The 72089-nt window shown below is 39.5% G+C and overlaps 4 protein-coding genes across 9 annotated transcripts; 1 reads left to right on the top strand and 3 right to left on the bottom strand.

Moving 5' to 3' along the window:
* Positions 1-22392: 22392 nt before the first annotated feature.
* On the bottom strand, positions 22393-30689 carry LOC144711684 (TNF receptor-associated factor homolog 1a-like). Of its 2 annotated transcripts, none has more exons than XM_078585685.1 (13): positions 30369-30689; positions 29757-29970; positions 29495-29606; positions 28642-28730; positions 28501-28569; positions 28278-28407; positions 27231-27389; positions 26776-27133; positions 26081-26193; positions 25342-25492; positions 24447-24862; positions 24243-24384; positions 22393-23979 (listed from the first exon to the last, which is right to left on the bottom strand). In XM_078585685.1, exons 2-13 carry the CDS (start codon positions 29941-29943, stop codon positions 22681-22683), a joined length of 3225 nt encoding a protein of 1074 aa, XP_078441811.1. In that variant the 5' UTR covers positions 29944-29970; positions 30369-30689; the 3' UTR covers positions 22393-22680. The 2 variants fall into 2 exon arrangements, with proteins under 2 accessions (XP_078441811.1, XP_078441812.1); XM_078585686.1 differs by having other exon boundaries at positions 25342-25489.
* Positions 30690-40482: 9793 nt separating this feature from the next.
* On the bottom strand, positions 40483-46339 carry LOC144711960 (uncharacterized). The gene is made up of 4 exons (XM_078586120.1): positions 46210-46339; positions 41756-43142; positions 41607-41680; positions 40483-40810 (listed from the first exon to the last, which is right to left on the bottom strand). The coding sequence occupies exon 2, from the start codon at positions 43098-43100 to the stop codon at positions 41976-41978; it is 1125 nt and encodes a 374-aa protein (XP_078442246.1). The 5' UTR covers positions 43101-43142; positions 46210-46339; the 3' UTR covers positions 40483-40810; positions 41607-41680; positions 41756-41975.
* A 4032-nt stretch (positions 46340-50371) lies between these two features.
* Positions 50372-54141, top strand: LOC144711670 (endoplasmic reticulum oxidoreductin-1-like). 2 transcript variants are annotated; one of them, XM_078585670.1, is made up of 9 exons: positions 50372-50865; positions 50947-51081; positions 51835-52090; positions 52183-52293; positions 52586-52704; positions 52793-52897; positions 52982-53184; positions 53299-53422; positions 53828-54141. In XM_078585670.1, exons 1-9 carry the CDS (start codon positions 50680-50682, stop codon positions 53990-53992), a joined length of 1404 nt encoding a protein of 467 aa, XP_078441796.1. In that variant the 5' UTR covers positions 50372-50679; the 3' UTR covers positions 53993-54141. The 2 variants fall into 2 exon arrangements, with proteins under 2 accessions (XP_078441796.1, XP_078441795.1); XM_078585669.1 differs by having other exon boundaries at positions 50514-50865; positions 50950-51081.
* Positions 54142-56807: 2666 nt separating this feature from the next.
* LOC144711671 (DNA-directed RNA polymerases II, IV and V subunit 3-like) lies at positions 56808-62644 on the bottom strand. 4 transcript variants are annotated; one of them, XR_013583633.1, is made up of 5 exons: positions 62128-62644; positions 61437-61674; positions 60260-60545; positions 59991-60126; positions 56808-56960 (listed from the first exon to the last, which is right to left on the bottom strand). XR_013583633.1 is itself a non-coding variant. In XM_078585671.1 (4 exons), exons 1-3 carry the CDS (start codon positions 62595-62597, stop codon positions 60279-60281), a joined length of 975 nt encoding a protein of 324 aa, XP_078441797.1. In that variant the 5' UTR covers positions 62598-62644; the 3' UTR covers positions 59892-60126; positions 60260-60278. The 4 variants fall into 4 exon arrangements, 1 of the variants encoding a protein (XP_078441797.1); XR_013583632.1 differs by lacking the exon at positions 56808-56960 and adding an exon at positions 57870-58022; XR_013583631.1 differs by lacking the exon at positions 56808-56960 and adding an exon at positions 59504-59743.
* Between the last annotated feature and the right edge of the window lie 9445 nt (positions 62645-72089).

Raw genomic sequence — 72089 nt, 5'->3', positions numbered from 1 at the left:
AAATACAGTTAATAAAAATAAAGACGAGCGACGTGGTCTTGTGTCACGTCATGGGGCAGTTCTTGATCTGTCTTTGACTACGTGTCAGGGCGCATGAAGGGGTGTGCGTGGGTGGAGACGTCCCCGATGCTAGCTTGTTGACTTGGTCCGGTGACGATGGTGGCGTGTCCTTAGTAGTGGCATTGACTTCGAATGATGGTGGTGGCACTTCCCGTGTTGTTGCGTTGACGCTGTCGCCACCACAGGGTCTGTGTTTAAGTGGGACATTTACGCTTGCTCCACACCTATAAACGCTGATGAACAATCCACTTAATAAATAAAAACCACTTAAGTGGCGTCCAGGGCACGGCTGGATCAGTCTGCGGGCACAACCTTGGGGTTGGACGTACCTGGTACTGTGTTTTTTGCCAATAAAATAATAATAATAATAATAAAGAGATATTTTCTCACAATAGTATCAATTTCCCACTAGATCAAAGAAAATAATTTATCCATTATATTTTAGATGTAATATCAATAGATTTTATATCTATTGATTTCCTATTTATTTATATTTATATTTATATTTCATGTTTATAAAATGATCAAATTGAATGCAATGAAATATTACTGATTTATTACCCCAAGCTCCACCTTCGAAGGTGATAGCAGCCCCCTGTAGAGGAGACAACTTGTGCCATGTCATGCCATCATTGTCGGCTTGTATATAGGATAGGAATTATATTTCTAATTCAGATTTGATTTCTGATTTTTCTAAAACTTATATAGGCCATTCATGTAGTGATCATTTTGTGATTTTTGGAATTTAATTTTCTTCGAAAGAGATGTCCAAGAGCTTCCTCTCTACCATATCTGGTGTAAAAGGGAGACATCTTCTTGTGTACATCAATCACCCTGCATCACCAGTGCTGCTGGCCAATGGTGCAACACTCTCCACTGCGGCCCCACCCCACATCAACCTGTGCTCCACCAGTTGGCTCATAGTATGCCATCCCACTCCACATCACTGCCCATGATGTGTCACCCCCCGTCTGCCCCGCCCCACATTGCCCCATTCTCCACCGATCACCTCACACCATGCCGTCCCACTCCATGTTGTCGCTGATCCTCACGACCCACATCATCATACTTTGCCATGCACCCTGTAATAGATGTACACATCATCATATCAAAGTGAACATCATCCACTCGCCATCAAACATCACCTTGACTCTCTGCACTGCCCAACAACAGTACGCTTGCATCAAAGGTCCACTCTTCCCTCTTTGGCGACTCAGATTACTCCATTCAATGTTTTTTCACTGCCGATAGATAATGAAATAGGTTTGTGTTTTCACCTAGTTGATCATTCAGGATTGTGGATTTTCAGATATTTTGACTGTAGTGGTTATACGATAGTACTCCTGCTCTCGACTATGGAAAGAGGTTGCACCATCATTATTTTCTCCAGATTTAAACATTTGAGGTTGTGAGAAGAGGAGCCCATGTTGGGCTTATATAAGTGGGTTATCGGCCCACTAATTACTCTCCCTCTCTCTCTTTCTCTCTCCTCCCTCTTTATGTACTCTTCTTCTCTTCTTTCTAACCTAAGAAAAACATACCTGGTCTAATCAAGGGAATCGGTGTGCTCTCTCTCCTCTCCAAGTTCTCCCTTCTCCATGTTATTCAGCATGGTATCAAAGCCACGAGAAATATCCTTCCCTTTCTTCTAGTTGTCGACGAACTCTATCTCCTGCACGGCGATTCTCTTGCAAGATGGATCCATTTTTTTATTTTTTTCTCTACCTCTTTGATAGCCGGCAACAGTTCTGATCAACGGCGACGAAACTCACCGCGGCGGCGCCCTCTGAATGCCAGCGAATGCTTCCTGAATGCCAGCAAAATCCTCTGAACGCCGGCGGCATCCTCTGAACCCTCTGAATGCCAGCGGTTCCTCTTTCTCGTCGAGCAATTTCTTCTTGATCCTCTCTTATCGTCGGGCGATTTCTTCTTCATCAGCAACCTCTTGTTGATCACCGGCGATTCTCATATTGCCGGAGTCCTCCTTGATCATCGACAGCCTTCTCGATCGTCGGTGGCGTCTACTTCTCACCGGTGTGCTCTCTCTCTGAATTTATATTTGCCGGCGGTGTTTCTACCTCTTCCGCCACCTATACTTGCTATATCCATTTGCGATGGATCCATCTAGAAATTATCCGCTGCCTACCTATATGCCTGGACCGATTAATAACAGACCAGTCCATCCTTTCTCTCACAGCTGCAGGCGCCATGTTCCATCTTCTCGGGACGGGGCTCAAATTATATCACATGGTCAGCGAGTTTTTGTTTATTTTTGCAAATACATCAACACGAGTCCCTTTTGTCAGAAGATCCACTGTCGCCCGATGATTCGCAGTATGCGCACTGGATCACACGTGATCGTACGGCTACAACATGGTTATTGAAGATCCTTTCTCCAGATCTTGCCGACTCCTTACAGCTTATATCCCCGACGAAGAAGATATGGGACGAGCTTTTCCAGATGTATGGTCCGAAGAGTAACATCGCCTCTAATATTGACATCTTTGAGAAGATGTTTAAACTTCAAGGTTCGGAGGGTTCTCTTGAGATAGTGTATGCTACTCTTCGTGGATGTGACTCTCGGCTACAAGTCTATCAGCCATATACTCTAGATCTCGTGGAGCAAAGATGTTATCAGGAAGTGTTATAGGTGTCTATCTTCCTTAACACTATCCCTACTGCCATCAGTACGCAGATACATGGCTCTATTTTGAGTGGTGCGACTCTTCCTTCCTTGGCTGATGTCTTTAATGCGGCCCAATGAGTGGACAGCGTCACTCCTTCCAAGGGACCTTCTTCGTCCATCCCTATCGCATCATCTGACTCATCGGCACTTCTTACGTCGGCTCTTGCACTTCTAGCCACCACTGGAAGAAGTTCCGGCAATTCTCAACCATCAGATAATTACACTTCTGATCGTCGTCGCAGCAAGTATATCGGTCCTCCTTGCATTCATTGCTACCGATCGACGCACTTGTCTGCTTGATGCTATCAGAAGTGGGGATATCCACCCGGACATCCTTGTCATGATCCGTCTTCTTCGGCTTCTTCCACGTTGCCACCTCCTAGGTTTGTGGCGCACACTTCTATCCCGGCTACACCATCTCCTGTGATGCACACTTCACACGGTGGTCTTCCATCTAACTTTGTCGCTCTAACCACTACTTTGCTTGGCCCTTCTCCCTCTAGTCAAGGTATTGCCTATTCCTCTCCTTCTTCAGGGTCTTCGATTATTGTCTCCGGGACCTCACGTCACATCACGAGTGATGACACTATCCTCTCTCATCTTGCCACACTTCCTCACCCTAAATCTATTTTTGTGTCGGATGGGCGATCTTGTTCGGTTACTGACAAAGGCACTACATCTCCTACATCTCAGCTTCTGCTTCATTATGTTCTCTATATTTTGGGCTTTCCAGTCAATCTTATCTCTATTAGTACCTTGACTAAGGCTATTTTAGGCTCCGTGACATTTTTGCCCTATCACTATGTGTTTCAAGACTTGAGGACCGGCGCATAGATTGGTTTGGGTTGTAAGACTCGGGGTGGTGTTTACGAACTCGTCTTCAATACCCCATCCACTGGACTTTCCTATCACCTTTCCCATTCCTCTTCCTCTCTTGATTGGCATCGTCATCTTGGCCATCATGTTATCACCAAACTCTGCCACGCTCTTCTCTGGGTTATAGTTAAGGATTTTATTTGTGAGTCATGTCACATGGGAAAACATCATCGTGCTACTTTTCAAAGTACAAAATCTATAAGTATGAAACCTTTTGATTTAGTTCATTGTGATATTTGGGGACCCTCACACGTTCCATCTACGCTTGGGTTTTGATATTACATGGTTCTTATTGATGATTACTCCCGTGTGTCGTGGGTATATCTACTAACTGACTACACCGATGCTCTTCTGATGATCCGATAGTTTATTGAGGAGATTTATACTCAGTACTCGTGCACTCTGAAGATCATCCGCACGGACAATGCGGCGGAACTTGTTCACTTGAATTTCAAGATTTGTGCACAACAACTTGTACTAGTCACCAAACATCATGCCCCCATACCTCTCAACAAAATGGAGTCACTGAGCAGAAACATCATCATTTTCTGGACATGATCCAGATAATCCTCTATGAGATGAATGTCACAAATGAGTTCTGGGCGGCTGCCATCATGACCTCGACGTTCCTCATCAACCGCCTTCCTTGTACACCTCTTGATGGTGACATCCCTCTTCAGAGACTTCATCCCAAGCGAGAGCTATTTCCCTTACCGCCTCGTATATTTGGATGTGTGGCATTTTCCCATGACCACTCGGCCACTAAATCTAAAATGGCTCCCCGGGCGACTGATAAGCCTAAAATTTGCGGTGTTTTAATCCCTAATTTGTCGTTGTTTTCTTAGGCTTATGCAATAAAATTTGTAATTCCTTCCTCAATTAAGATTTTAGTATAATGCTGAGTAAGGAGTCGAACCCTAGAGAGGCAGTTTTGCAAGAAATTCTGATTGACTTAGTGAAATTGAGAAGGTTTTAGTTTAAAACACTAGAAGAGAGAGAAAGTTAAGGAAGTTTATGGAGTTTTTATGATTTAGGTATTAAGATGATGGAATTTTTGGATGAATTTTTGTGTGGAAGTTTGAATTGATGAGAATTGAAGAACTGTAACTTGAATTTTTTGAATTCTAGAGAGAGAAAGTGAAGTTTCACCGAGCGAGAGAAAGTGCATGAAACTTGGGGTTTTTTTGCCCTAACAGTCAGATCTGTCAAAATTGCCAGATCTAAATGATAGGAATTGTTGAAATATGATGACATCTAACTTCTAGGATAGAATTTTGGCTCCTAAACAGAGATCCTATGCTTCTCCTCAAAATCAATGATTCTAGGGCATATATCTTTCGCCTATGCCTTGGCGTGTTAGAACGTCTAAAAATCACAGATCTGAGAGGTGTGAAGACTTACAAGACTCTGGAGAGGCTCCAATCCAATTTGAACTGCTGAATCAAGCAGTGTCCTCCTGGCCAATTGTATTGGAGCTCAAAACAAAATTCAAATTTCACCTTCCTGAGCCCAATTTATAGTGTTCTTGGCTCAGAAAGGTGGTTACAATATTACAAACAAACCCTGAAAATTTCAGGTCATTTGGAAATCAGGATGAAAAGTTATGATTTTTGAAGTTTTTAGGCTTGATTTTCTCTCTCCTCTGGTCGAACGGTTAGAGAATCCACGTGGCGCTCCGATTGGCTGCACGTTTTTTCTTTTCTCAAGCGCTAAAGCGCCAAAATTTGCCACGCACTTCTGTGTAACAGAATGCATACAGCGCATGGTGAGTTTAATTTGCACGTAATATATGAGTACAAAGCGCTCAATGCCTCCAATTGCGCCACGTACCCCTCTGTGCGTGGCGCGCACCGCGCTACGCACAGAGGGAGAAAATGATTTTTTTAATTCAAAGAAAAACCTATTTACTCCGCTTTGTAACAGTAATCGCGACGTGGCGCTGCGTTGCGCCACGTCGCCAAAAAAAAAATTCAAAGAAAAATAGAAATTACTTGAAATTTATAAAAACCCTTTGCGGCTTTTAAACCTGAAAAATGCCCTTAAAAGTCCGAAAATTGGATAAATACGCCTGTGATCAATTAAAAATCCGAGAGTGATTTTTCAATGAATTAAATTTATTTTTGGCTCTAAATCACTCCAAAAAAATCTGACAAAATCAGGAAAAATCAGAAAAATTATTAGAAAACATTTCCAATTGAAATAAATTCATAAGAAAATATATTTCTACTTAAAAAATCATTTTTCCTAAAAATAAAATCCAGAAAATTGTGCATAATTAATTAAAAGTTCATGAAATTATATAAAATCAAATTTTTAGAAATTGCTTATCTTTTAATATGATAACATGCAATATGGATCTTTTAGATAAAAATTTCTTATAAAATCCCTGATTTTGCATGATAAAATTGCATGTTATCATACCCCCCTACTTAAACATTGCTAGTCCCTTAGCAATGACATTTAACTCTCTTTGACATTCCTTGTTTATCCATGAAAATAGGAATAAATGTGCATGAAGTGTTTCGAGTATCAAGCACTGATTTAGAAGAAAGTAGCCATGAAAATTAGGCATTAACCTTCGTAGGAATGCAAGGATCAAATCTTTATCATCAAAAGATAACTAATCAAATCAGGGAAATATCCGAGACTCCTTATGTCTAGATTCACTAAGATGATTCAAGGCCATAATTAGAAGAAAGGAAGATTTTGAAAATTAATTCCCCCTCCCTAGATTTTGGACTTTTATTTCCCTTAGGCTATAAAAGATTTTGGGCAAGGTGCTTGTCTCATTTCTACAAAATTGCAGTTTTTTGGAAAAAATTCTTTCAAAATTCTCACTTAGCTAGTTGCGGGGGCACTTATTTGCGGCCGAGCCACTTATTTTAATGTACATGTGCCATTGCAACTAACCCACTCTTTTTTTGTTGCAATTGTAGCTTTGACAGCGTAGTTCCCTTGAAGATTTTCACCTTTTGGGGTTTATTACGTCCTTTTGTCTAGGGGGGAAGGAATGACTTGGTCAAGCTAGAGTGTTTTTGAAATAGAATTTTTATGAACCTTGAAGTCTTAGTGGTTTACCAAACCTTCAGGAATCTCAAGGATTTCTCACCCATTTCAAAAAGTTATCTCAACAACTTAGAAATGACTCCCACATTGCCTAAAATCATAATTTATTCCTCCTTAGCATGCTCATGATCCGCTTGAAAAGCCTAACTTCTCTACACATATTCTTATGTCAAGAATAAAAAAGTTCTATCAAAGTTGGGTTATGGTTGATTACAATCGAAGAAGCATCTACCTCACCACTAGGTAAAAAAAATATGAATTATTCCTCTCTACTAGTCATTCATGGTCATAAATGCAGAGAAAAAAATCGAGTGGTAGGAGTTGCAAACAGTAAGTGGAAGATATTTCTCAATTGCTTATCACTTAAAAGCAAGGAAAACAAATAAAGCAAGCAACATGCCAACACAAGGGAGTAATCCCTTCAAAAAAATTTTGCTTCATTCTTGCAATTGAGATAAAAAAATAATTGAGAAAAGCGAATATATTCCCAAAGTAATTAGAAATAGTGATCTTAACCCATTTAATAAAATTTTCTAACCCCTCTCCCCCTTACTTGGATGATGCAATGTCCTCATGCATGAATAAGAATTTAAATTTCATAAGGTAGGGGTTAGAAATTTCAAACCGACGGAGGGGACATTTCTGACAAATCCAAGGCGTACTAGATGTTTTTTCTGCTGAGATTGATCTTCCTGTCCAAATCAGATGACTGGGGAGATTTTAAGTATAAAATGATCAAGCTGAAAAAATTAATCCAAAAACATGCATTGGAATTATTTTTCTATATATATAATTTTTTATTATTTTTTTTTTGTTTTGTTTTTTTTATTTATTTTGCTTTTTAAAGTGTGATGGAATTCTCCAAAAGACTAACAGATGGTGGTTCAGGCACTTCAAGCTCCACATATGGTTTTAATCTCTGTCCATTCACCTTAGATGTTTCACCTGTTTTTGGATCCAAAATCAAAACAGCACCATTATCAAACAGAGTGTCGATAACATAAGGTCCATCCCACCTTGATTTAAGTTTCCCTGGAAAGAGTTTTAACCTAGAATTATAAAGCCATACCTTCTGTCCAATAAAGAGTTGCTTATTGCTAATCATCTTATCATGAAAATTTTTCATCTTCTCTTTGTAGATCTTCGAATTCATATACGCTTCATTCCGTAACTATTGGAGTTCATGAATCTGCAAAAGACGATTCTTCCCTGCAATATCTTGAGCAAGATTAAGCTTCTTAATAGCCCAAAAGGCTCTATGCTCTATCTCCACAGGAAGATGACACATTTTCCCATAAACTAACCTATAAGGTGACATCCCTAGAGGTGTCTTATAAGCAGTCCTATAGGCCCATAAAGCACCATCTAATTTGATAGACCAGTCTTTACCACTAGGGTTAACAATTTTTTTAAGGATATTTTTGATCTCCCTATTTGTATTTTCAACTTGTCCATTTGCTTGAGGGTGATATGGGGTAGTCACTCTATGATGAACCCCATATTTTTTAAAGAGATTTCTTAAATGGACATTGTTGAAATGACTACCACCATCACTAATAATTGCTTTAGGAAATCCAAATCTGCAAAATATATGACGTTGAATAAAAGTTAATACCACCTTATGATCATTTGACCTTGTAGGAATGGCTTCCACCCATCTTGAGAAGTAGTCAACTCCCACTAAGATGTACTCATACCCATTGGAGTTTGGGAATGGCCCCATAAAGTCGATTCCCCAAAGATCAAACAGTTCAACCTCAATGATGGGCTGAAGTGGCATTCTGTCTTTACTCTTGATATTCACTGCAGCTTGGCACTTCAAACAACTTGAACAAAATTTAAATGCATCTTTGAAAAGATTAGGCCAGAAAAATCCGCTATTTAAAACCTTAAGTGCGGTTATCTTATGAGCATAATGTCCCCCACATAAGGATGAATGACATGCTTCTAAAATATGAATTTGTTCTTCTTCTGGCACACACCTTCTAAACACATCATCCACACCAAGTTTGAATAATTCAGGCTCATCATAGTAGTAGTATTGTATATCCTTAAAAAATTGTTTTCTATCATAAAAATCCCAATCTTCAGGTAGTAAACCAGTCACTAAATAATTCACTATATGAGCATACCAAGGAAGCTTTTTAAACTCTACTGACAAAATATGCTCATCAGGAAAAGAATCATTGATTGGAATTTCATCACTAGAGCGTAATCTCGATAAATGATCGGCTACTAAGTTCTCACGTCCAGGTTTATCTTTAATCTCTATGTCAAATTCTTGTAAAAGGAGAATCCATCTAATTAACCTAGGTTTTGTTTCTTTTTTATTAAGCAAAAATTTTAAAGCAGAATGGTCAGAAAAAACTATTATTTTACTACCTAAGATATAAGATCGGAATTTTTCAAGGGCAAATACTATAGCAAGCAGTTCTTTTTCAGTTGTAGTGTAATTTACCTGAGCCTCATTTAGTGTTTTGCTTGCATAGTATATCACTACTGGCTTCTTTTCAATTCTCTGTCCCAGCACAGCTCCCACGGCAAAGTCGGATGCATCGCATTATTTCAAAGGGAAGTTCCAATTTGGTGCTTGGAGTATAGGTGCTTGAGCTAGTGCTTCCTTAATCTGCAAAAAGCATTTTTAGCATTATCATCAAATGTAAATTCAGCATTTTTAGAAGTGAGTTGAGTTAGAGGTTTTGCTATTTTTATGAAGTTTGGAATGAATCTCCTATAGAAGCCAGCATGCCCAAGAAATCCCTAAGTTCTTTGAGTGTTGTGGGCAGGGCTAGGTTCTGAATTTTTTCCACTTTTGCCCTGTCCACTTTGATTCCATTTTTACTGATGTGATGGCCCAGCACTATCCCTTCCTTTACCATGAAATGGGACTTCTCCCAATTTAACACCAGGTTGTTCTTGGCACAAATCTGCAAAACTCTTTCAAGATTACTCAAGCAATCGTCAAAAGATGACCCAAAAACAGAAAAATCATCCATAAAAACTTCTAAACCATTGCCAATTAAGTCAGAAAACATGGCTGTCATGCATCTTTGAAAAGTTGCTGGTGCATTGCATAACCCAAAAGGCATTCTTCTAAATGCAAAAGTTCCTACTGGGCATGTAAAAGTTGTTTTTTCTTGATCAAGTTCATCAATTTCGATTTGATTATAACCCGAATATCCATCAAGAAAACAATAATATTCATGTCCAGCTAATCTTTCTAAAATTTGATCAATAAATGGCAATGGGTAATGATCTTTCTTTGTGACAGCATTCAATTTCCTATAATCTATACATATTCTCCAACTAGAGGCAACTCTTGTTTGCACTTCTTCACCTTTGTCATTTTTTACAACGGTTAACCCCGTTTTCTTTGGCACCACATGAATTGGGCTAACCCATGGGCTGTCTGATATAGCATAAATGAATCCAGCATCTAGCCATTTCATGATTTCTGTCTTAACAATTTCAGCCATAATTGGGTTAAGTTTCCTTTGCGGTTGCCTTATAGACTTAGAATTTTCTTCCAAGAAAATTCTATGTCTACAAGTATTTGGGTTGATACCCTTAATATCACTTAACCTCCATCCAAGAGCATGATCATGGCTTGATAAAGAAGTGAATAATTTCTTTTCTTCATCAGCTGAAAGGGATGATGATATTATTACAGGTTTACTATTACCTTGCTCTAAAAAATAATATTTTAGGCATGAAGGTAATGGTTTCAATTCAATTTCAGAATGCAACCCTAATGGTGAGATGCTTGAATTATTAGAATGCAAAAACTGCAAATCACTATCAACAAGAAATACTTCTTCTATACCTTGATTCAAATCATCAAAATAATACCCGCCATTCTCAAAATCATCATAAGGTGAACACAAATCATGGAAAGGTAAATTATCCTCTATTTTCTCATCCTCCACTAACTCAACAAAACAAATGTCATTCCTAGTATCCCGGGGACCTTTCATTAGTTTTGGAATTGAAATCTCAATAGTTTCATTTCCTACTTTCATGGTGACCACTCCTGTATCAAAATCGGCATTAACTCTTGCGGTGGCTAAAAAAGGTCTTCCCAAAATTATAGGAGCATGACAAAGTTTTCCTACTATTTGAATATCTACAACAATAAAATCCACTGGGAATTTATATCCAGCAACCTGTACAATCACATCTTCCACTACCCCATATGGTTCTCTAATTGATCCATCCGCCAATTGTAACTCAATCGAAATCGGCTCTAAATCTCCAAATTTAAATTTATCATATAAGGCTTTTGGCATTATATTGACACTAGCACCAGTATCTAATAATGATTTACTAAATACTAGTCCTCCTATCTCACATTTAATCAAAGGAGCTCCTGGATCTTTCTTCTTTATGGGAATATTTATGAAATGACCGCACTTATGGTTTCGGATAATTGTATCCTTGTCTTTTCCTAGTAGGAGTGCATAGTTCCTTAACATATTTTGCATATGCAGGAATATGCTGGATGGCTTCAGTTATGGGTATAGTGATGGTAGCATTCTTGAATAACTCAATCAAATTGTCATTAGTGGGTTTTGCTTAGAAGATTTCAATGCACTAGGAAAAGGTATTGGTGGAGCATAGGCCTTGGGGTTAGGATCTAATGTCTTCTTTCCTCTCTCTCACCTGTGTTCTGTCCTCCAATTTCTTCATCCTCCTCCTTTTCTTGATCATCTTCAACCACTAAATTATCACCCGCTAATTTATCATCATCCACTTTTTCTATGATTTTTCCATTCCTAAGTTTAGATATTGCATTCACTTTTTCACTATTAGCATTTATTTATAGGGGGTCATGTGTATATTCATAAAAGGAATCAGAAAATGTGCTATTGGAACTATCATTATCAATAATAGAAGAGATATTTCTAGGATTAATAAGAGGTTGAGTAGGAAGTTGACCTGAATTTTCCATCTTAGGAATTGTTTCTTCTATAGTACCTTGAGTTCTCATGTTGGCTGGATTCCATCTAGCTTCTTGATTTCTTTCTAGCAACTCCATCCTTCTCATCATGAGTTGCCTTTCTTCTTCATATCTCTTTTCCCTTGCTTCATTATCCACCTGCATTTTTTTCAACATTTCTATTATAGAGGCGTTATTTTGATCAAAACCTTGATTTTGTTGAGATTGATAGGGCTGGTAATTGTTCATGGTATGATCTTGATTTTGAGGAGGTAGTCTGGGCTTGAACTGTTGCCTCTGTTGGTATGGATTACTGTTTCCATTGCTCCATTGTTGCTGTCCAAATGATGATTTTTGTTGCCATTGAGATGGCCCTGCTTGCTGTCCTCCTACAACATTCAAATCTTCTAATTGTGAAGGGTTAGTATAATCCAAATTAGAACTTGACCCACCCTGATGAGGCAACCCAACACTATTAACTGATTGAACTTGCTTAAAAGGAGCCAAAGCATCACTTAAAATACACTTAAAATTTTCAGCAATATCCACTAATGATTCTTTCATTTCTCTTTCAAGTTTTTCAATCCTTTTTTCATTGTCCATACCTTTGCTTCAAGAATTCCACCTCGTTTCCCAGGTGTATCTCTGGCATTGTATGTGCAACTTTGCCTAAATGCCCAATCCTCCACAAGATCCTCCAAGATCTTAAAGGATTGATCTGCCCTAGTGTTAATGAAACTACCTCCACTAGCTATATCTATCGATTGTTTATCTTGATAGTCTAATCCCCCATAGAAAATTTGTGCTAACTCATAATCAGGGATTCCATGATGAGGACACTTTCTGATTAATGATATAAAGCGTTCCCAAGCTTCACCTAAAGTGTCATTTCCTTGACAGAAAACTCTTATAGCTTTCTTTAATGCATTAGTTTTACCATATGAAAAATATTTATTAAGAAAGCATGATTGTAATTCATTCCATGATTTAAATTCTTTACCAGTCCCCATGAACCACTCATGAGCTCTTTCCTTTAATGCAAATTGGAAGAGTTGGAGCTTGATAAAGTCATGCGGTACACCTGCAAAATGGTAAGCTCCACAAAAATTAGAAAAACGATCCAAAAAATTATAAGGCTCTTCCGTGATAAAACCATGAAAAGTGGGCAATTGATTGATCATTGCAGGATCCACTTTGAAATTAGCATTTCCAGGCAGTGAAGCTGAAATTCTAGTGAAGGCTCTGTACTCTTTGGGAGCAGCCATCTCCTTAAAGTTCTTCCTCCTTGATCCACATTTTCTTCTTTTTCGTCTTCCAATACTCTTCTTCTTTCGTCTTCCATTTCGTCTTGAATGTCACCTTAAATCTTCCCTCTGCTGCTTTGCTGTTCAATGTCCTCCACTAACTGAGGTAGAAGAGATCTTCTACCGTTCATGTAACAGAAACTCAAAAGAAACTGTTAACCTTCCAGTGAACTCAAAAGAATTTAAAAGAATAGCACAAATCTTTAGAATTGACAATTAATATCAAGAAAATGAATGAATCTTGAAAAAAATTTTAAACTCAATTGACTATTTCAGACAGTTCAGAAACAGAGTTCCTCTGTATCAGAATTGTCTCAGAAATCTTGTAATCACTGTGCCTCCCCGGCAACGGCGCCAATTGATAAGCCTAAAATTTGCGGTGTTTTAATCCCTAATTTGTCGTTGTTTTCTTAGGCTTATGCAATAAAATTTGTAATTCCTTCCTCAATTAAGATTTTAGTATAATGCTGAGTAAGGAGTCGAACCCTAGAGAGGCAGTTTTGCAAGAAATTCTGATTGACTTAGTGAAATTGAGAAGGTTTTAGTTTAAAACACTAGAAGAGAGAGAAAGTTAAGGAAGTTTATGGAGTTTTTATGATTTAGGTATTAAGATGATGGAATTTTTGGATGAATTTTTGTGTGGAAGTTTGAATTGATGAGAATTGAAGAACTGTAACTTGAATTTTTTGAATTCTAGAGAGAGAAAGTGAAGTTTAACCTAGAGAGAGAAAGTGCATGAAATTTGGGGATTTTTTGCCCTAACAGTCAGATCTGTCAAAATTGACAGATCTAAATGATAGGAATTGTTGAAATATGATGAAATCTAACTTCTAGGATAGAATTTTTGGCTCCTAAACAGAGATCCTATGCTTCTCCCTCAAAATCAATGATTCTAGGGCATATATCTTTCGCCTATGCCTTGGCGTGTTAGAACGTCTAAAAATCACAGATCTGAGAGGTGTGAAGACTTACAAGACTCTGGAGGCTCCAATCCGAATTTGAACTGCTGAATCAAGCTGTGTCCTCCTGGCCAATTGTATTGGAGCTCAAAACAAAATTCACTCGCCACCTTCCTGAGCCCAATTTATAGTGTTCTTGGCTCAGAAAGGTGGTTACGAATATTACAAACAAACCCTGAAAATTTCAGGTCATTTGGAAATCAGGATGAAAAGTTATGATTTTTTGAAGTTTTTAGGCTTGATTTTCTCTCTCCTCTGGTCGAACGGTTAGAGAATCCACGTGGCGCGCTCCGATTGGCTGCACGTTTTTTCTTTTCTCAAGCGCTAAAGCGCCAAAATTCGCCACGTACCCCCCTGTGTAACAGAATGCATACAGCGCATGGTGAGTTTAATTTGCACGTAATATATGAGTACAAAGCGCTCAATGCCTCCAATTGCGCCACGTACCCCTCTGTGCGTGGCGCGCACCGCGCTACGCACAGAGGGAGAAAATGATTTTTTTAATTCAAAAAAAAACCTATTTACTCCGCTTTGTAACAGTAACCGGCGACGTGGCGCGCTGCGGTTGCGCCACGTCGCCCAAAAAAAATTCAAAGAAAAATAGAAATTCGCCTGGAAATTTATAAAAAAACCCTTTGCGGCTTTTTAAACCTGAAAAATGCCCTTAAAAGTCCGAAAATTGGATAAATACGCCTGTGATCAATTAAAAAAATCCGAGAGTGATTTTTTCAATGAATTAAATTTATTTTTGGCTCTAAATCACTCCAAAAAAATCTGAAAAAATCAGGAAAAATCAGAAAAATTATTAGAAAACATTTCCAATTGAAATAAATTCATAAGAAAATATATTTCTACTTAAAAAATCATTTTTCCTAAAAATAAAATCCAGAAAATTGTGCATAATTAATTAAAAGTTCATGAAATTATATAAAATCAAATTTTTTAGAAATTGCTTATCTTTTTAATATGATAACATGCAATATGGATCTTTTAGATAAAAATTTCTTATAAAATCCCTGATTTTGCATGATAAAATTGCATGTTATCAGCGACCAAGGGAATGTTTGTTGGCTACTCTCGCACGTAGAAGGGATACCGGACATATCTTCCTGAGAGTCGACGATACATTGTATATGCCGATGTTACATTTCATGAGTCAACCCCCTTCTTTCCCACATCTTCATCTGCATGGGAGCATGCCAGATCTACTCCTCCTGCTTCCCCCATTGAGCTGGCTACTCCCTCTCTTGCTCCTGAACTGCCTCTTACACTGCCCTCTGCTCCTCTCCCAGATTTACTCTCCGAACCTTTGCCGTCTCCACCTCTTCCTCTCATTCCGGCTCCTATCTCATCCTCCCTCGAGCTCCCTATTGAAGGCCAATCTGCGTCCTCCTCCAGTCTGCCATCTGATGATCTTCATCTTTCAATCACTCTTCAGAAAGGTACACGCTCTTTTACTCTACATCCCTACTCTAATGTGGTCTCGTACGCCCGACTGTCTGCTCCTTATCGGGCATTCACCGGGGACTTGGCGAAGGAGTTTACTCTTTCATCTCCTGAGGCAGCATTATTGATTCCCCACTAGAAAGCTGGTATGGATGAAGAGTATTCGGCTCTTGTTCATCGATTTACATGGGAGCTCGTCGGTCGACCGACCTCTACAACTGTCGTCAGTTATCGCTGGGTGTACACCCTTAAATACCATCCTGATGGCACTATTTATCGGTATAATGCGCGATTGGTTGCTCGGGGTTTCTCTCAGGTTCATGGCATCGACTATGAGGAAACCTTATCTCTATTGGTTCAGCTTAATTCTATATGTATTCTTCTTTCCATGGCGGTCAATCATGACTGGCAACTGCACCAACTTGACGTCTCCAATGCATTCATATATGGAGACCTCTCTGAATGTGTCCATATAGAACAACCTCCTGGTTTTTCGGTTGAGGGGGAACATGATAAGGTATGTCTACTTCGCCGCGCTCTTTATGGCCTCAAACAAAGTCCGCAAGCATGGTTTGAGAAGTTCAGTGAACTCATCTCGACATGTGGACTGGGGGCTTGTGATGTGGAGCTCAATGTCTTCTACAAGACTACCTCTACTGGATGTATTATTATCGCTGTCTATGTTGATGTCATGATCATCACGGGCAGTGACCATGCGGGCAGTGAGCATATCAAGACCTTCCTGCATCAGCATCTTGATATTCAAGACTTCGGGGAACCTAAGTATTTCTTTGGCCTAAAATTTGCATCTCGACCAAGCACTCTTGTCATTAATCAATGCAAATATATACTTGGTATTTTTCAGGAAGCTGGTCTATCTGGATGCAAGCCATATGCATCTCTGATAGATAGCAAGCCTCAACTTTGGAGTACTATATCTCCACTTAATACCAATCCCAAACGGTATCGACGCCTGACTGGGAAGCTTATCTATGCTACGTTGACTCGGCCTGACATCGCTTTCACCATAAATGTACTGAGCCAGTTTATGCATGCTCCTCGAGAGGTTCATTGGGAGGCTACTCTACATCTGCTTGCAGATCTTAAATATGCCCCAGGACGAGGACTTATCTTCCGACGTCATGGTCATCTATAGTTCGTCTGGTTTGCCGGCGATGGTCATCTATATATTCCGATGCCAGGTTTGCCGGCAATTGGTAGGACCGCAAGTCTACAACTGGCTATTGCATCTACGGGGGTGGTAATCTCGTCATTTGGAAAAGTCACAAGCAATCTGTCCCAGTGGCGAGGCAGAATATCGAGCGATGGCCGAGACGACTTCCGAGATGCTATGGGTACACAACTTATGTGAACTGGGTTTTTCGGTTAAAGGAGCTATGACGATGATGTGTGACAATCAAGCGGCGATGATCATTGCCAACAACCAGACCTTTTCTATGCATACAAAACATATTGAAATTGACTTTCATGTGATTCGTCACCGTATTGTCGCATGACTTATTTCCACACCATATGTGGCGTCTACAGATCAACTTGCAGACATATTTACTAAAGGGCTAAGTGTGACATCCTATGACACCTTCTCAGGCAAGCTGGGCCTATATGACATCTGCACTCCAGCTTGAGGAGGAATGTGAGAAGAGGAGCCCATTTTGGGCTTATATAAGTGGGTTATCGGCCCACTAATTACTCTCTCTCTCTCTTTCTATCTCCTCCCTCTTTATGTACTCTTCTTCTCTTCTTTCTAACCTAAGAAAAATGTATGTGGTCTAATTAAGGGAATCAGCGTGCTCTCTCTCTCCTCTCCAAGTTCTCCCTTCCCCATGTTATTCAACAGAGGTGATTCTATGGATTGTTTGCTTGTTTTTATCTAAACCTAGGTGGCCTTTAGCCATCCCATTTCATGCTTGTTTGAATCATCATGCATCAATTAAGTAAATAAATGAAAATATATAAAATGAGACTTTGTGAATTGAACTTGATACTTAGATTACACCAAAACATAAATATGAATGGATTAGAAAATTATTTAAGCTGAAATTTTGAAGGGTATTATATCTGCATTTATGGAATATGAGACACTAATTCATTTGTATCTTAGAAGTTGAGCTTGTTGAATTATTGAGATAGACCTATTTTCTAAGGAAATGTTTTGACTTTGTTGGGATTGACCACAAACTGAACTAATATTTGACTCATTGCATACTCCAGGAATATTTCGATGGAAATCTCCAATAGAGGCTTAGATGGGAGGTGAGGAAAAGATAATGATAAAACTTACGTTATAGACGGCTATGTTATTGAGATAGGGTTAATGCTCCAGAAAATTGAGGTACTATTTTTTAAAATATTTTTTATTTGATTGTGTCCATTGTCAGTTATTGTATAATTGGTGGAGATCATACACTGTCAATATGTTGAGTGTGATTCTGGACTATCAGTCGTAACTTGATAACGACATATGCTAAGTTACTCAGTCCATGTATATTCCTTCCCTCTATATATATATATTATACTAATATCCCTACTTACAGACAGATGAGATCACAGAAATATCTTTTTGTAGAAGAAATTTAAATAACCAAACTTCCCCCACTTGTGTTTTCCATAGCGTAGTTTCCAAACAAAAACACCAACGGTTCTAACTGTTGCTTAAAAGCAAAGGGTCACAGTTTGTTCCACTGAAAAAATACAAAACTAAATTAGTGTAATGTGCTCAACTAAGCTGATGTGCCATAACCATTTATACACTCAAAGTCTGGTCAATCTAGGTTATTACACCCATTACTCTACAATGAGATGATGTTGATTGGATATCTTTTCAACACAAAAATATTCCAGAATTCTTATCTAGATCAATTAGATATAGTAAGATGCTTTAGCTAAGATAATTTTCCCAAGTTTGAAATAGAAAATAAATGCAAAAAAACTAATACTGCATGAAAGCATTAATGAATATTTTAAAATATATATAAATTGAGTTGTTATTATTGACACAAGAATAAGCCACGAGGAATACAGTATAACTAAAAGGCTTGAGGGATGGTGTTTGTAGTGTTTGCCCGGCCCGATACCGGTACCAGATGACGGTATCGAGACGGATGTTGTATCAGATACAGGAAAGGGAATTTCCGGTATCCATTTTTTTTGATATCCGGATATCCGTATTGGATATCGGTTGCTACAACGTTGATATCCGATATCGATATCCGTCTCAAGGTTGTCATCCGCCTCTGTCTCAGAGAGGAGGATGATGACATCGATTTTTGATGTTGGATATCGAATTCTGATATCCAACATTGAAAACCTCTCTTTCGTGTATTTTGTGTATTTTTTATTCAAAAATCTGCATCGAAAATACACGAAAGAGAGCCAGAGACTCAGAGAGGGTTTGGCGCATTGGTGGACAGTAGACAGCGGACGATGGATGGCGGATGGCGGACGGCAGTATCAGTGGATGGCGGCGAAGGCAGAATCCACGGATGCGGGTAAGTTATTCTTTGCCCTTCAAATTTTTTTTTTCTTCTTCTGCCGCTATTTCTCTTATTCTGCTTGACTGCATCTTCCACCAATTTTCATTTCTCAATTCTCATCTGAGTCATTCTTCATCCGCCAATTCTAAATTATCATATGAGACCTTCATCTGCCAATTCTCAATTCTTCTTCCGCTATTTATCATATCTCCTTCCTGTTCATAAAATTCAAATTTGAGTATCTGTATTCAGTAGCTTCAATTTATTTTTATCTTCCTCAATTCTAGTCTCTTTAGGTTTCTTTTTTTCTCTCAATCTCCCTCTCTCTCATTCTCACTCACTCTGTGATTCTTTCTCTCTTTCTTTCTCTAATTCTCCCTCTCTTCCCTCATTCTCTCTCACTCTCTGATTCTTTCTATCTTTTTATCTCTAATTCTCCCTCTCTCACTCTATGATTATTTCTCTCATTCACCCTCTCTCTCACTCTATCACTCTCCCTTTGTCTCATTCCATTTCAGTGGCATTCTTTCTCTAAAAGGATGTTGTCATTGATGGCGAAAAAGATAAAGAGCGTCAACCCGACGTTTAGCACCAAATGGCACGTCTCATGCGTTGCACACATTCTGAACATTGTTTGCACGCGGCAATAAAAAACTTTGGCATTCCTTCAGCCCACGTTTTAGAGCATGAAGAAGGCGACATGACTAGGACAGCAGACCAGTACGATAGCAACGAGGACAACGATCTTGGAGATATATTCTCAGCATCTGACGACAATGACGGACCACGCCGGCTGTTATGTTTGGGTGATGCAGTTGCGAAGGTGTGGACACTAGTGCACAGTATTCAGAGCTCTATGCAACGGAGAGAGGAGTATGCAAAGGCATGTGAAGATGACCCCAAAGTCTAGGACTCTAATATGGTCACCTTGGACTGTCCGACCCGATGGAACAGCACTTATGCTATGTTATCCGTCACTGTGAAGAAATGTGATGTCATTGATGAAGTGTCGAAGACTTTTGGCTGTAAGGGGAAGGCGACAAAGATGTCAAAGGACGAGTGGGAGTTGGTGAAATAATTTTGTCGCATCCTTAGATTGTTCGCTGTATCCACCGATCATGTTTGCAAGATATTGACATTGGCCATATGTGATGTATTATTTCTCATAGACGGGCTCAAAGAACACATAGAAGAAGTGGTCCAGCAAATCAAAGATGGCACTTTCTTCACATGTGTACGACGGTTGCATGAAGGAGATCGTTTCAATATGGCACAAGTGTGTAAGGCGATGTAACGCAAGCTCGCACAATATGCAGAAATTTTGTGGGTGAATGAGGCAATCACCAGCGCAGCATTGATGGATCCATTCCATAAAGGGTCAAAACTCTATCAGGGCGTCAGAGAAGCAACCATCGCATATGTACGGTCCTTGTTACCATGTGACTCGTTGAGGCATGGAGAGAGTGGGCACGCTGAATATGGGCACTCAAAAGGTAAACAATTGGACTCTTGGCTACAAAACATTATGCGAAAAGTCCAACCGGCACCTGCGGCAACGAGGTCAGCGTGGGACGAGTTCAACCAATACCTAACAGAGGTCGTGCCTAATGAGGGAGTGTTCACCCTACTATCTTGGTGGGCCAGCACAGGGGCGAAACGCTTCCCCTTACTTGCTTCCATTACAAGGGAGTTGTTGTCTGTATGTGCAACAAGCGCTCCTGTTGAGCGCATGTTCTTGGTGGGCAACGCAATTGTCACGTACAAGAGATCATGTTTGTCACCGATAAGCATCGAAACACTCATCATTGTGAAGTGTTGGCTGCGTGCAGACAACAAGCGATGGTACATTGATGTGGAGCTCAATTCGGATGGCGAGGATGGACAAGATGGGGTAGTTGCATGAACTCGAGGTACACATCACCTACATTGACTACATTTTATGCATATTTTATGCAATCATTGTTTTATTTGTTAATCTTTCGGTATGCAAGTGATGACCAAGTAAGCACAAACCTTTGACAGAGCCGTGGGGAAATTTTCAGGCGAAGGGCGTATTTTGACGGTTACATATTACAGAAGGCATCTTTTGTTAAAAACTTTGCGATAATTTCCTATATATTTCTTGAATTTTGCTAAAAATTTACACTTAACCAAATATGTAAATTACATATTACAAATTTGCAATTAATTCAATAATATAAATATTAGGTATATAAAACATGTTAAAGCACCAAATAGTGGGGGTCAACTTTGTTAAAATTTCTGCAACAGTTTCCTAAAAATTTGCTGAAGTTTCCAACATTATAAATTTACACTTACCCAATTAGTAATTTACATATTTCAACTTTGCACTTAATTCACTAATATAAATATCAGGTATATTAAACATGTTAAAGCACCAAATAGTGGGGGTCAACTTTGTTAAAATTTCTGCAACATTTTCCTAAAAATTTGTTGAATTTTCCAACATTATAAATTACACTTACCCAGTAAGTAATTTACATATTTCAAATTTTCACTTAATTCAATAATATAAATATCAGGTATATAAACCATGTTAAAGCACCAAAAAGTGGGGGTCAATTTTGTTAAAATTTCTGCAACATTTTCCTAAAAATTTGGTGAATTTTCCAACATTATAAAATTACACTTACCCAATTAGTAATATACATATTTCAACTTTGTACTTAATTCACTAATATAAATATCAGGTATATAAACTATGTTAAGGCACCAAAAAGTGGGGGTCAATTTTTTAAAAATTTCTGCAACATTTTCTAAAAATTTGTTGAATTTTCCAACATTATAAATTTACACTTACCCAGTAAGTAATTTACATATTTCAAATTTGTACTTAATTCAATAATATAAATATTATGTATATAAACCATGTTAAAGCACCAAATAGTGGGGGATTTCAGAAAAAATATCCGGAAATCAGTAACCGATATCCTGATATCGGTTACCGATATCAGGCAGCAGATATCTGTTGCATCCCTATATCTACGGTATCCGTCACCGATATCCGTCTACCTTTCAGAGACGGATATCGACCGATATCCGATATCCAGCTCCGTCCCGATTTTCTTCCCGATATCGGATATAGGTTGTCCGATATCGGAAACCGGACGGATATCGGTTGGGTGAATCCTAGGTGTTTGCCCCCCATATAATAACATATTTTAGGGTCATATGACGACTACATCCTTTGAGGGGCATACATTGGTGACCAAAAAATAGGAAACTGATAGGATCTCTGAATTTACCAGTCTTCTGCGGACTTTCAATGCAATCTCCAGCGCTATGCTCAAACCCAACGTTTTCTATATAAATGTTTGCTGTACAAAGCTACGGCCATATCTTTCTACCTAGAGTATGTATTAATGAATCTAATACTTTGTATCTTAGATAAAACATGAGTCATTAATAGTTTGTTTAATCATATTAACTTAAGACAGTGTTGAAGAGTTAAATATCTCACCTATAGCAGATTCATGGGTGTAGTAACATAATAATAAATACTCCTGGGTGATTTCATTAGCAACAAGAAACCAAGGAATCGAGATTGATAAAAGATGTGGTCTTTGGATCTCAGACTCATTCTTCTCCATTTCCAATCTAGTTTAAAGCTATGAAAGCGCTACAGCAGTGGGAGGAAACCAAACCCTCCTTTCCCAAGCCCAACACAGGGGCCGAGGAGCCAATGCATTGCAGTACTACACAAAAACGCTACCGACACCCCCAGTCAGCCAACAACCAGAGCCAAGCATAAACTGAAAAAAGAAGGCTTTACATTGTCAACCCCTCACCTTTTGCAAGCACCATACCACTGATTGAGTTAATTCTCCGGTGCTTAGGGCCCACTTGCAGGTCGATGATAAATCCCATAGCCTAGATCTGGAGACCCATGATGCTGCTGCTGCTGATAAGAATACCCACTTCCATCCAACTGTTGAATATCACCAGTCGCAGCGCCGCGCATCGGCCACTGGACCTGACCATTCACATAAGGGGAGTAATCCATCATGTCCGCAGCATAATGGCGACTGGGCGAGCCGTAAAACCTTTGGATTCCCTCATCGTAGCCCTGGTGACCCATCTGGCTGAATAATCTCCCCCCATTAGATGAACTCACATCAACTGTGCTCGTCGAAATCTCCATCGGAAATGTGTACTGGCGGCTAAGAGCAGGATGATGAGTATGATGTGGGTAGCCATCCAAGTCCTCCCTCCCAAACGTTTGATGCTCTTCATTTAGAAGATCATTGATGATGTCTAGGTGGGGAAACTCGTCCGGTAACGACATCGTGGCATCCTGGAAGAAGTATGAACGAGGTACGGCACCGCTGCTTACGTCTAAAGCCTGGACGCTGCTGACCAGGTTCTGATGATCCTGCTGGACCCCTCTAGATGGCTGGATTGGCTGCATTGGCTCATCAGCCCATTGGGTCCTGCTTTGCAAGGCCTCCGGGTTCATAGACCCAAAGGTCAACCCTGGTCTCGCCGTCTCCACTGTAGCAGATCTCTGAAGGACATGAATGGAAGAGGATGGCACAAAGGATGGCGATGACTGGGGATAAGCAACAGCAGCAGCAGTAGCAGCACCATGGCTTGGGAGCCCAAGCGAAGGGCGAGAGGAGAAACTGGGAGTAACAGCTACGCCAGAGCTCATCGTTGTCTTTCCAATGATGGCATTTCTGTAGGACTGGAAGACGACGTTACCATGTGAAGTTGTCGACGACCCGGCTGAGTCTGCCCCAAGACGGCCAGCGGCACTTACTGATCGCGACATAAGAGGAACTGGATGGGCCACTGAAGCAGGGACGGCAGCCGGTCGGGGGCCCGGAATGACAGGAGCGCTGGGTGGCCTTGATAAGGCAGAGACTTGCTGTGGTGGGTTCTTTGCAAGGCTAACTACTTGCTTTAGTGGTTCAGGCCTGAGAGTCAAGGCTGCCTTTGAGGAAGCAGATACTGTTTTCTCGTTCTGTTGGATCTTGGCGTTATTAGATGTGTCGGCACAGGTTTCTGTTCCCTGCTTTGACTGTGGGAGCTCAGTGGGTAAGGGCTTCTCAGCGGCGAGTAGCTTGGAGAATCTGTGTTCCTCTTCCTGATCCTTGGTCGTTGCTTTTCTCCTGGCAGTGGGTACAGCCTCCTGAAAATGGAAGAATTTAATAGTGTCACCAATTGAATTCGGAGCCAAAGAGCTACAACAAAAACACTGAAGAGAGCTTGAATTAACACAAGAAAAAAGAAAAAATGAAAGATAGAGAAGCTTAATCGGCAGAATTTTGCAATTTTTTCGACAGGGACAACACAATATGAGCTCAAACAGTCATCTTTTCCAACGAAGGAAATAAGTTCGTGATCAAGATAGAAACCCAGATCATAAAAAAGTCTACAGGATATAGGCTCTACCTTCTCCAGACTATGCCTCTCAAGCCGCTGTATGCTTTCTGTCAAAATGGGCAACTCTCCTGACGATTCAGTTTGCACCACTTTATCTGTGAAGGATTGACCCGTTCGATCACGCACATTCTTACTGTGTTGAGTTTTCCCCCTTCAATGATATACCACATTAAATACGAACGCTCAGAAAAAGGAATAGGGATGCAAAAATACCTAGTGAATAAACTGGGCGCCGCTTTAATAGCTGGAGAGGAAGCATTCTTCCTGCGAGGCACATTAAATGCTGACGAGCTAGAAAATGAAGCTTCTTCTGGAGCAGGTAAGCCAAGTTTCTCACTGAAACCCTCATCGGCTAGAGATGCAGCCTCCACACCAGAGCTGGAATCTCTCACATCCACGTCAGCCTGTTGCAGTGTCTCCGCGCCGTCATATTGGCCGTCGGATGCATCAGAGATGTCTGCCGCCATGTCAGCCTTGTCTAATGCAGAAGAAGATTGGTACTGGGAAAGCTCGTCTAAGACTTGCTCGCAGGAGATGTTCTCAGTCTGATTTTTCTCAAGCATTAAAGCATCAAATTTATCTTCTCGGCCCCTGTCTTTGCCTTTTCGTGTACTGCGCTTTTGTTTAGCCTGCCAAAGAATTTAAGCCGAGCTTTGTAAGGTGCCAGAGCATTAATCTTATCGAATATATCTTCAGTTCAAAAATTAACTTTGTCGACATAGCTGGGGAAAAATGAATAATAAATCTTAGATAAGGTTTCTTTCAAAAAAAATAAATCTTAGATAAGGTGCATGCAAACAATCCCAGACACGATCCCTTAGTAGCCATAGGCACACAAAAGAATCACTATAGAAATATTAATATGAAACCAAAACACCATTCTGAAATTAATGGAAGCATGTGAACGTTGAAAATTTATACCAAGGCCACAACAGAAAGAAAAGAACCAAGACAACTTATAAAGATGTAAAAAGTTATATCGAAAGCAAGTTGCCATGTCTGACAAATCATGTCTTATACGCAAACCGAAGGTTTAAAGTCGTAAGTTCAACACAAAAGGCCAAAAACCAATGAAAAGAATGGTAAAGAAAAGACATGAGAACCCGACCTGCTTTTTTTTTGCTTTCTTCTCCTTCTCGGCAGCAAGACGCCTTGACCTTAGTTCCATCTCAGCTTGTCCAGCTGCTTCTTCTTCGCGAATAAGCTCTTCTTGCCTCTTCAGGGCAACTGCCTCCTGGTACGCAACCTCGATTCGGCTGCTGTTGAATAGAAAAATTTGAACGATTAGGAGGTAAGATTTTCAATGGGTTGTTCTATTATAGTCATTGAGGAACATATCTGATAATGATTTCTCATTCTCACAACTAACACTAACAAAGTATGCACTCAATCACTCTGTAACTGCAATTATAACTCGAGGAGTTTCACAACAAAAAAACTACAGATTCTAGATGTAATACATAGCTTCATTCAAAATACTAAAAGAATGGTAAAGGGATAAATAAACAAAAGATAAGCAAAAGGATTCTAGCGCAATACATTCTGGAACAGGATGTCGTTTGCAAGAGCTCTCTAGATTCCAAGAGATTTTTGGAGCTTAACGAAAGATTAATGAATAGAGACAAATTATGACATCCAAGTAAATGGGGATCCCCTATTATAAAAAGTCACTGTAATGACACGTCCGTTTACTTTCTGATAAATGCTCCTCTGTTCCTCTCTCCTGATAGGTCTTACACAAGTATATGATTGGAATTTTTAATTTGAAACGAAAGAGAAAAAGTGTCTCTGAAGAGTTTTAACATTAGAAGAGTTTAGAACAGGTCGAAATACAGAATTAAAACCACCTGAATATATGATTTAGGATGAATATCTCCACAGTTCTGCGTCCAAGTTCAGTAAGCCTCCGCTCATCACGCTCGATAGAATCTTTGCTAAATTCTTCTCCTGAACTGCTATCCTGAAATAACGACACCCTTTTTAGTAAGAATGTTTCGAGGATTAAGTTCAAGCTATGTAGAGCACGTGAATACAGTTCTTCGATAAGACAACCACGTGAAAGAGCATGAGGAATCATAATGAGTATAAGTCATTAAACCGTGAGGGAATAAATAGCATTCATTCTAAACTAAATGGACCAGTCATTATAGTACGCATGTGGAAGATGAAACCAATATATCAGGGCCTAGAAAAGGAAGATCAGTTTTTTACTACATCCTGCATTCTTCCATTGATTAAGCGCGTTATTTTTTTTTGAAAAAATTAAGCTCGTAAATTGAACTGCAAAGAAAATAAAATGATACGGAAAGAAAACGAAGAATAGTAAGCAGACAATCGATGCTAATATCAACCACCATTTAACGATGGTGGTTATCCATAAGGCCTAAAACGATGGCATCACATCACCAGAATAGCCTAGGTAAATATCAGTCGCTACAAAACAAGCTGAGAGCGCCTATTAGCAAATGCAATACCATTTTGACAATTGCAAAACAAAATTACAACGATTATTATATGAGAAAAATGAAAGTTTTGTGATTACCTTTGTACGGTTTTGACTTTGATTTTGCGAAGCTTTCTCATCCTTCGGCAAGATTGGCTCCATTACAACTCTCTCAACCAATAACAACACATCATCTGTCAAACTGAACAGATCTTTCTCAACTTGGATGAAGGGCATGGCCATTTCCTCCCCTTCTAGAAATTTTGCGGACCCTTTATTTTTGCTCTGACCTTCAAGAGCCTTCAAACCACTGTAAAGTGAATCCATGACCAAGGTTGATGTTACTTCTTTCTCAATAAAGAAGTGCTTAACGACTACTTTTAATATCGTATCCGTTTTCTCAATTGACATCCACCTCCTGCTGCTTTGATCAACTCCGAGCCAGAAGGTACGAAAACTGAAAATTGAAAACAGAAACAAGATATGTATGAAATTCCCTCGAGAGAGAAAAAATGGGAATACAAATGAATAATCTCATGAAATTTTCACCCCACCTAGACCAGCGGACTTTGTCCTCAATCAGTTTGTTGAATTTAATCCTTTTTTCTTCAACGTAACGTCTACATAGTTGCTCTACATTCGACAAATACACCCGAACAAGCTCCCTCCTGTACTGACAGTCCAGACAGCGAAATGGTCTATGCGCCTTTTCCCTGTTTTGAGAAGCCTCAGGCAAGGTTTAGCACTCGAACAATGACTAATTTTGCAAAATACAGGTTCATATTAATCATTCACATATGATATAAGCCGTCTTTCAGCCTACAGTCTATGACGCAAAGGATGTGACCATGCTGTGTTGTATGATGAGAAAGAGAGTCTTGAATATAGTGTCAATGTGTAATCAATTTCATGTTAACTCAAAAACAGAGGCCTTGTATCATAATGTAAGTGATGCTTTATATGTGGGCGCTTCTAAAGTTTTAAGCAAAATATAAAAAGGTTTCACTACAGAAGGCAATCTCAAATCCGTGGCAAGTCAGTCATACGTCATTTGCAAGAAAATAAATAAAAAACAAGAAAACATTTATTTTCTTCCGGCCATTATCAACATTTTTTATGAAAGATTAACAGATGAGTGAAACAGAACTAAACAAGCAGTTATCTAGAAAAACTAGCAAACATCTGAGTATTCGCTGAGAACTCTAGGGTTTGGGAAACTATTATATGAATCTCCACCACAAGGTATAAATGAATAAATATGAAACGTAGTGTGACTGGTCTACAGATGAAGTTGTACCATGCAATCTTATGTCTTGGTCATAGCATATGATGATTGAAGAACCATAAGAAAATGCTTTTGGAAAACGGCTAAAAATTTACCAAAATCAAAATGGACGCACTAAATTGATATAGAAAATCAATGCAGGCATCTGGCATTTCAGAACGGGCTTTCAGCAAAAAATTCCTGAAGATGTATAAGATAAAAATGGTTCTCCTTCAACAATTAAAGCGACTAGAAGTTGTATAAGATAAAACAACTCAATTATTGATATTTTCATAAATTTATCTGGGTTGGTATCACAGCAACAACGGAGACACACCTGATAACTTGAACCTGGGCTTTGATCACAAGAGCATCAGCGACGATAAATCCCTCAGATAGCTTTGACAACTCCATAAACTTCTTCCAGCCCCAATCGTGCTCTTTCTTCCAAAATCGGTGTAATGTGTCTGCAGTTTTCGGTCATGGATTATTTTTAATGTATAATAATCATCAAAAAAATGTTAGGAGTATTATAATAGCCAAATACAGATTTGACATACCAGAGTATTTGGACTTCTTTGAATCTTTGTTTACCACAGCTATTGTAAACTGTGCGAAATGGCTCCAACCTAAATAAGTTATTTTAAAACAAGAGAACTGTCAGAATAAAATCAGGGTAAAAGCAGGAATGGAGAGCAAACCTGGGAGTAACTTGTCGTGGTTGGCGACACATAGGAAAAGAGAGAGATGATTGCATACGTCACATCCCTGTGGGTAGATTAGAATATACCTGAAATCGAAAATTTAAAAAAATAAGGAGTACCCGAGCAACCAATGTCAAAAACAGCTGAATTATAACAAATCCAGTAAATGAAGACACTTCATAAACGAAAATATGATTGCTCGATCCAAAATGGATTATAACATTGAAATAAACCAGAGAAACTAAAGAAACGCATAAATACCAGAAAAACTGATAGGGCGGCCCAGGTGATGTAATGATCAGAGTGATATTTTTAAGAGAAGTTGAACCTCGAAATGTTCTTTCAAAAGAAAATCATTGTATACGAAACCAGCTTTATTTATTCATGAAAATACATCAAAGTTACTCCACGACAGGAACTCAACTATTAAAGAGGTCGGTATCACTAAACAGAAACTATTCATCAACATGCTAGTCATGCATGAAGCAAACGACAGGAAAGTTTGGTTTTAAACAACTAATAATTGAGAGCGACAGACTTCATCACGGGGAAAGACAATTTAAAAATACAATAAATTTCCATAGGAAAATATATTTAGAACCACGTTGAATACTATGTCCGTAAGAAATACCAAACAGCCCAAATTTCTAAATGACAAACAGAGGAGGTAGAAATGGAAACATCTCAAATAAGCCTTTTTGGTAAACTAAGAGCACAAACCTTTTTCATAAAGCTAAAGAAAGTTGAACATTAATAGCACCCAATCCTAATTATAATCATGCAAATGAGTTACAGAGGAGGAGGTGGAGTACAGGGACTCCAAGTTCAACAAGCAAAACGACATTCTTACCACTTGTAGCCACCAACTTCAAAGACATTACTACGGAGCTCTCGTTTACTAATCTGAGAGAAGTTTTCGATTTTCCAAGTAAACTTCCCGTACAGATCAGAAGGCTTGGGTCCTGCAAATATGGCTCTCCATATCAAGTCCCAAGGCAAAAGTTACAAAAAACTCTGGCGCAAACCGATCAGATAAGAACAGATCGCACAGCACAACAAGAATAAAAATTATTTCTTCGAATCAGAAACCCATGAAAAATAAGGGAACTTACCAAAGTCATCCTCCTCATCAGTATCCCAGTAGGGAGGGGAGGTAGAGGGAATCCCATTCTCCACCTGCTCCGATGACCGCCATTCTCCCACTGAATCGTTCGTTTGGCAGACTTGGCCAGTGGGAAGAACCTCCGCAGATGAAGACAAGCTTTCAAGGCTGGAGTCATCGCTTATACTCCCAGCCATTACCCTCCCTCAGAAAAATCAATCTTCCTGCCCAAAAAAAAAGAAAAAAAGCAACCAACGAATCAACACCTCACTAGATGCTAAAAATGAAGTTCAAACCAGACAATTCGACACGAAGAACAGCGAAAAACCCAAGTACCCAGAACGATTTCAGGGTTAACACAACAATCCCCATCGACCCAAGTAAATCCTCAAAACCCTAGAGCAGCATCCAAGAGCCCAATCCGCACTCCATTTCTTGAAAAAACCCAGCAACAAAAACATGCAGAGATCGATACCCAACCAATCCCAGCAATCGCCAACCGCATCATCTGCTCGAGAATCGAACTGCCACGGCCCAAAAGAGCGGCAGGTCGCCAGGCAGCAAAAACCAACATAGCCAACACAAAATTAAAAGGGTAACCGAGAAAACCCAGAAAACCCACCTTACTTCTTCTAGCATAAGCCCAGCCGCAACCTATTTCCGCAGCTCTCTCTACCTCTATCGCGCTTTCTGCTGAGTTCTCAGCACACTACGAAGAGAAAAACTCCCCAACCAAAGAACTAAACTTGGGCATCACTGCCCACGCATCGAGATAGAAGCAGAGTGCCCATCAAGATCGGAACTTGGGTAAAGAAAGAAAGAAAGAGAAGAGAAGAGAAAAGAAGAGAGAGCGGTGAGATGAAGAAGGGCAGGGCAGAAGAACGGCGCTAAGCGTGGATTGGATCCGTAAAAGGATACCGAAGCTCAGGGGGCCACTCGGGTGTCCCAAAGGAGATGGAAAATTCAGCTTTTTTTTCCTTCAATTTGCTCAGTTTTGGTACTTCTTTATCCTCTCCACTCTCAAATTGGAACTGGGTTGTAGTTTTTAGGAACTGGGCTGGAGAGGCCCAAATTGGCCCAATGTTCTGGTTAATCTTTGGGTAACCTCAAGACTAGGGTTTGACATTTAGGACCGGGGACCGGTTTGACCGGACCAAATCGTCACCGTAGGTCCTCCATTTGAGGGTGGACCGGTTTGTCAAACAAGTTTAGGTCCAAGGGTCAAACCAGGCCCGAACAGGAAGTATACTATTTTATATTTAAAAAAAAATTCTAAACATATCAAATCCAACTCGACGGAGAGGTTTCTATTGAGCTCCGTATAGACGCCATGTATTTGACCATCTGTTAGCAACCACTTGATGTAGAGTTACAATGAACTTTTATATTTAACATTACGATGAACATAAATTTTATATTTTGACTTTGACATTGACTAGTCAACCTGACCAGACCAAGACTGGTCCAAACCAGACTTGGACCAAACTAAAACAGACTGGAACCGGACCGAAGCTTAGGTAACTTTGCTAAAAATCTGTACCAGACGGGGACCATCAAACCCTACTCAAGACTAGTTTGAGGCAGTAATCTATACATGTGATTGTAGATTTGAATGGCTCCTCCTTTTAGTGATCAATCTTAAAAGGAATATCGTTTTTTTATAAGAAATTGTGTATGCATTTTCCTTGCAAGAGATTAGTTAGATATAACAAGTAAACCCAGAGAATTCTATTTTTAGGTGGGTTCCCTCGAGATTGGTTTTACGCATAAATTTATACATTCACTTTATATATTTGAATTTCAGAGCTCAATCTTAAAAGAAAACATCATCGCAATCGAGAAATCTAAATACATTTCTTTATGAGAAATCGTCTGACGTCCTTCCTACGAGAGTTTAGTAAGATACAATAAGTAAAGTAGGCAAATTCCACTAGTCCCGTTTGCACATGAATGGAAGTCTACCAAAGCTCATCTTGTGAACCATTTCAGCCCAATGAGAGACAATAAGTCTTCTTTCAAAGACAATTCAAGTTAAACACTACCATTTTCTATAATGGAAGGAAAGGATGTGATCGCATGATCATTTTGTTGGTTTATAGAGGCCTAAATCTGGATGAACATGATGATTCCATACAGTGGAAGACTGATAAACATGAATTTGTCGTTGCATACATGCATAGTAATGCCACATCTAGGTAGTAATTCATCTGAAATCAATAAATTATACTAGTCCTAAGATGAGATACTACATTTATATGAATTTCACATCTTAATCATCTCATGCATCATGCTATGCATTTATGTGTATATTTCATGAGACTAATCCCACTTCAAGTGGTTCACTTCTCACACTTTTTATGAGCATTTGGATGCAAGGGAACGAGAAAGAGCGTGTAATGTGAACGCAACCAGAACGGCAAAGATCAGATACGTCATCAACTCCGGTACAGAACCAAACAAGGGTTTTTACCACATGGTAGGGGAATCCTAAGTGGCGCGTGGAGAGAGGAGACAGAGGGACCACACAACAGCACTTCTTAATCAGATCCATAGGATCTGATTAAGTGGTTGATCGGACCACGTGATGTAACCACTTACAGCGACATCATGCGGCCCGCTCTTAGCCGCATGATCGTGATCTAACAATCATGATCAGCTCTCTCTCTCTCTCTCTCTCTCTCTCTCTCTCTCTCTCTCTCTCTCTCTCTCTCTCTCTCTATCTATCTATCTCTCTCCCCCTCCCCCACTAGGGCTGAATGTGGCACTTCTCTGAGCTTCCCGATCACAATCATCGTGATTGGACGGCCCAGAGAGCGCCCGACTAAGGTTGAACCTTATACCCTTATAAATGGAAATCTTGTTTTCTTTGTTATTGTTTTTTCCTCTTAGCAGCAAGCTACCATAAGGAACCAGAGAAGATCAAGGCCTGTTCCAGCATTGTTTAATGCTCAGTCTTCAAGCCGAACATCACCCGGTCTAGGACGGACATCACTACAGGGTCTGTGTGAAAGCTTGGATGTTGTTTTCATTGTCTATAAATATTCCATGGGTAAAGTAGACGAGTTTGATTTGTTTTTATAATAGTTTTCCTATTTAGATGTGTTTGTCACTAGAGTATTTTGTTTCTTCTCTCTATTTTTTCTCTCTAAATGCTAGTTTTGACCACCAAAATTACCCGTTAATCAACCCATTGCTCTTGCTTATATATATATATATATATATATCAAGACCATACCATCATTTCATATCGCCTTTTCTCTCATACTCTCATAAATCCTTTGCTTAGATCTATTGGTCATGTTCCCTTTTTTTTCATAATTTATAAGTAATTTAATCTTGCTCTTATGCTCCCTGAGGTTCGACCCTTACTTAAGCCCTATACTACGTAAGGTAACATAAATTTTATTGTGTGAAATCCATAACAACAATATTTAATACCATCAATTGAGTTCATTAAATACTCATAATGGCATCAACAAAAAATAAAAGGAATCACGTGAGCACGTATCACATCCGTGATTTCTTGATTACTGGAGCGAAATGAGTCGAGCTGATCATGTGTAGCCTCTAGATGTATCCACATGGTACATGGCACATCGAATCTCCTCCTTCGCCTTGACGAGATCCGTTCACCCTCCGTCGTCACCGTTGCACTGTCTTGATCGCATCGATAGTGGAGTGGAGTTGTGGGGAAAAGGGAGAAGAAGGGAAAGGGCCCTGAATAATTCTAGCCTAGGTGAACTTTGTTTAGGGCCTCCCCCTATTTAAACTAAGTGGGTATTTTTTGTAAAAACCCCCCAACCTTAGTTATATATTCTGATGTTTGAAAGATCATTTGTGCGTAAACCTCTAGGCCCATGCATTAGTCTAGTTAACGACTCCAAAGGCCCAATAACATGATTGGCCTTCTAAAGTAATTAACTATATCATCATATAGATTAATTAATGTTGGATCAATTTAACACAACCAATAGGTTGGGTTTCCAACCCATGGGGTGCCAAGCTACACCTCGTGCTCTAGAAGATAGAAAGTAGTATGTATCGACTTACTCACAGACTTGTTAGTCATCGGTTATTGTGTACATATAATCACTCATCCACTTGACACTCCTATGATGACTTAGGGTATCGTCAACTGTCAAACCCTAATCGGTCATCCAAGTTAGTACTAATGCGTTCGAAAATCATCGAGAACCCTTCTCAGATATTTCACTGCCTTGGTCAAGGACTTCATCGCATCGTCTTTCTTGAGCTGTCACCTCTTATACCGAGAATGGGTGATCCCATCTTGACCATGCAATTATCTTCGTGAACTTCTTGATGCACCCAAACTAAGACTGTTTAGAATCCCCTTATAAGATACATGTTGGTCATAGTCAAAGTACAATTCTCCATCTACAAGATGTCTTTGGTGTCTGCAGTCTAAGGACCACTTACACAATCGTGATGTGAATCAACTTGATAGACATTTTGGTATAATACCATTTAGGGATTTGTGCCAATCAATTCAGTGAACTCTTTCCACTAAATAGCACCCATTATAAATCATTAGTGTCTCCACACTAGTGGCTACAGGAGCGGACATACTCTCTATATTAGTGAGGGTAGATAGTGTTGTTCTATCCGGATACTTCAATGTCTTTCTCGAGTATCCTTTAAATAGGAATATAGAATACGTGCTTAAAAACTAGTGATCTTCGCATTAAAATCTCATCATAGTTCTCTAATCCAACCGTGTATTCATGGACTTCAATATAAGCATAAAATATGCACTATAATGAATGTGTTCTGTTAATGAGCATGGAATGAGATATGGAATGTGTGATTGGATTGTTGGTCACATATATTTCCATCACGTACTAAGAGATGTAGATAGTACAATATGAATAAGATGAATGGAATTAAGGGAGTGGGATAGATGAAGAAATAATGGGAGGATGGTGGATGCAAAGTTTGGGTAAGACGAGAGGTGAAGGAAGGTAATGGTTTACAATTTATAATTTAAATGGAGAGAACAATGTTCAAGATCATGATGTTGTAGATGATGTGTACTAGTGATGGATGATGATGGATTGGGATGGATATAATTAATTTATTTAATTAATGTATGTATCTTATTAATGTATGTGATGGAGAAAGACAATGTCAGGAAAGAGAAAAATCTTGGATCCTACATTCTATCGAGATAACAATAATTTTCTCATGCATATCAGCATATCCTCTTTTCTTCTGACCTTCCCCAAGTACTCGAGACACTAAGACAACCTTGATGGACCTTTAAAATCCTCAGTCTCTTTCAATATGCGTCTCTAGGAGAGAGTAAGCTCAAATATAAATATCCAAATATATGGATGGATAGAAGAGGGAAATATGAAGCTACCTTGAAAGTTTTAGCTTGATTGGTCCTCTAGATCCGTTAGACATTAAGACCTAAAGTTGAGGGACTTGTGGGTATTAATTTAATTCATTTATTCTCTCTCCTCATCCTCATCACCAATGCCATGTTGCTTTAAGGATTTTGTCTTTAGTTTGGCTTTAGATGTGATGATTGGCCATGATTATTCTATGGCATCCTTAATCGACAGCCCATATCATGCCCCGTGTCCCCATAGGAGAAAGGAAAAATACAAGGAATAGTAATATAATATTATTAATTATTATATTAAAAATAGTGTGTGATGGGACAGTGTGTCAGCATGTGCCACATAAACACCCTTTTCTAAAAAATCCCCAAAACATGATGGACACATCCACACCATGTGTCTTGTGACATGTCAGTTGGTAGTGCAACTTTCAACCAGTCAAAAGTTAAAAAAGAGAAAGTAGGTAAATATTATTTTATTCCTCTCTCTATATTTTGAAAATCGCATTTTTTTGCAAATTAAATCTCACCTTTGTAATGATTTGGCCACATCATCACCTCAATTTTGAAAAAAAGAAAGCCTTAAGCTAATTTTCTGCAATAATTGGTTTACATCAGTCATTTACTAGGTTAAATGATTGGTCGTCGTTCCAATTATCAAATGGCAACACGTGGCATGGAGAATTTTGAGCCTATAAATTTCATTAATTCATTTAAATTAATTTTAATTTAAAAAACACAAACAAACACATTTCTCCAACTTTAAAAAATCAAATCTGATAGAATCTAATGTCCAAAAATTCAGAAAAATGATATTCCAACTCAAAATTTTGTTGTCTTTCAGAAATACTTATAAAGTTTCCAGAAATACTTAAAATTTTTAATAAAATCAAAAAAATCATTCTAAAAATGTATTTAATCATTTTAGGCTTAATAATATACATATATAACCAACATAATGCAAATAAGTATGTAATATCATCATTTTAACATATTAAGAATGTGTGTATTTAATAAACCAGAAATTAGGGTTTAAATATGTCATTTAAGGCTTATGGTTTATACTTATCATATAAGTAGGATTAGATAGTAATATTCGATGTCCATCTTGACCATCCATTGAATATGAATATTTAGAATACAATTTTAAAGACTAGTGATCACTTTATTAAAATCTCATCATAATTCACTTGACAAAGCACATATACATGGACTTCATTAGAAACAACACACTTCGATAATAATGAACAAATATTTTGTTCAATGAACTTAAATAAAACATGGCGGTATAATTTGACTAGACGGCCGCATGATATCCATCAATCACCATATCACTTTCCCTCATTGCAACACTCTCTCTCATATCTACACTCTTTCTCAACTAATTGCTTTCTTGTCTACTCACTGTCCGTCGCTTCAAAAAACTGTCTCAAAAAAACTCTATCTTAGCTCTCTTTCACACTCTCTCATCTCAACACTCCCTCTTTCCCTCTATCTCTCTATCAACACTATTTTTGTTTCATCTCAACACTCTAAAAGTCTTATTAATATCTATTTATCTATGTCTCTAATTCAAGTTATCTCTCTATCAACATTATTTCTCTCTAGTATCAGCAATTTCTCTCTCGTATCAGTACTCTCTTTTCTCTCTCTCTCATTCAACTTTTCTTTATCTATCGTCACACTTGATAATCGCAAATACCATGTTAATATTCACAGTAATTTCATATTTTATGTATTTATTATCATTGAAATTATAACATATTAATCCTTACCAACCATGTGGTATGCACTCGAGCCCCTTCCTCACTTTAACTCTCTTGGCAGGACCTTCCTCGGGAAGCTTGGGATGCCATGTGTAGATAGCCTCTGACTGCCGGCTCTTCGTACGCGTTGCTCCCTACCGAAGGCTACTCTCTGCGATTGGCGTATTGCATGGAGCACTAGAGGCGGGAGTGCTCACCCTCTCGCCTGATTGTTGTAACTGCCACGCACCTCCATGGTGACACTTAATGAAGGCGGGAAAAGCTCCACACACTCCATGCACCACTACGGTCGGGGTCCATCACATTGTCGGCAAGATCAAACTTCTCTGGGCACTTCATAGGTATCACTCATGTGTTTTTTGTTTTACCGCTCCCTGGGCATGGGCAAGCAGGGTCTGTGAGTAAGTGGGGCATTTACACTTACTCCGTACCTATAAACGTTGATGAACAATCCACTTAATAAATAAAAACCCCATTGGTGGCTTCCAGGGCACGGCTGGATCAGTTTGCGGGCACAACCTTGGGGTTGGCCGTACCCGACACCGTGTTTTTTGCCAATAAAAAAGACTTAAAATGATTTATTACATTTTCCGTGCTTTATGATACTTTAACACAATTTTATGACATAAATTTCATAAGTAAAATGTTTTTATAAATCATAAAATAGAGATTTATTATATTTTTAGAATGATATTCTGATTTTTAAGATTTTATGATATTTTATGAATTTTTCTGACATAAATTCAAAATATTAAAAGTCAAAAAATAAATTTAAATTATTAAAATAATTTAAATGCATTTATGAATTTTCTACTCTTAGAATTGCATGCCAAGATTCAATTTGCCAAACAATTCGGAAGAGAGAGAAAATTGGATGGTTTAGATTGCTTCAAATTGAAATGATGATATCAAACCATTTAGATAAGTTTCGGGTTGAAAATTTTAGGGTAGTTCTATATCTTATTGACCATATTGTATCTATAAATAAATCCCCCATCCATTCAAAAAAGACACAATTGGATTTTGTTCGTAAGAATGATTACTAGAGTGATTTGTTTGTTCAAAATCCCACTTGGGTCCATTCTTACACTCCACCACGGAAGGATTGAAGGACTGACATTCATACTGAGACACATGAATAAAAAGTACTACTCAGCCCATTGGGCACCTGTTAATGAGGTTAGTGTGATATTTGTCTTTTTTTGACTTATGTCTTTATCCTTTTTCTTTAGTTGTCATCACTGATAGACTAGTTTGTCACCATCACAAATGCCCCCTTTAACTCAACTGCTCGTCAACGCATATCCGCCTCCATCTCTGTCGCATACACGGTGATAAAATCGTCATCACTCACCTGTGTTTCGCTGCTCGTTGGAGCGTATCTTTTCTGTCGCAATTTGCATCGATACCTCGTTTGTCTATGCCACCCCACTCGCATTCATCAACCATCACCTAGTTCTCCCAAAGTGTTAGATGAGGTATTTGTATACAATTAATTAGTATTTTTAATTATACATTTCTGTAGAAATTATAAAATTATCGAATAAAATTAGAATAAATTAGGTTAAATATGAATAATATTTTCTGACCTTCCTGGATTTTTTGAATCACCTTTCCCTAGTTTACTTTCATTAAATTGGATTTAATTCCTTAAATAAAAAGTGAAATCCAAGGAATAAAAATTAAAGTTAAAATTCACTTATTCAATATTTGCTCCCTTTTGAAGAAACCGTAAGCCTCAAACAACATTTCTAACCGTGATTTTCGGTTCATCAACACTCTTTATCTTATCTCAGAACTCCCTCATCTGAGTACTCTCTCTCATCTCAACACTCTTTCTCACCTCACAACTCTCTTCACATATAAGCTCTCTCTGTCTCTCATCTTAGCTCTCATTCTCTATCTCTCTCATATCAGCACTCTCACTTTCCCTTTCTCTTCCATGTTCTCTATCAATCAGCACACACTCTCTCTTTTGTCTTATTACTCTCTCTCTACCTCTATCATTCTCTCTCTATCATCATAATCTCTCTCTCATCTTGACACTCTCTCTCATCATTATACTCTCTTTGTCTCTCTCTCACCGTAGTACTCTCTCTCTCATGTCTTAGTTGTCTCCCTCATCTTATTTATCTATTTCTGTCTATCAGTACTCTCTCTTTCCCTCTATTAGCACTCTCTCTCATCTCAGCACTCTCTCTTTCCCTCTATTAGCACTTTCTCTCATCTCAGCATTCTATTGGCACTATCTTTCTCTCTCTTTAATCCAATCTCTCTGTCTATCTCTATCAACACACACACTTTCTCTCCGAAATCCAAGGAAGATGAGAGAGAGAGAGAGTGCTGGGATGAGAGAGAGAGAGACAATACACTGTACACTCAAAAGTATTCCCCAAAGAACGGTTCTGTACCCGACCTGCAATAGATCCATGTCACATACCTGCAGTCCAGCCCAGCGTGAAGCTCTCTGGGATGAGAGAAAGAGAGAGAGGGAGAGGGCTGAGAGGCTTCACTCTCATCACAGAACTCTCTTTCATATCTCAACTATCACTCTCACATCTCAGCAATCTGTATCTGAGCTCTCTCATCTTAGCTCTCTTTCTGTCTCTCTCATCTCAGCCCTCTCTTTTCTTTCTCTCTCTCTAGCAGCACTCTAGTGGCACTCTCTCTCATCTCATCACTCTCTCTTCCTCTCTCCTTCATCCAACCTCTCTCTCTCTATTTCTATCAGCACATAGGCTCTCTCTCTCATCCTATTACTCTCTCTTTGTCATTCAAGCTATCTTTCTCTCATCTTAGAACCCTCTCTCCTATCTCAGCTCTCTCTCTCTCTCTCACACACACACATCTCTCTACACACACAGTCTCTCTGTAGTCTAGGTATCGTCAGTCGTCATCCATCACGTCACACGTCACCGTGAAGGTCCCGTGACGGATGACGTGACGGTGACGGTGATGGATCTGAGGGCTCGTGACGGTGACGGTGACGGTGACGCGGAGCCCGTGACGGTGACGGTGACGGTGATGGGTATCCCATGACGGTGATGTGACGATTATTCCGTCACGGTGAGGTCCGTGACGGATTTTACTATACAATTTAATAATATAATAGTAATTATTTGGTTGAGAAGATTCACTTATTTTATTTGAATATGTGTTTGAATGCAATGGGACTTTGAAAATAAAACTTTTCTAGAATGGAAATTTGAAAGGAATAAGTAAAATACCACAAATTGAGACAGAAATAATTAATATTCTAAATTTGGTTTGAGAGAATGAATTTGATAAATAACTATGGGATTGATAGAATATTTAATTTTATAAGTTCAGGTCAAAGTTAAATATTTAGGAATAAAAATAGTTTTGATATTAAATAAGAATTAAGAAATACACTAAATGTCAATTTTTGAAAGACAATAAAGGTATAAGATTGAAGCTATCTTAGTTTTAAAAATAAGTAGAGGAATGAACTAAGAGATACCTTCAATCCTAGTGAACTATCGGCATATTGGGTGATATCATAGGCTTGTAGTTGGTATCGGTTACAAATGGTAGAAAGATTCAGATTCAAGTATGAAGCCATAAAGGTTTGATGTTTCAACATAAAATTTTGTGACGTCAAAAGTTCTGCACAAAAACGTTCTGACAGAGATAGAAAAACTATCACCATTGTCGTCTGATCATTCATACAACTTTTTCCATACCTTTCGTCTCTTTCTCCTCCTATCCTTCTCTTGACCAGTACAAGGGCAAGATACATAATGCCATTGTACAGATACGACGCAAAAACGCGCACCCGTCTTGGAGAGCCGCTCGATTACGCTAACCAGAGGCCACCTGTGCACGAGGGGCAGCATAGCTCTTTAGTAGTATTTAGTGGAAGCTCTTCCGTCTTCTTTTCTCTAGGTTTCTGTGCCGCATCATAGAGAGCCTGCCCTACAAAGGCCGGTTCACATCAAATATAAGATATTAAGAAAAAAAATAAAAGCATATCAATGAAAAGCACGTCTTCAAGCTTTAAAAATGATCCGGTATTCTGCCTTGGTTAAAAATGAAAATTAATTCAAGAAATAATGTATCAGATAAATACTTCACTGTTATACGCGTGGATCCTTTCTTCATTAATAAGAATGAAGGTAATCATAACGGAAAAAAATCGTAATTGAACCATTTAGGGACTGTCTCATAAGAGATATTCAGATTTTATAGTTCCCATGTAGCATTCCTGCGCAACAATAAATGAAGTGATATCTTCCCATGTGCCCTCTAAACAAAGAGAAAATCGAAGATAAGCTCCTGTTTCCTAAACAATTTCACTTAGGTGTAATATTTCAAAAATAAGAACTTCATCTAATAAAAAGGTATGTAATATCATAATCGATTTATTTCATGAAGCAGTGTATTCTGCCGTGGTCATAATCGATTGAAAAATAAAATCTTCATCTAATAAAAAAATTTCTAAGATTATAATCGATTTATTTAGTGAAGCAGTTTATTACTAAGATCATCTAATAAAAAGGTTTCACGTCTTCAGGCTTTAAAATCGATCCGGTATTCTGCCTTGGTTTAAAATATCATAAGCGATTTATTTCACGAAACAGCGTATTTTGCCTTGGTCACTATTGTTTTAAAAAAAAACTTCATCTAAAAAAAGGTTTCTAAGATCTTTATTTTTTGGACTACATAAAGGTCTCTAAGGTCGCCCATAAGTAATCGGCTAGAAGTAACTTACGGGGTAAATTTTGAAATGACCGTTGTTGGAGAATTGCCACTGCTGCAAAAAAATGACCACCAAGACCGCCGATCCTGCAGAAAAACTGACCATTGGTTACATTGGAAAAAATTGACCACTGCCGGAAGGAAATAAGACCAAAGACTCACACTAGGCGTCATCGTCAGGGGAATCTTCCCCTCTATCTCCATCGCACAGCAGACTGTTCTCGGCACGTAACCAGCACTTCATTGTAACTAGGAGCTCGATGCTTTCAGCACTAAGACGTGCTCGCTTGAAAGTGACAACTACACGTCTGGCCGAGAATAAATGTTCCGCTGGCGCACTAGTCGCACAAACTGAGAGGAACTCTTGCGCTAGCGTAACAAGTCATGGGTAGGATCGTGCACCAATACTTGCCCACCACCCCAAAGCTGCCTCGTTGTCCTTTCTCTCCGTTGATTGCAGATACGCCTCCAATTCCTCGGCTGGAGCGGGCACTCGTCGTTCCTTCTCTCTAGCTGGTGGTATGCCATCAATAAGTTCGGCGAGCCAATCTTCATCCTCGGGGTTGTTGTACATAAGTTCGTGCTGACTATGTTGAGGCATAAATTGGCGGACAAATGCAAGTGATTCCTGAAGGTTGGTGGAGTCAAGCGACGCTCCCTTATTGAAAGGGTCCAGAATTGCAGCTGTCGTCGTCGTACGGTTCGTCAAAATCATCATCTCATACTTTAGCATCTTTGACTTCATGCTCTCACAAGCTCTACGTATGGACGCAATCTGTCCGGCGGTCATCCTCCTTCCCGATGAAAAAATCGTGGCCATATCAAACTTGGACAGGATCGTGTCGACATGGCGCAACAACGCCTTCATGACGCGGATCACTTCCATGACTCTAAATGTCTTTGAGCCACTCACATACTTTGTCGTTCGATAAAAGGGCCCTAAAATGTCGCGGAAGTCTGCCAACATGTCCCACTCCTCCCTTGAGATTCTGATGTCCTTGTCAGTCACCGACATGATCCGTAACGCCATCAAATCAACAACTTCTCTCTTCTCCAATGCAGCATGCAACATGTCATGTGTACTGTTCCACCGCGTAGGGCAATCTAACGGTAGTTGGTTGGGATTCTTCCCCATATCGTTACAGGTCTTCACGTACTGTTGCCGTCGTTGTGTCGATGCTCGGATACTCGTCACCACTTGCCGAACACAGGCAATCGCATCCCCTAGGACGAGGCCACCATCATGGCTGACCATTTCCGCATGACTTGCCGCAGACTCCCACATGGCGTCCAAGTCGTCTGTATCGGCATCATAATCCGGTTCGTATGCTGCATCCCATGTGCTGATGTCGGAAGTCTTCTGAGGATTTGTGGTCACCGAAACACGTAATGACTGTAGTGCGGCCTGGACGATGATGTTCAACACGTGGGCAGCACACGGGACATGTCGGTCCCGAGTGAACCGGTTGTTTATCGGCTTCAGTTCCTTTGCGAGCATCCCTACCATCCTCCCATTGCTTGCCGCATTGTCGGTAGTGATTGCACTAACCTGCATGAAAAAATTGTTAGTTTTCAATACGGACAGAAGAGCCAAAGTTGAAGTCAGTTTACGAGCTCTCGACCTTCGTCTTCAAGCCGAAGTCGTCCAATGCTTAGAGGACTATTGCGCTCATATTCTCGCCGCTGTGTTTGCCGACTAGCTCACGGATAGCGAGTACACGTTCGCATAGTTCCCACCGATCGTTCACCCAATGAACCGTGATGCCGAGAAGACAACAGGAATTCTCGGCGGTCCATGCGTCAACCGTTAGGGACACACTAGGGACATCTGCTAATGCCGACACGAGCTTCGCCTTCATGTTCACATATAGCTTATGCGTCGCATCTTTGATTGCCTTAGACCATGTCGGGTCAATTGTCGTCTCAGCGGCGTACTTCCACATGATCTTGAACCCCACGTTGTCCACTATAGCCCACGGGGAGTCCGTGAGACAGAAAAACTACGCTATGATCTCCTTGGTTTTCTCCAGCGTCTTCTTGACGGTACCTCCTTGTCCGTATGCCTCGGTTATTGTACGCTGATCTGGATTGATACCCTTCATCTCGTTGTACAACTTGCTATGGGTGCACTCCATATGCCTCCAAAAGATGTTCGTAGAACCGCCTTTTCGTCGCTTAAGCCGATTGCGCAATGGATCTACTCTTTGGTCGCGGCATAGTAGGCACGCCCACACGCCTGCGCCAATCTCGGTGAAGTAGCGCAGGATTTTGGCCTTCCCTTTACGTTTAGGTCGTTACGACCCTACCACCGGTAGGGTCGTCTCCTGTACGTCCTCCTCCGAGGACTCTATGGCCACATCAACGCACGCATCGCCAATTTGAGTGCCCATTGCCGACTACGTCCTAGGGAAACGGGCGAAAAATGTTGCAAGAAATTCTTGTTTGAGAATGGAAACTAACTGCAAGAAAATCTCCACTTTAAAAAAAATATGTTCATTTCAATCAACAACTTCATCCGTAAAATAAAGTTGGAAGGCCAATCCAATCGTCAGGAAAAGTGCACAAATATGGAACATTTAAGCATTGTTAGAAATCGTTGGTAGATGTCATTTAAGCATTGTTAGAAACAAATATGGAACATTTAAATCATTCATTAAAATGTCTTCCGTTTGTCATCCAAACTCATAATATCTCTCTCACCATCCCTTTGTTATCCAAACTCATAATATCTCTCTCACCATCCCTTTGTTATCCAAACTTAACATCTCTCTCTCACCATCCCTTTGTCATCCAAACTTAACATCTCTCTCTCACCATCCCTTTGTCATCCAAACTTAACATCTCTCTCAACATCCCTTTGTTATCCAAACTTAACATCTCTCTCTCACCATCCCTTTGTCATCCAAACTTAACATCTCTCTCTCACCATCCCTTTGTTATCCAAACTTAACATCCCTCTCACCATCCCTTTGTTATCCAAACTTAACATCTCTCTCACCATCACTTTGTTATCCAAACTTAACATCGCTCTCTCACCATCCCTGCATCAAGCAAACTCAACATCTCTCTCTCATCCCTTTGCCATCCAAACTCACCATCACTCTTTCTCTCACCATCTCTTTCTCTTCCAAAAACTCACCATCTCTATCTCTCTCCTACCATCCCTTTGTCCTCCAAACTCACTATAATTGTCCTATGATGGACATCTTCGTCATCATCATTGCCATACATCATCATTGCCATACATCATTTCCAAGAGGGGCAAATATGTTGTCCCCAGACATGTCATTTAATATTCAATACTTTCCCAATTAAGTTGGCAAATAGGCAACAATAAAAAGAGAAAAAAAGACAAAATGCATATTTCTTGCAAGTGGATTATCTGCAACTGGTCATATTCAACAGAGGCACGTAATCCAATTAAACCAAACTCATTTTAAAGAAGAAAAAAAGAAAAAAACGAAACACAAGAAAAAAACCAGGGGCTCAGGATGACTTATCATAACGTTGTTGTTTACCATTTTCTAAAGGACGAAGATCAAAGTGTTTTCCTTAGGGTACCCAATTATGCCTGATCTCCACTTATACCAGTAAGTGATTCGACCATTGTACCCTATATTCAATGAGAAATACACTAGAGGCAGCTAAAGGGTGGATGAATTGTGGAGATGTGTAGGCCAACGAGACTATCCAAGTCTCATAGGGCTCATTTGGGACGGGTGACCTCTCTGGATCTTCATCAACTATTTTTCTAATCTTTTTCCAAGAAATGTTTATCTACTAAGATCGTCTCCAGAATTAATCAAACAACATTATTATTTTCTCAAGATCCACAAGCTTGCCAGACTCTGGAAACCAGGAGTAAGAAACTCCACAGGTTGGGGAAATTTGGGGTGGGCGGCCTCTCCTGTAGGTGAAATTTTAAGAGGAAAAAAATAAACTATTTTTCTAATCTTTTTCCAAGAAATGTTTATGTACTAAGATCGTCTCCAGAATTAATCAAACAACATTATTATTTTCTCAAGATCCACAAGCTTGCCAGACTCTGGAAACCAGGAGTAAGAAACTCCACAGGTTGGGGAAATTTGGGGTGGGCGGCCTCTCCTGTAGGTGAAATTTTAAGAGGAAAAAAATAAACTATTTTTCTAATCTTTTTCCAAGAAATGTTTATCTACTAAGATCATCTCCAGAATTAATCAAACAACATTATTATTTTCTCAAGATCCACAAGCTTGCCAGACTCTGGAAACCAGGAGTAAGAAACTCCACAAGTTGGGGAAATTTGGGGTGGGCAGCCTCTCCTGTAGTTGAAATTTTAAGAGGAAAAAAATAAACTATTTTTCTAATCTTTTTCCAAGAAATGTTTATGTACTAAGATCATCTCCAGAATTAATCAAACAACATTATTATTTTCTCAAGATCCACAAGCTTGCCAGACTCTGGAGACCAGGAGTAAGAAACTCCACAGGTTGGGGAAATTTGGGTGGGCGGCCTCTCCTGTAGGTGAAATTTTAAGAGGACGGCCTCCAATTTACATGAACACTACCCATATAAATAAGACGTAGCATGCAAGAGCGTAAACGATGGAGCTCCCCAGCGATGAATAGCAGACTCACCTCAACCTCGGCAGCTCTCGTACGGTGCCAAGACACGAAGCAGCTCAAGAAAACCCACGCAGCACTCGTCGCCCACTCAGCACTCCTCCCTTTGAGCGGCGGAGAAGCAGGCTTCGGAGAGGCAGCAATCGAGGGCAGCAAGCCAGCATTGCTTTTGATCGGCGGAGTTATACCATTATAAAAATGAAAAAAATTACCGTCACCGTGACGGTGACGTGATGGTGACAAGGGTTTGCGGACGCGTGACGGATTTTCTGAAAATCCTTGGATGAGTGACGTGACGGTGACGTCACGTCCAGTTCGTCACGACACCGTCCGTCACGGTTTGTCACCGTTCCGTCACGTCCGGGGCGTCACGTCCCTAACGTGCCGTTCCCTATTGTAGACCTATTTAGTTAATCCCAATGGGAGGGTTAACTTCCCCTGGTCCACCCAATAGGCCTATTTAGAGTTTTTTTTTCAATTAATGCCCATTGGGGACAAATTAAAACTATATGATAAGTCAGAGAAAGGGATAGATGGAGATAGGGATAGAAAAAGACAGAAAATCCACTAGCTTGGTAAGTCCAATTAGTCATATTTTAAGCCCATTAGGTCAATAAGTACTGAAATGAGAGATTGGCTTCAGGGATTCGGAGAGATCGTTCGAATGTTCGATCGGATTGGGCATTCGAACGATCGAATCTGAATACCGATCTGTCCTGTTCAAATCCTATCCGAACCCGATCTGAGCATCTGTTCAGATCGGATTGTTCGAACAAGGTGGCTGTTCGGATCGAATGTTCGAATAAGATCCGATTCAAACACGTTGTTCGAATCGGATCGAATTGAATGTTTGAATCCGGCGGCGCCCAGCGCCGGCCAGCGGCCGCCCAGCACCAGCCAGCAACCATCCAGTGGCTGCCAGCGCCTGCCAGCAGCCGCCAGTGCCGGCTAGCGGCTGCCTAGCACCAGCCAGCGACCATCCAGCCGCCGCCAGCCGCCGCCAGAGCCAGCAAGCAGCCGCCCAGCACCAGCCAGCGACCATCCAGCCGCCGCTAGCGCCGGCCAGCGGCTGCCAGAGAGAGTTGCTGGCAGTAGCTGGCCATTTGTTCAAAATTGTTCGAACTTGTTCGAACAAATGGCAATCGAACATGAACGAACCAAATTGTTCGTTCGAAACTTTCGATCGAACACAAACAAAGGGTTTGTTAGATCGAAAGATTCGAACAAATCATTCAAATCGGCTTTTGTTTGTTCGAATCTGTTGATCAAGATTCGAACGATCCAATCTGATCCGATCCCCAATGTTTAATGAGAGACATAGAGAGAGAGAGAAGAGTATTGAGAAGAAATATATATATATATAGTATTGAGACGAAACATAGAGAGAGGGAATATACTTAATTTTTTGTAAAGAGTCTATCCATACCTGACAGATCAATCGTGACCCGCAACGGGTAGAGATAGATAGATACAGACATTGGCACGACAAGAGAGAGCGAGAGTTTTCTGTGATGAGAAAGAGAGAGAGTGCTGAGATGAGAGATAAAGAGAGAGAGAGAGAGAGAGAGTCTGTGTGTGTGTGTGTGCTTAGATGAGAAATAGAGAGAGAGAGAGAGAGTGCTTAGATGAGGGAGAAAGAGAGAGTGCTGAGATGAGAAAAAAGGGAGAGTGTTTGATGAGAGAGACAGAGGAGAGTGCTGAGATGAGAGGTGGATTGCTGAATTTAAAGAGATAAAGAGAAAGAGAAAGTGCTGAATTTAGAGAGATAAAGAGAGAGTGCTGCGATGAGAGAGAGAGAGAAAGTGCTGAATTTAGATAGAGAAAGAGAGAGTGCTGAGATGAGAGAGGGAGAGAAAGTGAGCAATTTAAAAAGAGAATGAGAGAGAGAGAGAGAAAGTACCGAAATTGATACAGAAAGAGAGAGAGAGAGAGAGTGCTGAGATGAGAGAGAGAGAAAGTGAGGAATTTAGTAAGAGGAAGAGAGGGAGAGATAGAGAGAGAAAGTTCTGAATTTAGAGAGAGAGACAAATAGAGAAAGAGAGGAAAAGTGCACAATTTAGAGAGAAAAAGAGAGTGTGCTGAGATCAGAGAGGGAGACAATTCGGACTATATGTATATATAGAGAGAAAGTTCTGAGATGAGAGAGAGAGAAAGAAAGTGCTGAGATGAGAGAGAGAGAGAGAGAGAGAGAGAGAGAGAGAGAGAGAGAGAGAGAGAAAGTGATCAGATGAGAGAAAGAGAGTGATCAGATGAGAGAGAGAGAGAGAGAGAGAGAGAAAGTGCTGAGATGAGAGAGAGAAAGTGATCCGAGGAGAGAGAGAAAAAGTGATCAGATGAGAGAAAGAGAGTGATCAGATGAGAGAGAGAGCGAGAAAGTGATCAGATGAGAGAGAGAGAGAGAGAGAGAAAGTGCTGAGATGAGATAGAGAGAGAGAGATCAGACGAGAGAGAAAGTGCTGAGAAGAGAGAGAGAGAGAGAAAGTGCTGAGATGAGAGAGAGAGAGAGAGAGAAAGTGCTGAGATGAGAGAGATAGAGAGAAAGTGCTGAGATGAGAGAGAGAGAGAGAGAAAGTGCTGAGATGAGAGAGATAGAGAGAAAGTGCTGAGATGAGAGAGAGAGAGAAAGAAAGTGCTGAGATGAGAGAGATAGAGAGAAAGTGCTGAGATGAGAGAGAGAGAGATCAGACGAGAGAGAGAGAAAGTGATCAGATGAGAAAGAGAGAGAAAGTGCTATGATGAGAGAGAGAGAGAGAGAGAGTGATCAGATGAGGGAGAGCGAAAGTGATAAGATGAGAGAGAGAGAAAGTGCTGAGATGAGAGAGATAGAGAGAAAGTGCTGAGATGAGAGAGAGAGATCAGACGAGAGAGAGAGAAAGTGATCAGATGAGAAAGAGAGAGAAAGTGCTATGATGAGAGAGAGAGAGAGAGTGATCAGATGAGGGAGAGCGAAAGTGATAAGATGAGAGAGAGAGAAAGTGCTGAGATGAGAGAGAGAGAGAGAGAGAAAGTGCGGAGATGAGAGAGAGAGAGAGAGAGAGAGAGAGAGAGAGAGAGAGAGTGAGAGGAAGAGAGAGAGAGAGAGAGAAAGTGCTGAGATGAGAGAGAGAGAGAGAGAGAAAGTACTGAGATGAGAGAGAGAGAGAGAGAGAAAGTGCCGAGATGAGAGAGAGAGAGAGCGGAGAAGAGAGAGAGAGAGAGAGAAAGAGATGAGGTGAGAGAGAGAGAGAGAGAGAGAGAGAGAGAGAGAAAGAGAGAGAGAAAGTGCCGAGATGAGAGAGAGAAAGTGCTGAGATGAGAGAGAGAGAGAGAGAGAAAGTGCTGAGATGAGAGAGAGAGAGAGAGAGAGAGAGAGAGAGAGAGAGAGAGAGAGAGAGAGAAAGTGCTGAGATGAGAGAGAGAGAGAGAGAGAGAAAGTGCTGAGATGAGAGAGAGAGAGAGAGAGAGAGAGAGAGAGAGAGAGAGAGAGAGAGAGAGAGAGAGAGAGAGAGAGAGAGAGAGAGAGAGAGAGAGAGAGAGAGAGAGAGAGAGAGAGAGAGAGAGAGAGAGAGAGAGAAAGTGCTGAGATGAGAGAGAGAGAGAGAGAGCGAGAGAGAGAAAGTGATCAGATGAGAGAGAGAGAGAAAGTGGTCAGATGAGAGAGAGAGAGAGAGAGAAAGTGATCAGATGAGAGAGAGAGAGAGAGAAAGTGATCAAATGAGAGAGAGAGTGATCAGATGAGAGAGAGAGAGAGAGAAAGTGATCAAATGAGAGAGAGAGTGATCAGATGAGAGAGAGAGCGAGAAAGTGATCAGATGAGAGAGAGAGAGAGAGATTGAGAGAGAGAAAGTGATCAGATGAGAGAGTGAGAGAAAGTGCTGAGATGGGAGAGAGAGAAAGTTCTGAGATGGGAGAGAGAGAAAGTGCTGAGATGAGAGAGAGAGAGAGAGAGAGAGAGAGATCAGACGAGAGAGAGAAAGTGATCAGATGAGAAAGGGAGAGAAAGTGCTGAGATGAGAGAGAGAGAGAGAAAGTGATTAGATGAGAGAGAGAGAGTAATCAGATGAGAGATAGAGAGAGAAAGTGATCAGATGAGAGAGAGAGTGAGAAAGTGCTGAGATGAGAGAGAGAGAGAGAGAGAAAGTGCTGAATTTAGAGAAAATGACAGACACACCCCAGTAAACTGAAAAATATGTGTAGAAGACCAGATCCGTACCCGAGTGTCAAACTCGACCCGCCACGGATCCGTATCCAGTGCAGCTCAGCGTGAAGCTCTCTGATTGGCTACGCTTACGCGTCGTCGCAGTTGCCCGTTCTTTTTCTTCATACTTCCCCTCCACGCGACAGCGACGCTCGTCCCCCCCGCCGGCGGCAATTCAATTCCAATCTTTCCCCCGTCCACTTCAAATTCAACTCCATCTTCCCCTCCTCCCCAAACCCATCTCGCAATTTCCCGTTTTTCAAGCGGTTTTCGCCTCCCCCATCGACGAATTCGCCGCGAAATCGTCCATGGGCGAACCCCAGCAGAGCTCCGGCGATGGCGGGAGCGTTAGAAACAAGGGCGGGCGGCGTTGGCGGTGCGCGGCCGCGGCGGGCGCTCTCTTGGCGGTGTTCCTCGCCATGGCGGTCACCTCCGGCCGGATCTCCCCCGGAGTTTCTCTGATCGGAAGCGGGGTCGTCTCTTGCCCTTGCAAGGTCTGTTCTTTAGCTGTTTTCTCGCTTTGTAATTTGTTTTTTTTCTTTTTTTCTGTGGATTGAGTTTGGCTGTTCGATCAGCAGAGCTCGCGGCAGTACACTGGAGTTGTGGAGGACTGCTGCTGCGAATACGAGACGGTTGATTCTTTGAACAAGGAAGTTCTCCACCGGATTCTTCAGAAGCTTGTGGCCACCCCCTTCTTTCGATACTTTAAGGTGCGATAGTTGATTCGTAGACTTTGATCTTTCTCTCTTATTCGTTGTTTCTTGCAATTGTTTATCCGTGAAATCTCTGTGAGTATAAAATGCACGAAAATAGGTATGTTAAGTCCAAGTTTCAATCCCCGAGGATTTAATGTTCAAACCCGTTATTCAGATTGTGAGAACAAAATACTGTGTCCTCCATGGGATTCTGTTGTAGTTAAAAGTTAAGGAAGTTGGAAATGAAGAATTGATCTTTTCAGTTTCAGTGCTCATACTAAAACAGTAAAACCATGTTTAGAAAGCTGAGAATAGAGACGATTAGATTCTAAATATTTTATTTTTGTGACTTCAACATCCAATCCAATAAATTATTTGTCTTCAAAATTCTATCTTCTCGATAAATTTCCTTTAAAATCCAAGTAAATAAAGTTTCAACAGAGAAGCGAATTCCGTTATCCATCTTTTCTCATAAAATAGAAAAATCTGCAGCATCGATTAATGGTAGAGAAAAATCTATTCCCATGAATTGCTTAGTGGTTTAAGAAAACGATTATGAATGTTGAATGACGAATGACAATGATGCTGATGAATGATAATAACGATAAATAATCTTGGAAACCGGGCGGCGATAATTATTTATCATCGCCATTATTCACTCATCATCGTCATCATTGAAGCCAAACCCTAAGGAGAAGTAAATTCCTGTTTCCAGCAATTGTTAAATGGTCAGGAGAACATTGACTTATCTTATCTTCCCCATTTCAGGTTAAATTATGGTGTGATTGCCCGTTTTGGCCGGATGATGGGATGTGCCGTCTCCGAGATTGTAGCGTTTGTGAGTGTCCAGAGGGTGAATTTCCAGAGTCCTTCAAGAAGCCAACTTCTGGTCTCTCCCCGGATGACATAATGTGCCAAGAAGGGAAACCACAAGCAGCTGTTGACCGCACCATCGATGCAAAGGTTTTTAGAGGATGGAAAGTAGTGGATAATCCATGGACAAACGACGACGAAACTGATAATGGTATAAATCTCTATTTTTTAGTTATTTCAGTGAAATAGAGCACTGGGTTAATTTGGTTTTTCATAATTTTTTTTTCTATCCTCTTCTTTCAGCGGAGATGACGTATGTGAATCTGCAGTTGAATCCTGAGCGTTACACTGGCTATTCTGGTCCTTCAGCTAGAAGGATATGGGACGCAATCTACACGGAAAACTGCCCAAAATGTCGGTAACTCTTTCCTGGTAGTGTGCGGCTCAAATGATTCGATATGGCCTAAGTTATGATTTTTAATTATTTTTATTATTCTATGAATATTATTATCTCTAGTACTAGAAATAAATCTTTGAAACTCGGTCTTACGAACCAGCCTTCTAGGTTATCAAGGGTCTAAAATTTTGTATTGTGCGTTTAATGTCAAATTTTCTTATTTCTCCTTTGTGATATATTTTTTGTGTTAAATATTGAATGTTCAAACCGTTTACTGGTTTTTTTATTTTGTGACGCTGCCTTTTGCAGATCCTTCTGGAGAGACTTGCCCAGAGAAAAAGGTGCTGTACAAACTCATCTCAGGGCTTCACTCTTCCATTTCTGTCCACATCGCCGCTGATTATCTTCTGGATGAAACCAAAGATCAGGTGTGCTATCATTTTTGTGAATTATATTTGTATTGAATTTATTGCCTCAACTCTAATTGTTCTTTAATTTTTTTTTCGATGGTTTCAGTGGGGTCCCAACCTTGATCTTCTTCATGACAGAGTGTTGAAGCACCCAGAGAGAGTCAGAAACATGTACTTCACCTTTCTCTTTGTTCTTCGAGCAGTCACCAAGGTTGAAACCTTTTTCCCAAGCTGGATCGATTTTCTATGATCTTAGTCTTTGTCTAAAATTCTATTTATGGAATGGATGTTCCAGGCAAAAGACTACCTAGAGCAGGCAGAGTATGATACTGGAAACTCTGTGGAGGATCTAAGAACTCAGTCCTTGGTTAAAGAACTCCTCTACAACCCCTCATTGCAAGCCGCATGCCCACTTCCCTTTGATGAAGCCAAGCTCTGGCAAGGACAGAGCGGCCCAGAACTGATGCAGCAGATTCAGAAACAATTCAGAAATATCAGGTTGATTTTTATGAATACACTGCAGTAACTTTCATATTATTCTCACGATAATGATGGGTTGTTATATGAATGAGCTCCTTCTTGTTATTATGACTAATGTTAGTCATGTTTCAGTGCTATAATGGATTGCATAGGGTGCGAGAAGTGCCGCCTTTGGGGCAAGCTCCAAGTTCTTGGCCTTGGAACTGCTCTCAAAATCCTCTTCTCCGTTGATGGTCAAACTCATTCTAATCACCAGGTAACCAAACTCTGTCCTTTGCACCCTCAATATCAATCTCTCCCTATCCCTTTCAGTCTCTCACACCATATTTATGTTATCTTTACTGCCGTATTTCTTTCTATCTCTATCAGAATCTCTCTCCCTGTATACATTTAATATTATCATTTTCTTTCTGTATATCTCTATATCTAACTCTATCTGTCTCCATACCTATCTCTCTCTACCTCTATGTCTATCTGTCAATAGCTCTAAATGTTTCTCTATCCCCATCTCTATATCAGTCTTGATTTCTCTCTCTTTCTCTATCTCTACTTCTACCTTGACCTCAATCTCTAGATCTTCATGTCATTGTGAGAATGATGCTAATGAAGAAGCTTAGTTGATGAATAATGGAGTGACTGGGTTGACTTCTATCTTGAACAGCTTCAGTTGCAGAGAAATGAGGTTATCGCCCTGGTCAACCTTCTCAACCGGCTTTCCGAGTCAGTCAAATTTGTCAAGGACATGACCCCATTGGTCGAGACGAGCACGAAGATAAAGATGCCTTATCTCAGCACAGCATGGATCAAAGGGCTATTGAGAATGTGATTCACCTTATTCCATCTTGATTCTAGGAAGCTTCCCTGAAAGGAAATGTTTATTTTAGATAAAAGAAACGGGGAAGACCCAAAAATGAGAGTATTGTATTGTAAAGACGCATTCAAGATTTTGGCTAACATATTTCTCAATGTTTTACTTGTTGATGAGTTTTAATTTGGTAGATCTCAATAAGAGAAAGGAATCATAATTTAGTTGACTGCAGGTGGGACGCATTGTTTGCCCATTAGATGGCATGTCTGGGTTGGCCGAGGATAGTGTTTAGTATTTTAAAATAATTTGAGATAGTAAGATGATGTTTAGAATTTTACTTGCATTTTACTTCTCAATGATGATTTTGGCAGTTTCCTCTATGCCAATATAAATTAAGTATAGATTTAATCTAAAATAATTTTGCCATCACAGAGCATGTGTGAATCGAGTGCTCCAAGCCATTCCAATGTAGCCTTTCAGGTAGGCATTGGCTCTCAGTATAAATCCTTGTTTGATCTCAATAAGGTATCCCGCATTGTACATTTCTCTCTCAGTCGGTGCCCTAGTGAGGTCCTAACAATTTTTTTAGTATTTCTTTGGGAAAGAATAATTCTGTAATTTTTTTCCCAAAAAACAAGTTCATCTCTAAAATTTGTGTAAAATTAAATCTTTGTATGGAGGTCAATTGGTTTGGAAATTTGATTCCTATATGAAGTTACATCATACCCTGTAAAAGTCAGTATTGTTTAAATTTTCAAACGTTCAAAGATGAATTCACAATAATAGGTTAACATTTTTTTCTTGGACCTATTTTCTGAGGGATGATCTTCATTTTTTCAAGATTTTTCAGAAAAATAATATGATCACACTAACTAGGTAGCAAGCTACAAGTGTACAAGGACAATATGTTAATGGAGGCCATGAGAAGTGAAGAATGTAGAAGTTTTGGAGTTAACATAATCTCAGGAATTATTAGAGCAGAAGTGTTAAGGGGATATAGGAACCTGATTTTGAATGAGGGCAAGGAACAAAATGATTGTTCGACTAAAGTTGGTTTTTTTCTAAGAGATAAACCCATGTGAAACAAATGGAGTCATCAAAAGATATGTCAACTATTGTGCACCCTGCGTGCTAGGGACCAAGGCAAGACCCCATATATTCTTGAGAATGAGAGAGAAAGGATAAAATGAGTCTGAACCAATATCAGAAGGGGCACACTAAATTAATACACTTTTCCATATGACACGGTTCAAAAATAAAATTTTCATGAAAAAAATGAGGGAAAATCAGTTTTAGAGTATAGAAGAAAGGGTGACCCAGGCAGCAGTAAATAAGCCAAAGGTGATGGTGTGTCATCGAAGAGAGAGAATCTTTATCAAGAAAGACAGAAGAAAAGTGACAAAGGATGTAGAGACTACTCTAATCCTCAGCAAGTGTAGTTGTTTTTCCTGATGCATTATCATGCTAGAAACAAGTAGAAGGCATGAAGGATAAGTCCTAACACAAGTCTTGAACATAGTGGAGAAGGGGGGATAAGATCTCCTGGTTATTGCATTGGAGTATGTGATGGAGTTTAGTCAATTTCCTTGCAATTGAGCTGATATCCCACAGACGATGATGAAGTGGAAATAGAGGAGAGGCTAGTACACATGTTGCATGTAGAGAGATAATAAAAGTAAGAGCGGTTACTAAATGGCTTTGGTGAGTCCTCACAACCATACAGCTTGTAGCGAGTCTCTTTGGCATGACCACACTTCTTGCGATAAGTGTAGAAAAGATAAGGATATTTTTTGGTCCCTTGACCATGTGGTGCTGCCTTCAAGACCACAGGATACTTGTGTGGCTACATCACTACAAGATGTCATATTAGAGTATCCTCCTAATATAGGCATACGACTAGAGTCCCCTATCTGTTGGAGAGCCATTGTAAAGTTTGGTCCAACAAAGGTGTGTCTCCTTGGTTCGAACAATAGGAAGCATCCCCTTATAGGTTAGGACATAAACATATATTCTAGATAAAATCCCACTAAGGAATTTAAAGACTCGAAGTTAAAGAGCATACATATGATCAACAGAGTCGGGAAGGGGGCACGTAGCAGTCCAACTCAACCCATAGAAAAGTCAACTAGGAGTTATATTCTAAACCCCTACACAAACCTTTAACCAAATTTGTGTAACGATTTACAAGATCATAGATAATGGCTAAGAACATTTTCTAAAGAGATTATTGAGCAGGGTGTTTGGATTTTACGGCCTTTATCAAACTCCATCTGAAATTGATTTCACAGCATGTTGAGAATTCTAATTGAAGATGAATCTGAAAACCAAAACCATGTAAAAACCAAACCATCACCTTTGCATGGATAAAATAAGTGATTTATTGGTTTCATGACTGAGCATCTTCAATTTGTTTAGATATTTGGCATTTAGATGTATCCAAATGATATTTAGTGTGTTCGATTTCCTCTCTTCCCATCGAACTCTACAGTTGGAAATGTGAATTTCTCTCCATCTAATCTCACTGAAAGCATCACTTAGGAAGATGAATAGAAGGGGAGGGCACTCAAAGTGACTCACATGGGTATCAAGTTAGGGTGCCCTCCTATTTATACAGTATAAGAGATTTTCACAAAAATCCCTAGATAAATCTTGTGATAGTCCTCATCCTTAAGAATATTTAATAAAAGTCCTCAAACTTAAAGTATATACATTTATGTTGAAAAATCTTAGGGGTGTCACACTTTAGGCCCATTAACTAGTCTAGTTAACAATTGTAAAAGCACAAATAGCCTTTCTTGGACTTTCAAATTTATTATCTATATCATCATACATATCAACCAATCAAAGATTAACTTACCCCAATCAACAGTCAATGTTGCATGCCCTACGTCGAGACATCTTGTATTCCAGGTGATTTAAATAAGTATGCCAATTCCCTCATTGAACCTTTATTGCCATTGGTTGCCATGTACTTATGATCCTTTATCTGCACGAGATTTCCAATTAGCTTAGATATGGTTAAGCATCAAACCTCAACTGGTCATTCTAATTAGCACTATGCATGCCTAAGTAAGCAGAGAATATTTTGTAATATTTTTACTTATTTATGCATTTATTCACATCATCTCTGATTTATAAGGTAGGACATTTATTTATTGCCTTGACCCATATTCACCTTCATAGACTTATTGTTGCTTCTAAGGTAGGACGTTTGGAATCCCATGAGTAGACTTGTCAATCATGGCCAAAATACAATATCTCCGTCCACAATGTTTCTTTGGTGTCTCTAGTTAATGAAACTTACACAATTGTGATATGAATCGTCTTGATTGACAGCAATTGAATAAACTCTTTCTCTAAAGTGCACCCACTATTTGTCTTTAGTGTCCCTAGACTAATGACTATAAAATTTACCATACTCATCATATGAGTGACACAAATCATGCATTAACGGACTTCAGTAAAAGCCATAAAAGTGAATTATAATAATATATTATAACAAAATTATAAAAGAGACATAGAATGCGCGATTAGCTTCTAAGCCACTTATATTGCCAACATATCATTACCATATCTCCATGGCTGAATTGAGAGATAAGAATTAACCATCTAAGAAACGGACTGTTGTTGTAACGGAAAGCAACACCCCTAACATAGTGCCAATGATTATAATGGAAAGCAGTGGGAAGTGGTAGCTATTCCAATGGATGCTTCCTAAGCATTTATTTTGAGGTAATTGAATATGCTGACATTATTGAAGAAGATTCAATCTTGTTAAATGAAATTCAAGAGGTATGGGAGGTAGATGATAGTGCTAGGGACAAAATAGACAGCTCCGATAATAAATTAGTGGGCCATGTTGTTGAGTAGTCAATGGCTATGATATAACCAATATAAGATCAAGAATGATAAGTTGCATAAATCTGGTGTGCATAATGATAGTAAAAATTGCAAGAACAGCACAAATGGGGGTTCCACAATTGCAGATGGTAGTGAAAGATGGTGCAATCACGGGTGAACACTGCAGTGGAGCTTTCAAAAGAAGATCCTACATTGTGACAATGGATTAGAGAACAAATCTAGAGGAAAACTCCATTTGGCTCTAATACCATGAAAAAATAAGAGTGAAGGAGGTTCAACCATCACAATTTAGTTTATGTTTCAGGACATGTATTTATAACGGAGTGAGAAAATACAAAATGCTCCCACGTTAGCGGACCATTATATTTAGATGTAAGAGAAGTAGAAAAATAAGTTAAGTCAATAGTAAAATTACTCATAATGTGGATTAATCTTATTGAAACTATATAAAATTAATGTAAATAATACATATTGAGACATACAAAGAAAAATGACATAGATGCATGCGGAGATAGATATACAAATAGAGTTTGAAGATTGAATTAGAGGGATAGATCTGTAATTCTACTTATAGAGAGAGGGAACAGATTGGGAGATACTCAGAGAAAAATAGATAAAGAGGGAAAAATAAAACTAGAGAGAGATAGAAACAGACTGAGATATAATATTGATACCAATTTCACATGGTCACCTTTCCTATGTCTGATACATCATCTTAAGTCCTGTTCTCATAAACAGTGCACAACATGTTGAGCACTTGACCAACTCATTAAGCTCATGAGCCTCAGGACACACTCTTCTGTCAGTCTTGCTATTGTTGGTCACAATCTCATGATGATGAATTATATCCTCGTAATAATATTCATTTGGCACCCCCTCTAGAAACCTATTCACATGTTGAAAGAGAAAATATATTAATTACGGGACAAATCACTTTCCCTGATTTGTCCCATAATGTCTATGAGGGATACACTGTGGATCCCTTCATGTGTGGTCCTATTGGGCCTCTTTTGAGATTCTCAGATAAGGAAAAAAGGATTGTGTAAACACAAAATTAGGAAATACTGAGAGATAATGGTCTGCTAACAGAGTTCTCAATTCGGAGATAAGTATGCATTCATCGGCGTCATTAACTCTATGCTGTAATTGCAGAGGAATTCAAGAACAATGTGATTCCAGTTAGTATATCCTAAAATAACTCAGAACGATCAATATGAATCTCCAAAACTTAATTGAGGCAGGTTTATCAATGCAACAAATTAAACCTTAAATCTACTTTGGAACTAGACATGGTCATTCGGTTCTTTTTGTGTGAATTGTTTGTTATGTTCGGTTTTCCAAACAGAACAAAAAAAAATTCGAACAGAACATCGCACAGACCTGTGTACGGTTCTTTTGTTTGCTTTGTGCTAATTTTGTTCTAGTTTTGTTTGAATGTGCGAATTTTGTTCATTTTTGAAAAAAAAAAGAACAGAACAAAGAACAAGGCCCTATCCGGTTCTTCTGTGCGAATTTTTTTTTCGTTTTAAACGAACAGAACAGAACAACCATGTCTATCTGGAACTTGATGTTGACTGAAGATCTGGTACGGAACAAAAAGGGATTGCAAAAACTTTCTTCTGGACAAAGAGCCAGATCTAGGAGATTTCACTAGCAAAACAAGGAGAATTCAGTCAAGATCTCTACAGTATTTCCCTAAAAAATATTAGAAGTAGGGCAACATCATGGTCATCATAAGAGGGGGACAAAGTATTATTTTGGTGTCCAGGTTTTTTTACTACTTCTATAAGTGAGTCTCACCCCCAATGACACGCATTCGGGGAGCTAGCATAGATGTAGCAGCACCGGGCGCAGGAAGCCTCAGATGACGAAAGCTTCTTGCATGCGACAGGGGGACGACGTCTCAGACTGCACCAGTCACGCCACCCAGGATCAATCTTTTTTTTAAGAAACTTGATTCAAAATCATGCCAAACATGATTTGCAATCATGCCATCAGATGGATAGAGAATCATTCTGGAAAGGTCTAAAATGCAGCGTTTTTTGAATTCAAATACTTCAACACAAGTTAATGTTAAGTATCCATTTACCAAGATTAAATTTAAACAGCTTTACAAAAATATCTATGTAACAGAAAGAAGACAGCATATAATTACCCTATTTAGCATGTTCTTCTACCGTAGCCCAAATTCCCAAATTCCCAAAATCATGACTTTCTGACTCGTTTGCAAAACTTGAGTCAAGAGGTCTTCCCCATTAAATTGTTATCCACTGGTGCCCGGCTCTCGAGTCCTGCACGTAATAAAAAGGAATGCTGCGGATGAACTACCAAAAATCTCTTTCCTTCAAAATTTAAAATAAGGAGAGAAAAATTGTAGAAAAATGGTACAGTTTGTAGTCGTGATCTTTAGGAGGAAGAAAGTACCTCCATCATCAAAACAGTATCATTGAATGTGCCTTGTCAGGTCACCAAATTGATCGTCATTCTCCTGGATATCATCCGAGAGGCGTACCGCGTCCAGCTTCTGCTTAAGAACTTCAATGGCGTTGATCACCATCTGGTAAGCTGGGATGGCTCCAGTGGACTCGACCGTAAAAATGAAACTGTCCTCTCTGGCATAGATTTCCACAAGCCCAGGTTTTCCCATGGCCTCTGCCTTCTTAATGACCTCATCATCGTAGGTATAGGCTTCTGGATCCACCACAATCACCTTCAGACAATCAAGAAATTTATTGGAACCCAGAATTTTGATCTTCGAGAGTTGGAAATGGGGGTCGGCCATCAAATCAAGAACAGATCAAAAGAATCAATTGATTGAGCAGCCTTATCAATGATCAGACCCGTTGAGTTTACTAAGTCGGCTGATCCAATCAAGAGGGCTACTCTCAGATAGGATGACCTGATTCAGTCTGATCGGCCCCTTATGTGGAATCGGCAGGTGGGTTCAATCAGCCGCTGTCACACAGCAAATCCGATAAAACTTAAAATAAAAGCAATCATTCTAGTAATAAAACAAATACCCCTAATTAAGGTCTTAGTTCCTTGTTATTCACGATTTCACAAGCATAAATAATCATCTGAAATAGTTAAGTATTTCTCCTGTGATCGGTCTATATCAGATCATGAATTCCTAATATAGGGAAATCATCATAAAGAACCATCGAAATCTTGACGGAAATCAGGAAAACTGAGTCTTGTGCGTCAGTACCGCTTAATTGCATGGGTATATTTGGGACATTGCCTCTTTTTTTTTTAAAGAATTGGGACATTTCCTCTTATGTTGGCAATCATTGGTTAGTGCCATATGGAGAAAATTGTAATGTGCATTTAGGGGGATGTCCGTCCAAGATTGTCCAATCAAAATGATCCAGAACTGATTAATCCTGGATATCCCTCTTCGATCATCAATGGGGATAATTAAAATAGATCAATCCAGATTGTCAGATAGACTGATCGAGATCGGATTTAATTCAACAACTCCATCTAAAGCCAGATTGAACGATTCGATTGTGCTGACCCCTATAATGGAAGCCTTAAACTAGAATGTTGTATCAAGAAAGATGAAGAGATTTGCTGTTTCGGGTAGTTTTGAGACGCTTACCTTGTCAGTGTCTGGATCCAGATCGAAGACTTTGGTGGGGCTGCTCTCTATCCAGCTTAGTTTCTCGCTTTCGCTCAGAGTGTCCATCAGATCTTCATTGATGTGGATTTCTGGCTCGTACATGAAAGTGACAGTAGCAGCAGGAGACCATTTAGCATGATCCTTACCGATTCCTTTTCTGGCAATGGCTCTGAGCCTCAGTTCTTGCCCGCGTCGCAGCTTGACTATGATAATTCCTCTGCCATCAAAGCAAAAAAAAAAAGATGAGATTTTGATGACAGAAACAGCAACAATAGCCTCAATTCTTGATTTGTGGATCAGTATCTGCCATCTCGTGAATACCCAGGGAGGTATCACATCGCTACGAAAGGAAGAAACCTAGTCTCGGAAGATGCAGGAAAAACAATGATTCCAATTACAGAAACAACAAGAAAAGCATATGTTCATGATATCTGGATCAAAATCAGCCAACCCATGAATCGAAGCGCTACAGACGCGGGACAAACAATAATTCCAATTTCATCAAACAGCAACAATAGCTTCTGTTCTTGATTTTAAGGATCAAAATCTGCCTACAGGGCTACGAAATGGGAAACCCAGATCCGAAGACGCAGGGAAAAAACAAATAAATCAATTTCAGAAACAACAAAAAACGTCATTCGAGCTTAATTTCGAGAACAAGTTCCCCCACCTTTGTTCGGGAGCATCGTATCCAGCAGAGGATTCGGCGGCCAGCGCACGCTGAGCAACATCGACGGGAAGAAATCTGGGGTCCAGACACTGCAGATCGGCGCTGGTGACGTCCAAAGTCTGATCAGAGTCGCAGCGGACGCTGAGATGGAACTCAATAGAGCAGTAATTGCACGGGCCGTCGCCGTCGCAGGCGTCGCAATCGCGGGCGAAGCGCATCTCCATGGCGCGATCAGAGCAGAGCGGGATCAAGCCAAGGCGGTGGGCGATGAACTCGTCGTTGAGCACGGAGGAATTGACCTCGATTTCGACGAGATCGATGGCGACGGTGGGGACTTCGGCGATGATCACTCGCCGTAGAGCGTTGGCGATGCTCGCGTCGGTGTCCCGCAGCTCGAATTTGAGGTACTCATCCTTCATCTCCCTGATCATCACCCTCGGAAATCTCTGGTACGATCCTCCTCCCTCCATCGCTCTCGATCTTCTTCTTCCCCCCTCTTCTTCTTCTTCTTCTACCTCGAAACCCTAATATTCGAATTTGAACCAGTTCGAAGTCGTCACCGATGAAGATGACGATTACGATGACGTGTAAGAAACGGTTACTGCGTCAACTGGACGTGGTTGGTTTTGTTATTTTTGTGCGAATTTGTGCGAATTGCTCGTTCTGTTTGGTTTTCCGAACAGGAAAGACACGAACTCGCACAGACCCGTGTGCGGTTCCGATTGTACGTAGGGAACGGCACGTCGGGGACGTGACGCCCCGGAAGTGATGGGATGCGTCCCTGCATATACAAAAAATCTGTCACGTTACGTCACGCGTCGCTCTATTGGGCGTCCCGTCACGTCCACGTCACCGGTGACGTGAGAAAACCCTTACTCACCAGACCCATTTCTGCTCTCTGTTTATAGTGCATATTTGCAGTGGAGTTCTTCCCTAGTTAGAATTCAGGAATGACCGAAGCCAATCCGGCGGAGAGAATACGCTGCAAGGTTTGAATTCGCACCGCATTTTCCAGAATCCGAAGTGCGGAAATGGCGGGAAGGATTGTTGATTTGATTACAACTGTCTTGTTTGTTTTTTGCTTCCAAAACTTTGATAATCTTCGACGATAGTTTTGAAATTACTCCGTGCATCTTCGTCTGTTCGAAATCGGGACGAGATTCTTGCTAGGAGCGGGAATCGGATAATGGAGTGTAGTAGAGAAGTGACCCCGGAAGTTTTTCTCGAATGGTGTGTTGTTCTAATGTTCTGCTAGATGACGCGGTGTTGTTCCGATAGGTGCGATGTCGTGCAGAATGCTTCAAAGCTCACATAGCGTTGTTCTCCTACCACTTTTCCCTTCTGTTTGCCTTCCTCTGTCTACTTTGATGTCCAAATTCGTCATGTTTGATGTTTCCTTGTTCATCTGAACGCCATCTGATATTTCCTGGTTCTTCGTTTCTGCTTCATCGACGAGTGTGTTGAGAATAGTCAGGGGAGAGGAAACAATTTATCAATTTCTTGTCGTTAATTTTCCTACCATTTCTGTGGTTTGAACTTTGATTGACATTCGCTCAACTGAAATGACTCATCTCGTATTTTAGATTGGCTTGCAACTGAAACCGAGCTCTCATCATTTTTTGATCTTATCATTGCTAGACTTATTTATGTTTTTTAAATGTATTTAGAAATAATGTTACAGCTATCATCTGTGACGGCCGTTCCGTCACGTCACGCGTCCAGGGCACCCCGTCACCGTCATGTCACCGTCACGTAAACCTCACCACGTGTCACCGTCACCGTAACTATCCCTGCATTCCGTCATCATTACCGTCACGTCATCCGTCACGATGACGTGTGACGTGACGGATGACGATTGCTGTTCTCACAATTGTGCGAATTGTGAGAATTTTTTTAGTGATTTTTTAAAAAAAAACTCTACATGATTTTTCTGTCTCCCTACTCCCTCGGCGCTCTCCCAGTCCCCTCTCTCTCTCTGTCTCTCTACTGTGTCGCGGCTGTCAGTCTCACTGCTCCGGCCGCCAGGTCGGATGAGGAGTAGAACAGAGGCAGAAATAGGAATCGGAAGATTATCAGATTTATAAGGTTATTCGTACATTTTTTTCTTTTTGATTTTAGTTCGTGTTCATACCATACACGATTCAGATCTTTCTATCATCAGCAAATGAGAGAGATGATTGAAAACCATCCGTTTTGTTTCATTTCTCAGTAGATACCCCTTCCCTTTCGTTTCTCTACTACTAGGAGAAGATAAAACTAGTCCAAAATCATGCCCGATGCTTACAGAACGTAAATCCAACAGGAACGCTGTAATACAGAACAGGGCAATAGCGTCAACAACATTGCCCCAACTACGGCGATCACATCGCTGTTTAAAGAAAACGACAATGCACTGTTCATTACTCTATTCTAGAGCGAGAAATAGTTCATACCCATTCAACTACAAGTTCCAACTCTGATAAAAAAAAGGGGCTCCTTCCTATCAGCAAATGAAAGAGATGATTGAAAACCATCCATTTCGTTTTGTTTCTCATACATAAATGATGGCCACATGGCAGCCTCGAAAGTAGCCTACATCTCATTTTGTAGCTCTCTCTATCGGCTGTGGAAGATAGATATACACACGGAATTCCTTCATATGACGATTTTCTCACTCATCTACAGTGAGGTGAGGGAGAGAGAGAGAGATAATGTACCCCAGACCCTTCGTAATTCAGGTATCTCTTTCATCAGCAAAAGGATAAAAAGATTAGGGTAATTCAGATATCTCTTTCTACGGTTTAGTTTTTTTGGATGATGGTGCTTGTGTTTGTACTGGGAGTGTATCGTGTTGTGACTATGACTGTGAATGAGTCTGATAGTGTGGGTTTTTTCATTGAATATTGTCATCAGTTTTTTGGAATCTTGCTGGATTCGGACTTCTCTTTGGCTCAACGGTTTAATTTTTTTGGATGATGGTGCTTGTGTTTGTACCGGGAGTGTATCGTGTTGTGACTATGACTGTGAATGATTCTGATAATGTTGCAACCATCTCGCACAACGTCGCGATCCAATAAGTCACCATTAAGAGATCACCCATCCTCCCATGAATCAGCTCCAAGGCTTCGATTACTGCATCGATTCGAATCTTTCTTGGGGTAAACACTATTCCTTATCATACCCATCTCTATATCATCATCACCATGATAATAATCATCATCTTGCAGGTGAGGTGATTGTTCTCGGCTTCCAGCATTATATTCTTGCTTTGTGCATTGCAGTAATGATTCCCGACATGCTAGTTCCGCTCATGGGCGGAAGCGACGTGACCCTCCATCTCTGTCGATCTCTGATGAAGCTATTTCCATGGTGAATCTCTCACTATTCTTTGATCTGATGGATGCAGGACGACAAGGTAAGGGTTTTTTCAGACCCTGCTCTTCGTTAGCGGTATCAACACTTTGTTTCAGACCTTGTCCGGGACCAGGCTTCCCACCGTCATCGGGGGCTCCTACGTCTTCGTCATCCCCGTCCTCTCCATTATCCCCAACTCTTGCCTCACCCAGATTGTCGACTGCCATCAGATCTCTAAGTTTTAATAACCCTTTTCTCATTTTTCTCTTATGGTTCGTTTCCTTCATCAGGTCGTTAAGATTTCATTCCCCATTTCTTAATCTTTCATATGGTTCGTTTCCTCATCTGGTCATCAATCCTTCTTATTGTTCGCCTCGTTTTAATTTTGGGATCCCATTTGCAGAGATTTTTACAGACGATGAGGGCGATTCAAGGATTGTTGATCGCCGCCTCCAGCATCCAGATTATTCTGGGTTAGAGCCAGCTATGGGGACTCTGCACTAGATTCTTTAGCCCTCTTGGGATGGTCTCACTTACCTTAATGGAGAATGGATTAAAGCGTTAAAAAATAGTTGCTAAAAATCATATAAAAAATGTTATGGTCTGTTAGGCATTTCCTCGAAGTTTTGGTATACACCTTTCTTTTTGAACTGTTTTTATTCAAATGTTTTGCATTTTTCTAAATTTGATCAAATCTGCAAGAAATTACCTTAATTCTCTACTTATATGTATAAAATAAGTTCACAAATTTTCAGCATCTATAAAACTAACAGATAAAGTTTTTATTGTAAAATATGTATATGCATTGCATCGCTGCTACCATTACCAGTATAAGTTTCATTAGCAGTATAATTTTTTCCGCCTTGGGCATTTCCACATCTGTTTTCTTTTACCTGATTCTTCATGATTCCTCGATCATTAAATTAAAACTGTCCATCGATACAACCAAACCATGATGCATTATGCTTTTTTTAATAAGAGCTCACATTCCAGGAATTTTACAATGTATTAGATTATTATGTTTCCTAATATCCTTCGTTTCTTCGTTGAGGATAATTTTTTGTATGATATATAATGGTGATAATTTAAAATATTTCTATGCATTACATGTGGTCTTGTAATGCCACCTCACACGCGCCTGCATGTATTTTTTATGTTACAATATAGTATGCCTAAATAACACATAAATGAAAATTATTCAAATCCAACAACAGCATATCTGATCATGGAAGTCCTTGAGAATAGACATCACTAAATAATTGGAAGAGGATTTATGAAACATTTTCAATTTTATTCCATTGGCCTTTAACCAAAGTGCAACGATCAAGGCTCTGATTCTATGCTTCTTCAACATGTCAATTTTAAATTATAAGTCAATCTTATCAGGATATCCAACAATTGATAGCAGGGATTCATAAACACGAACATATGGCAACCATAACATTACCAAATAGACAATACATGCCAATTAAAATTTTGTTATTGGGATCATTTGAATAACTAAGATTATTTCTTTAATAATACATCCACTCTTAGTAAGAAAAAATACTGTAAACATTTTTTTCTCAGAGAATTTGTGTGAATTGTGCAAATTCAGTGCGAATTTGTAGCAATATGTGCGAATTTTAAAAATTGTGCGAATTTTGTTCGAATTGTGATAATTTTGATCAAATTGTGCAAATTTGTTGCAATTTCTGTGAAATTTATGATGTGTGTGAATTTTTTCGAATTGTGCGAATTTTGTTGCAATTTGTGCGAAGTTTACGGTGTGTACAAATTTTGTCCAAATTGTGCGTATTTTGTTCGAATTGTGCAAATTGTGCGAAAAAGCTATTCTAATTTTTGCACAAAAGAGAACATAACAAAGAACAAGACCATGTGTGGTTCTTCTGTGCAAATTTTTTGTTCGTTTCAAACGAACATAACAAAACAACCATGTCTAATTAGAACCAGTATGATGTCGTCATCGTTGACGATGACGAAGACGTTTAAGAAACGATTGCTGCGTCATCTGGGTCTCTTTTACGAATTAGAAAACCAGTTCTAAGTCGTCATTGATAACGATGACGATGATGTTTAAGAAACGATTACTGCGTCATCTGGGTCCCTTTTATGAATTAGAACCAGTTCGAAATCATCATTGTTGACAATGATGATGAAGTTTAAGACACGGTTTCTGTGTCATCTGGGTCTCTTTTACGAATTAGAACCAGTTCGAAGTCGTCATTGTTGACAATGAGGATGACGTTTAAGAAACAGTTACTATGTCATCTGGGTCTCTTTTACAAATTAGACCCAATTCAAAGTCGTCATCATTGACGACGACAATGACGCTTAAGAAACGCTTACTGTGTCATCCGGGTCTCTTTTAAAAATTAGACCCAGTTCAAAGTCGTCATCATTGACAATGAAAATGACATATAAGAAACGGTTACTGCGTCATCCAGGTGTCTTTTAAAAATTAGACCCTTTTCGAAGTCGTCATCATTAACGATGATGATGACGTATAAGAAACAATTACTGTGTCATATGGGTCTCTTTTACAAATTAGACCCACTTTGAAGTCGTCATCATTGACGATGATGATGACGTTTAAGAAACGGTTACTGTGTCAATTCGGGTCTATTTTACAAATTAGAACCAGTTCAAAGTCATCATCATTGATAATGACGTTGACGTTTAAGAGACGGTTGTGATGTCATCTGGCTTTCTCTCTTATGAATTTGAACCCCGTTCGAAGCAGGGATGGAGAAAAAAATTTCTTTTGTTTCGAACATGTGAACGAACACGAACACGAACAAAAAAATCCAATCTGAAGAGGTTCGCGAACAGATAAACCGTTTGCGAACAGGTGGCATTCTTGAGGATTTTTTTACAATATAATAATAGTTGTCTTTCTCTCTCTTCCCCTGGTCCTTCCTATGTCAGAGAGAGGAGGAAAGGCAATCTCTCTCTCTCTGTGTTAATACAGTTTTTTGACCATTTATTATAGCATTCGCGAACAGTTCACGAACAAATACGAACATGAATCTTGATTTGACCTGTGCATTCGTCGTCGAACAGCGTTCGTTTGACACGTATCAATTTCCCATCACAAGTTTGAAGTCTTCATCGACTTATATTTGCATGTTATCAACTTAAACTGATTAAATCTGTTTTTAAATGATGTTATAAATTTTCTATATTTTTGTGCATTTTTTAGGAATTTTCTGAAAATAGATTCTAAAATAATATAATTTTCTGAGACGGAAAATGATATTTTTGGAAATTTTCAACATTAAATTTGGAAAGATATGATTTTTCTAAGTCTAACTATATATTTATATGTATTTTAGGGATTTTATTTTATTTAATATGAATTTAAAAATAATTTTTAGCCCTTGTGTCTCGCGCCGCCACGTGTCGCCGTTCGATTCGTCGAACGGCAACGAATCACAACTAGCGCTGATGATTGGCGACAAACAATCATTTTGCCAGACAATCAAGGCTTCGTGATTCGCGAATCGATGATTGCAATTATGACTCACACATCGACTTTTGAATTTTCTGACGCAAGGGCGATGTGGACGAATAAAAAAGTCATTTTTTGCAATAAACGTGCACGTGGGCCGAAGCACAAAAATGACAAAATATGACTTTTCTTCTTCTCTTTTCTTTTTTCTTTTGAAATGGCGGCAGGCGACGTGGTCGAACCATATGATGCCACATGTACACATGGTGTGCACCTATCAGGATTTAAGAGGATAAAAATAAAGAGAAGGACTGACGTGGCGCACGGTGATGTGATGACACGTCAGCTGCAAAGAGTATTGAAATCTAATTCAATATATGCATCATTCTCTTTTGTCTTTTTGCTTTTTTACAGGTACATGTGGTAACTCCGAAAAGTGCACACGTGGAAGATGAGAAGACACAGAATTTTATGTGATTTGATGGTTCAACCGAACAGAATACGAAGAAGTGTCAGAGACGATGATGAGGAGAGAGAGAAAATAAGGGCTAGGATTGCTCCAACTTCAAACGGCCATATCTTACGATGTACAACTCTAATTGAGTTGAAATTTTCAGCACTGCTTTGTCTTCCCCTCCTCTTTCCATCCATCCCTCTGATCTTTAAATAGAGATATGAGTCACTGTGAATTTCATCCTGAACTTGCTTCCTACTTATGTGGGCTGATTGAAAGATAGTGAGTTTTGAGATCCATCAAGTGTGTTCTTGGTGCCCTCGGTGTGTGGGGAGGAGCATTGCAGAAGAGGGGGAGCTTATCGGCACTCGCAAATCACTCTGATCCATGCAGAACGTAAGGATCTAAGGTAAGTGTATTTGCCTTACGTTGTTTATTTTCCTGACATCATAGTTAGCTTAATTAGGGTTTATCATTCATTATGTTTTCACTAGCATTTTAATTCCTTATATCCCCATATCTCATCTCTATCATACCATCGTTCACACACTCAACCATCATCATGTCCTTCACGTTCTCTAACTTACCCCCATATAGCTTCGCATAATTCATGTTCACTTACTCTTTTCTTTACTAAGTTAAATTAAAATATAATTATTACATCATTTTACTCAATATCACTAGCTCATATACTGTACTCTCGTCTTCATCTCTTCTCGCATTGATCATCACTATAATAAGAAATTAATGCCTTAATAATTGTTCCCTGTGGAGACGATCAGTACTCATCACTAGCTAAATATTCCTAAGTACAATGATATTTATATTTTTTCAATAATCTCAATTACCAACGAAGAATTAAAGCCCATAAATTTGAAATAATCAGAAGTTATAATCACTATAATTTTCACTAAATCCCTTGAGGAATTTGTAGGGTGATGGAAATACATGGCCTGCAAGCCAATCACACATTCCATATATCGTTCAATGTTAATTAATATCATGAATATTCATTATACTATATATTTGATGATTATAATGAAGTCCCCGCATACATGATATGACTTAGTCCGTGAATACACAAATCACTATTCTTTAAGCATGTCTTCCAAATATTTCTATTCGAAGAATACTCAAAAGGATATCAAAATATATCGATAGAATAAGACTATGTAATTTCACTCATATTATGAAAATGACCAATCCCATAGAAAATAATGTTGAGAAACCAATGATAAGTAGTGGGTACTCTTTAGAGGAAAGAGTTCACTGAATTGATTTGTGTGAATTTGTCAATGGTATTATATCAAAGTGTTAATCAAGTTCATTCATCACACATTTGTGTAAGTGATCCTACGACCTAACACTAGTGACGTCTTGTTAATGGATGGTGGTACTCTAACTAGACCTTACATGTTCATATTCTTGGAATTCCATGCTTGTATCTTCTAGAGCACACGGTGAAGCTTGACACCCACGGACCGAAAACTCAAACATATCTATAGGATTAAATTCTTTCATAATTAATTAATATATATGATGATATCATTAATTAATTTGGAAGACCAATAATGGTTAATGGGCCACTATAATCTTTAACTACACTGATACATGGGCATCAAGGATCACACATGAATAGTCTTTTGAATGTCAAAAGATACAATTCAAGTTTAAGCGTTTAATGGAAAATTCCCACTAAGTACAAATAAGGGAAGGCCCTAAAAAATTTCACCCATGCCAGAATTGTTCAGGGCCCTACCCTTATTCTCCCTTCTCCCCTTAGCTCGTCACTGCATATGATGCAATCTGAATAATATAACGATGGCGGTGGACCAAGAGCGAGGCTCTTCAAGTTGAAGGAGTAGATTTGATGCCCCAGTGATCATGTGGATAAATATAGAGGCTGAAACATGAACATCTTAACACTTGTCACTCAAGGAACCAAAAAATCATATATCTGATCAGTGCACATGTGATTGATCATCATTTTTTAAGTGCAATTACGATTCTTTTACTTGTCTTCCACTACGTGAATAGATAGGTTCATCTAAATTAAGGGAATAAAACCAAACATATGGTTCTTCATTTAACTTCTCATTCAAACTAGACAACATCTAACTCATGCATGGGTCAATTCTGAACTTTACATTATCATCTGTAAGAGTAATCACCTTTATCTAATGTAGATCTTTCTCGCAGATGGGTCTGGTTATTTATTCAATCTCATTCTTCAAAACCCTTGATTATTTGGGTGAACTTGGTGTCCATTGATAACATACATTTCTAGTGCCTTATATTATTATATTTATGTGTTTTATGCATTAAATTACTCATATTTGCATGTTATCAAGCTTAAAAAGATTAAATCTATTTTTAGAACAAATTCTGAATTTTCTGTATTTTTTACGATTTTTATAACAATATATTCAAAAAGAATATAACTTTTGAGACAGAATATGATTTTTATAGAATTTTTTGATATTAATTTTGGAAAGATATGATTTTTCTAAGTCAAAAAATATATTTATACGTATTTTTTGGGCTTTTATTTTATTTAATATGAAATTTTAAGTATTTTGGTTTTTATATGGCATAGAGTGACGTAGCACGCCAATGCGCCACCACGTCAGCGTCGAAAAAGAGATTATTGTTCTTTGTTTTTTGTCCTTTTGTCATGTACATGTGGCACGGAATGCCAAAAGCCACGGAATACGAAAAGCCATG

This window comes from Wolffia australiana, chromosome 14 (assembly GCF_029677425.1).
Source record: "Wolffia australiana isolate 7733 chromosome 14, ASM2967742v1".
Lineage (NCBI taxonomy): Eukaryota > Viridiplantae > Streptophyta > Magnoliopsida > Alismatales > Araceae > Wolffia > Wolffia australiana.
This window is presented reverse-complemented; position numbering and strand designations above follow the sequence as displayed.

Bases quoted from the DNA above. Each gene is read 5' to 3' on its own strand.
- LOC144711684 (XM_078585685.1), bottom strand. From the start codon at position 29,943: ATGGCTGGGAGTATAAGCGATGACTCCAGCCTTGAAAGCTTGTCTTCA. The intron at 26,194-26,775 runs GTAATCACAAAA...TCGTTATTTCAG, and splicing joins AAAGTCAAAACCGTACAAAG to GATAGCAGTTCAGGAGAAGA. The intron at 24,863-25,341 runs GTCGGGTTCTCA...ATTCTTTGGCAG, and splicing joins AGAAAGCAAAAAAAAAGCAG to GCTAAACAAAAGCGCAGTAC.
- LOC144711960 (XM_078586120.1), bottom strand. From the start codon at position 43,100: ATGGTAGGGATGCTCGCAAAGGAACTGAAGCCGATAAACAACCGGTTC.
- LOC144711670 (XM_078585670.1), top strand. From the start codon at position 50,680: ATGGGCGAACCCCAGCAGAGCTCCGGCGATGGCGGGAGCGTTAGAAAC. The intron at 50,866-50,946 runs GTCTGTTCTTTA...CTGTTCGATCAG, and splicing joins TCGTCTCTTGCCCTTGCAAG to CAGAGCTCGCGGCAGTACAC. The intron at 53,185-53,298 runs GTTGATTTTTAT...GTCATGTTTCAG, and splicing joins AAACAATTCAGAAATATCAG to TGCTATAATGGATTGCATAG.
- LOC144711671 (XM_078585671.1), bottom strand. From the start codon at position 62,597: ATGGAGGGAGGAGGATCGTACCAGAGATTTCCGAGGGTGATGATCAGG. The intron at 61,675-62,127 runs GTGGGGGAACTT...CTTTGATGGCAG, and splicing joins TACGATGCTCCCGAACAAAG to AGGAATTATCATAGTCAAGC. The intron at 60,546-61,436 runs GTAAGCGTCTCA...GATTGTCTGAAG, and splicing joins TGGATCCAGACACTGACAAG to GTGATTGTGGTGGATCCAGA.